Source organism: Silene latifolia, chromosome 10, assembly GCF_048544455.1.
Source record: "Silene latifolia isolate original U9 population chromosome 10, ASM4854445v1, whole genome shotgun sequence".
Taxonomy (NCBI): Eukaryota; Viridiplantae; Streptophyta; class Magnoliopsida; order Caryophyllales; family Caryophyllaceae; genus Silene; species Silene latifolia.
In genome coordinates, this window is record NC_133535.1 from 89236206 (window position 1) to 89308294 (window position 72089).

At 38.5% G+C, this 72089-nt stretch overlaps 2 protein-coding genes across 2 annotated transcripts; both read right to left on the bottom strand.

The window, feature by feature from the left end:
• Positions 1–14851: 14851 nt before the first annotated feature.
• LOC141605721 (uncharacterized) lies at positions 14852–16387 on the bottom strand. The gene is made up of 2 exons (XM_074424598.1): positions 16035–16387; positions 14852–15368 (listed from the first exon to the last, which is right to left on the bottom strand). Exons 1-2 carry the CDS (start codon positions 16222–16224, stop codon positions 15247–15249), a joined length of 312 nt encoding a protein of 103 aa, XP_074280699.1. The 5' UTR covers positions 16225–16387; the 3' UTR covers positions 14852–15246.
• A 17954-nt stretch (positions 16388–34341) lies between these two features.
• LOC141609058 (alpha-aminoadipic semialdehyde synthase) lies at positions 34342–35421 on the bottom strand. Its single transcript, XM_074428296.1, has 3 exons — positions 35261–35421; positions 34776–34942; positions 34342–34659 (listed from the first exon to the last, which is right to left on the bottom strand). The coding sequence occupies exons 1-3, from the start codon at positions 35321–35323 to the stop codon at positions 34584–34586; spliced, it is 306 nt and encodes a 101-aa protein (XP_074284397.1). The 5' UTR covers positions 35324–35421; the 3' UTR covers positions 34342–34583.
• Between the last annotated feature and the right edge of the window lie 36668 nt (positions 35422–72089).

Here is a 72089-nt window from a genome sequence, read left to right on the forward strand (position 1 = left end):
ACGCCCGAGGAAAAGTCCAACTTTTTCTCTATAAATACCCCCAGTTTATTCATTTCAAAAAAAAAAAAACTCGAAGAAAAGAAAAGCTCTGGAATTCTCTCTGAAAATCTCGTGAAATTCAACGTAAGCAGTCAACAAGCACAACAAATTCGTGCCGCCTGCGCAAGAAAACTCAAACATTCAAACTCGAATATTCAAACATTCAAACTCGAATATTCAAACATTCAAACATTCAAGAGAGACTCAAGTCGTCCGACCCTCTCAAGAATACAAGTCAACGTCGCGCGTAGAGTGCATACACCCTCTACACGCGCACCCCCTGCAAAACGCACGTGCACCCCCTACGTGGATCGTGCACGCGTACCCTGTTTGTTTAGTTAGAATCAGAGGATTATTAGAGATTGTACACGAACTTTTCTGATATTAATAAAACTTATTTTGTTTGCTTGTTTTGTATTTCAGTTATCGCAATACAAAATTTGTCGTTACAAATTTGGTGAACCCGACGTGAAACTCTCTACCTCTCATCTCTACTACTTTACAAGCCAAGTCTACTAAAAAAGGATGTCTACCAAACAGGACACGTCACCTGACGCTTCCAAGAAGACCTACGCAGCTATCCTGCAAGGCACTCCCACTGCTGCTACCTCCCAGTGTGCAATCGGTTGGCATCTCCGCACTAGAGGAATGGCAAAGAAAGCCGCTATCAACAACCGCTTTGCTACTAGCCTACGCTCCGCACATGTCCCTACCAGCCACGCAAGATCTCTATTGCCTCCATAGTCGCTGCGCATACAGCCTATCCTTGTCGCCTCTACTCCTTCGCGTGAAGAGACTCAAACTTCTAAGGTCGACAAAAATGCTTCCCCTTGCAAACCTAGGGTGTCACCAAAAAGAAGGATGCCTCCACTCCTATCGCGCTTCCATGGTGATTGCTGGTTCTACACTTGAGGAGCAAGTCCAAAGCATGAATAAGCTCCTTGAAAAGATGATGAAGGAGAATGAAGAAAAGAACAAGAAGATTGATGACCTTCAAAAAGGAGGTGGTGGAGCTTCGCGAGAAAAAGATCTCAAGTGAGCACACTGACTCTGACAAGGATGATGATACGGATAAGGACGATGACAAAGATGATACTGGAAAGACTTCTGGCAATGAAATTGGCGCTTTCACTGAAGAGAAGCTCCAGGAGTTGATAGCTAAGACAATTAAAAGTCAGCTAGGTGAAAGTTCGACAAGCAGTGGACGCTACATCAAGTCTTACACTAAGAGGATTGACAGTCTGCGCATGCCTCTTGGTTATCAGCCTCCAAAGTTTCAACAGTTCGACGGGAAGGGAAATCCAAAACAACACATCGCCCACTTCGTCGAGACATGCAACAATGCTGGAACTAATGGTGATCATCTAGTCAAGCAGTTCGTACGTTCTCTTAAAGGAATTGCTTTTGATTGGTACACAGACTTGGACTCTGAGTCAATTGACAGTTGGGGTCGCATGGAAGACGAATTTCTTAACAGGTTCTACAGCACTAGGCGTATTGTCAGCATGAGTGAACTAACAAACACAGCACAGTGGGAGGATGAACCTGTCGTCGAATACATCGATCGATGGCGTGCGTTGAGTCTTCAATGCAAAGATCGCTTAAGTGAATCCTCAGCAGTGGAAATGTGCATTAACGGGATGACCTGGGATATTCTTTATATAATGAAAGGAATCAAGCCAAAAAGCTTTCCAGAATTGGCAACCCTCGCTCACGACATGGAAATTACAATCAAAGGGCGTGGCAAAGCTCGATCAACCTCTTCTAAGGCACCAAGTGAAAAGAAGGAATTCAGAAAGACAGATAAGGGCTTCAAGTCGATAGGAAAAGAGGCAATGGTCATCGAAACCAGCGGATCGCCCGTGAAGATCTCATCAAAACCTAAGTTTGAAAAGAAGAAGGAGTCATATGCTTACAATTATCAGCAGAACAAGCCCACATTAAAAGAGTTACAAGCTAGGAAGTACCCTTTCCCAGACTCTGACCTATCCGGAATGCTAGATGACCTTCTGGAGAAAAAGGTTATACAACTGCCAGAGTCCAAGAGACCTGACCAGGCTAACAAGACAAGTGATCCCAACTATTGTCGCTATCACAGACTGGTAAGTCATCCCCTTGAAAAATGTATAACACTGAAAGAGAAAATTATGCAGCTCTTCAGAGACGGAAAGATTATCCTTGACTTGGATGAAACAGTAGCTACAAATCAAACTACTGCAATATTGGAGCAGCATGAGGAACATGAGGAGCCGACGATGCATCGTGGGTGGGATGTATGCATGTTGCAATTCGGAAGCCTTGAACCTGTTGCTATATGGTTTCAAAAGCCATCTTCATCCATATCCCCAAAAGCAGGATTAGGTCCTCAATATGAGAAGAATGTAGATGATGATGACGAAGGGTGGACCTTAGTCACTCGCAAGAAGACAAAGAAACAAGTTTGGCAAGCAGTCGAACATGTCCATCATCGACGAAAGCAATCAAAGAAGATGAAATCCTGCATGTCCGATGGGAGAAGAAGTCCAAACAATGGTCAAACCATGTGTCTTGCCTATCAATATGCCTAAGCAAAAATCGTTGAGTCATATTGCTCTAGAGGAATTCCTTCCAAGAGATTTCTTGAACAATGTTACCGTATGTACCATTTCTGCAGTAGGTCATGATGATAAAGAAAAAGTAAAGGAAGACGAAGCAGATGATGCGGTACCATCACAACAATTGATGGAACCTTACCCTCAAAAGGAAAATGAAGTTGTAAAGGCTCTCAACGCTCTTCCCGCAAATATGGGGTGGAGACAAATCTTTCACCTGCCGAAAGAGAAGCGTCAAATAATACTCCAAGGACTTGATAAACCAGAACTATACGCTGGCAAGATGAAAGATGTAGGAGAGCATGCAGAGCCGTCAACACAATGTGTCTCCTGCAATGCAGCCTTGACCTTTTCAGATGAAGATCTGCTTCTTGGTTCCAAGCCTCACAATAGGCCGCTATATGTGTCAGGCTACATTCGAGGATAAAAAGTCAACAGAATCTTAATAGATGGAGGCTCAGGAGTAAATCTCATGCCAAAAGCAACCATGAAAGAGCTAGGCATCACGGTTAATGAACTTTCCAGCAGCCGAACAATTATTCACGGTTTCAACTTAAATGGAGAGCGGGCTATTGGCATGATTCGTGTAAACCTTAGCATGGGCGACTTGTCATCTGAAACACTCTTCCATGTCATCGAGGCCAAGACATCCTTCAAGTTATTATTAGGTCGACCATGGAAACATGAAAATGGAGTCGTTGCATCAACCCTCCATCAATGCTTGAAGTATTATCGCGGCGGTGAAAGGAAGATAAATGGAGACGCCAAGCCTTTCACTAAGGCTGACTCTTTCTTCGCTGACGCAAAGTTCTTTGAGGAAAATGGTACTTCTAGTGAGTTTATGCCAACTACCATTTCTTCAACTGGAAAAGGAGGTAAGCTGAAAGAGAATAGCAAAGAAGATGTTGTTACGAGTCATGTTAAAGAAAATGATAAGCAAAATATAGACAACGCTAGTGAAGCATCTACTCCCGTTACATCACCCAAGAAGCAAGAAATGCCACATAAGTCTACCTCGCCAGTATTGCGGTATATTCCCAAGTCTCGCCGAAAAGAAGGAGATAGTCCTTTTGCAGAATGTCTAACAAAGAGAGATCTTAAAGATAAAAGTAAACCAAGTCCAATGATCAAGCAAGAATGGATGGCGAAAGTCACCACACCTCTTCCAAGTTCAAACCAAATGATAGTTATGAGACCTCCTCCGCTTGGTTTCGTCTTCATCAAACCAATCATCAAGCGATCAAAATGTGGGAATATTTCATTCTAACGCATACAAGCTACGGAAAAGGCAAAGTTACGACTTTACAAAACCAAATCCGCTTGGGAAAGTTGTAGAAGTTGAACCATATGGGCTTAACAAAACGCAACAGGAGTTCTACAAGCAAGAAGGAAGCTTTATAGAGACTAAAGCAGGGCTTGGTTATAAGTCTCCCACACCCGTGAAGATCAGTGCTCGTAGGAACAGAACCTCTACATCTTCACAACATATCACAGTGGAAGAGGCGGAAGAGAATGAAGCAGAAGATATTAAAAGACCATCAACATCTTCAGTCTTCGACAGGATAAGTCCACCTGCACAGAGAGACCGTCCTTCTGTATTCGACAGGCTGGGGAGACCGGGTTCTACAACAAATCGCCCTTCTGTCTTCGCTCGACTGGATAAACGAGGAGCAAGTAAAGTTAAGTCATCAACCCCTCCGCCGTGTACAAGCAAGAAGGGTGCATTAAGTAATCGTTTGGGTGTTCGTTCAAACACGGTCTTCACTCGTTTAGGAGCCTCCAATAATGATAGTGGTAAGACTCTTCTGTGCTCAACTTCCGTGGAAGAAAACGATGAACAAGTAAACATATATGATGACTTGAGAAGCGCAATACTCTCTCGCATGAAGCGTTTGCAAGTGGTGGACATCATCCAGCATGAGCCACTAAAAGCACGAAGACGAGTATTAGTTCTCACTGGTCTCTCCTCAAACAATGTTGAAGAGTCTAAACCTCCATCTTCACACTCCCGTGATGCAAAAGACTTGGAAATTGTGACTTCTTATCATATCACTGCAGAAGAGATACCTGATGACAACGAAGAGGTAGAGGCTGACAAGGCACCTGAAACACTTGAAGATGAGGTACAGTCAACCGTAGACGATTTAAAAGAACTAAACCTAGGAACTGATGAAGATCCTCGTCCAATCTACGCTCGATGCTCGTTGACTAAAGAGGAAGAAGAGGAATACTACAAATTGTTGGTTGAGTACAAGGACGTCTTCGCTTGGAGCTACAAGGAAATGCCTGGACTAAGCCCAAAATTGCGATTCATCGATTGGCAATCGAAAAAGGAATCAGTCCTAGAAAGCAATCTCAACGTCGCTTTAGGACGGAGCTTATACCTGAAATCGAAAAAGAGGTTAACAAACTCATTGAGGCTGGATTTATTCGTGAAGTCAGATATCCTACCTGGATAGCCAACATTGTTCCAGTCAGGAAGAAAAATGGGCAATTACGTGTATGCGTTGACTTCAGAGATCTTAATGATGCATGTCCAAAGGACGACTTCCCTTTGCCAGTTACAGAGTTGATGATTGACGCAACCACTGGTCACGAAGCACTCTCATTCATGGATTGTACTGCTGGTTACAATCAAATACATATGGCACCTGAAGATCAAGAAGCAACAGGTTTTCGAACCCCAAAAGGAATCTTCTGCTACACGGTCATGCCGTTTGGACTAAAAAATGTCAGGGGCCACATATCGTCGAGCAATGCAAAAGATCTTTGATGACATGTTGCATAAAACGATAGAATGTTATGTCGACGACGTGGTTGTCAAATCAAAGAAAAGAAAAGACCATGTTAAAGACCTTCGGACCATCTTTGAGAGACTTAGAAAATGTCAACTCAAGATGAACCCACTCAAATGTGCATTCGGCGTCACATCCGGGAAGTTCTTGGGGTTCGTGGTAAGGCATAGAGGCATTGAAATCGACCAGACAAAAATCAAAGCTATCAACGAAATGCCGAACCAAAGACGTTGAAGGAGCTGCGCGGTTGTTGCGGGGACGTTTGGCATACATTCGAAGGTTCATCTCTAACCTAGCAGGACGTTGTCAGCCGTTCAGTCATCTCATGAAAAAGGATGCTCCATTTCAGTGGGATGAAAAATGCAAACATGCTTTTGATAGCATAAAAAAGTACCTGGCTAGTGCACCAGTGTTGGGGGCACCGATTCCAGGAAAACCGCTCATTCTATACATCGCCGCACAAGAACGATCGCTGGGGGCAATGTGTGCGCAAGAAATTGAAGACCGCAAGGAGAGAGCACTCTACTACTTGAGTCGTACCTTGGTTGGAGCCAATTAAATTACTCGCCCATGGAGAAGATATGTCTTGCTTTGGTGTTCGCCATCCGTGAAGTTGAGGCACTACATGCAGGCGCATACCATACACGTGGTCTCAAAAGCCGATCCAATCAAGTACATACTCTCAAGACCAGTCTTATCCGGAAGACTTGCGAAATGGGCGGTGCTACTTAAACAAGTATGACTTAGTGTTTATGTCTCAAAAAGCGATAAAAGGTCGGGTTATTGCAGATTTCTTCGGCGATCATCCAGGTCCCAAAGAGAGTGGGAACTTTCAGACGAACTACCAGGAGAAGAAATTTTTTATGTGGACATTTTACCGCCATGGCAAATGTACTTCGACGGTGCTGCAAGACGAGACGGAGCTGGAGCCGGAGTTGTGTTCATATCTCCGCAAAACCATGTAATGCCATACTCATTTACACTCACACGCTTTTGCTCAAATAACGTGGCGAAATACCAAGCTTTGATATTAGGTCTTCAAATGGCAATTGAAATAGGCGTAAGGGACATGGATATTTACGGAGACTCACAATTGGTGATCAGCCAAGTCCTCGATGAGTATGAGGTAAGAAAGGAAGACTTGATTCCCTACCATCGACAAAGCGCCGCAATCGCTTAATCAACTTGACTCCATCAATATTGGTCATGTACCGAGGACCGCCAATAAGTTGGGACGCGCTTGCTAACCTTGCACCACTTTGGCACTTTGAAAGGGAGAAGAATTTATGCAAGTACCAGTCTGCAATCGCTGGGCAATACCTTTGCTTGAAGCAGTAGAAGATATAGATACAACAAACATGATTTGCGTCTACACGGCTGATGAAGATGACTGGCGCCAGCCTATCATCGATTTCTTGGACCACCAAAAATTACCTGATGATCCCAGGCACAAGGTAGAGGTACGCCGACGTGCTCCAAAATTTATTCATTACAAAGGGACGCTCTACAGACGCTCTTTCTTAGGACACTGGTTGAGATGTCTAAATAAAGATGAAGCTACTGAAGCAATGCACGAAGCTCACTCTGGTATTTGTGGCGCTCACCAATCTGGACCTAAACTTTATGATCGTGTAAAGAGAATGGGATATTACTGGCCAACCATGGTTCAAGACTGCATGGACTTCGCGAAGAAATGTCAACCCTGTCAGTTCTACGCAAACTTCATACATCAGCCACCGGAGCCATTACACCCGACTGTATCTTCATGGCCCTTCGAAGCTTGGGGACTTGACATTGTGGGACCTCTCACTCCGAAAGCCTCGAATGGACACGAGTATATTCTCGCTGGTACTGACTACTTCTCAAAATGGGCAGAAGCCATCACATTAAGGGAAGTTAAGAAGGAAAATGTTGTGAATTTCATCCGAACTCAAATAATATATAGATATGGTGTACCACAACGTATCATAACTGATAATGGGAAACAGTTCGATAACCATCTGATGACAAGTTTAGGAGAGAAGTTCAAATTCAGACAGTACAAGTCATCGATGTACAACGCTCCTGCAAATGGCTTGGCTGAAGGCTTTAACAAGACACTTTGCAACTTGTTGAGGAAAGTAGTAGCAAAATCAAAGCGAGATTGGCATGAAAGAATTGGCGAGGCATTGTGGGCCTATCGCACCACATACAAAACTCCTACTCAAGCAACCCCGTATGCGTTGGTGTATGGAGTAGAAGCTGTGTTGCCGTTAGAAATGCAGATCCCATCCTTACGCATTGCTATTCAAGAGGAACTTACAGAGGATGAAAATGACAAGTTACGTTTAGCAGAGTTAGAGGCACTCGATGAAAAAAGACTAGATGCCCAACAGAAGCTCCAATGTTATCAAGCAAGGATGTCGCGAGCATTCAACAAAAAAGTACGTCCTCGTTCTTTTCAAGTAGGAGACCTAGTCCTTGCAATACGAAGACCAATTATCACCTCTCACAAGCCAGTTGGTAAATTCACCTCAAAGTGGGATGGCCCGTATGTGGTACAAGAAGTCTACACAAATGGCGCATACAAGATTGCGGATGAAGACGGTGTGCTCATAGGCCCAATAAATGGGAAATTTCTCAAACGTTACTACTCTTGAAACAACACCATGCTCCTAAGCAAGAGCGTAAACTGCAAGCCATGCTCCTAAGCAAGAGCGTAAACTGCAAGTCATGCTCCTAAGCAAGAGTCTAAACTGCAAGCCTCTATAAACTACGTCGGCTTGATCTTGTGAAGTACTGTTTCTACTTTGCAAGTACGTAGGCAACTTGGGTGAACATGTCGCCTGAGTACAGCCACAAAAAAATGTGTATCATACCTAAAAACAAAAAAAAAAAAAAAAAAAAAAAAAACACCACCAAAAAAAAAAAGAAAGAAAAATTGAACTACGTCGGCTTGATCTTGCAGGTTGTCATACTTGTCACCTTGCAAGTACGTAGGCAGCTTGAGTGAATATGTAGCTCGAGTGCAGCCACCCCTCCAAACAAACACCATTTCCCTTTACACTACTATGTAGGCCTTCGTGAATCATCTTTGAAAGACTCCAATACACTTCGTGAAGCATTTCTCTTTGAGAGGCTTGAATCAATGCTTGAATCATCTTCAAATCTTCAGCCTTCAAATATTTATACACACTTCAAGATGCATCCTCTTCAAGAATCTTCCATCCTTTCCAAGAATCTTCAATTAATATAATACTTCTTCAAGTAATCTCCAAAGCTTCGTAGCCATAATAACTCATGATAACCAAAATGACCCAACGGGTTCATTGCGTGGTAGTTCATATGAGATATGAAATAACATGCTTGTAGTCATCTCCAACGGTTGATGGGTTCACTCCATGGTCGCTCACATGTTAACCGAAATGACCCAGCGGGTTCATTGCATGGTAGCTCATGTGAGAATCGAAATCGGCTCTCCTCAGAAATCTTCAATGCTTCAATGCTTTGATAGCTCAGCATCATGGGCTCACATGTTAACCGAAATGACCCAGCGGGTTCATTGCATGGTAGCTCATGTGAGAATCGAAATCGACTCTCTTCAAAAATCTTCAAGACGACGCCTCAGGCTTAACACGGAATATGAAGTCTTCATGAAATATAGCTCACATGTTAACCGAAATGACCCAACGGGTTCATTGCATGGTAGTTCCTGTAAGAATATAAATGACCTGTTGGAGTAATCTTCAAGTGTTGATAGGTCGGTTCATAACATGATAGCCGTTAACTGATAAGATCTCGCCTAGAATTAGGAAAAGTCTTGTCTGAAGTACTGAATTCTCGACGGAACACATGGACAAGAAAACTTGGAATAATAAACCTCCAACGGTTGATGGACCATGATCATTACGCGACGGCTCGTAAGAATATGTAAGGGGACTCCTGGAATGATGAAATTTCCATAAGACAGGAAAATAAGCTAACTTGCTTGACGATCTCTGGCTTAGGAATAATCGAACACTTGCATACGACAAAAAAAATGACCAACCCGGAATGGAGAATGGAGGGTGATAAAATCTCACAAATCTTCAAAGGCTAACAAATCAACTGAATCACAAGATACATTAGGAAAAAATTGGAGATCCAGAAGAAAATTGAATGTCAAAAAGACAGTATCAAACCCTGCAGTACCACAAACAAACAAGCAACAAACTTGCAAATACATATTTATTTATAAGATCATCTCTAAAACAAAAAAAAAAAGGGGTGAGGAGCGTCAGAATTTGTATCAATCAAGTTAAAATTGAAGGCGTCGTTGACACTAGTTGCTTCGGATCCAATCGTATAGCCATCAACTGCCATAAATCCCATTGAAGCTTGCAAAGGGGATGAATGCTTTCACAAGATGCTGGCCTATATTAAAAGAAACAAGATAAAGTGCTGCAAGATTACAGATTCATTTCAATTTAATATCATTAGAAGGAACATGAAGCTTCTTACATGCAAAGGAACTATATGTTCACCAGCAAAAGTTTTATGCAAATCAAACTTCGATCCACACCGTAATATTTTTGGACTGCCATGACAAGCAAACACCAGGTTGTCCAGTACGCCAAGCATGACATTGGAGCACGCCTCTCGCTTTGTTCAAGGATATGAAAATGAGAACAGGATTACATCAATTTCAAACCAGTACATAAACAGTCTTGCGAGGTGTTCCTGGCAGCGGTTTGGACGCACGCCATATATCTGGTCTTGGAAATTTGATTCTTGAAGATCTCGAACGTGAAATTTGCGTCGCCATTTTGCCCATGCCTCTCTCGATTCAAATTTGCACCCATCAGACACCGTTAATCTCACACCAAGTGGATAATCTTCAATTTCGAACCAGTACACAAATGATCCTGCGGCCTCCAGTGACTCCTTTCTTCTGGTTTTGAATATCAGGTTGTTGAAGAAGTCGAAAACGGTACTTGAACTTGTCGCTCCGAATGCATTTCAGCAACCATCAACCACCATGATTCACTTCGATGCACACTGTACAACAATTCATGAATTTTGAATGCTTAGTTGATGGCTATGAACATACAAGCTGCAAACAAAACAAAAAAATAATGATGTCAGATACTCAAATAATATGAATTATCGAAGTGGAATGGGGATTGTATGTTCACTGCTAAATGGCAATGGAAGGGCAAATGGTACAATGAGGTTAAGGCCTTCGCCAAGTTTATATAGGACTCGTTTGCCGCTTAATACAGCTTACTTAGCCTAAGAGCAAGTCTTCAATTGGTTAAAGAAATCAACAACGGCCACCATTTTTCTTATTGGATGAAGGATCAAGCACCTCCAACAAAAACCAATAAGGTGTCTCAAGAGAATTTCAAATGTTAAAAAGTCGGTAAAACAAATTGTATTTTATCTAAGTTTTATAGTCTTAGGAGCAATTTGATATGTCGGCTAAAAGAGATGGTGTGTGGCAAATTTCTTACCCATGAAGTCCTACCAATCTTAGCTAAGAAGCTAAAGTTATTTCTTTGGTAAAAATAAAATAAAATAAAAAGTGTACTTGGCCAACTCGAAAATACGAAATAAACAAGAAGTTGATCTTCGAAGAGAGGCTTCAATTCAAATGTTACCCGCCAAGGTTACAAAATGGCCAGGGTGACATAAAAATATTATCCGTCAAGGTTACAAAATGGCCAGGGTGACATAAAAATATCATCCGTCAAGGTTACAAAATGGCCAGGGTGACATAGACTCAAGTGTCGTCCGTCAAGGTTACAAATTGACCAGGGTGATATAAATATCGAGAAGAGCCGTCAGTCATCCGCCAAGTCAGATAATGACAGGATGCCCGAAAAAAAAAATGCTATCGATGCAACACGATGGGTGCCCGTCGACTTTTAAGTCAAACCAAAAAAATGTGTCGAGACCCCGCCACGCTGAAACACTTCGATGGTGTACGTGACAAAGTCTCGAGGGGGCAATTTGTAGGCATTAAAATTTTATTTAAATGTCGAAAATACGAAAATTAATTAATTTGAGTTGATAATAAATAAATTACTCAAATTAATTGTTTTTGTCCCTTTTAAATCAAATTTGGGTCATTCTGAGTTATTCGGGTCCAAACAGAAGTCAAATTGGGCTAAAATTGCGAACGGGCCGAGAAATGGGCTGCGACCACGCCCGAGGAAAAGTCCAACTTTTTCTCTATAAATACCCCCAGTTTATTCATTTCAAAAAAAAAAAAAAAAACTCGAAGAAAAGAAAAGCTCTGGAATTCTCTCTGAAAATCTCGTGAAATTCAACGTAAGCAGTCAACAAGCACAACAAATTCGTGCCGCCTGCGCAAGAAAACTCAAACATTCAAACTCGAATATTCAAACATTCAAACTCGAATATTCAAACATTCAAACATTCAAGAGAGACTCAAGTCGTCCGACCCTCTCAAGAATACAAGTCAACGTCGCGCGTAGAGTGCATACACCCTCTACACGCGCACCCCCTGCAAAACGCACGCGCACCCCCTACGTGGATCGTGCACGCGTACCCTGTTTGTTTAGTTAGAATCAGAGGATTATTAGAGATTGTACACGAACTTTTCTGATATTAATAAAACTTATTTTGTTTGCTTGTTTTGTATTTCAGTTATCGCAATACAAAATTTGTCGTTACAAAAATAAAAGGTGCAAATTTCTTATAAATATGTTGTTTGACATATAGCATATGCAAGACATACATAACCAAAACATTTGAATAAGTTGAGCTTTGACTATATATGTTTGATACATAAATATCACACGCTATACATTAAAAATTGAAAAATGCATCAAATTATACTCACATCGCTTTGAACCGATATTAATTGATTTGGATCATAACGTATCGTGAAATGATCTAACTTCAAAACTTCATGTTGATTTTTGCATTATTCGAATACATTTATTTTAATTAAAATGATATTTGATAAGTTACAAAATTATTTATATAATAACGTTTATCATGAATAGGACTATCACTTATTCCCTCCATTATTCATTATATGTCATTTTAAGAAAAAGCACAACTATTAAGAAAATGGATTAAGTGTGATAATGACATTAATTAAGCATATAAATAGAGCTTTGAAATGAGCAAAATGGTTGGAATTTTATAACTCATAGTGAATTTCTTTATTCTAAACCACTGAAGAAAAAAAAGGTTTGCATGAGATGTAATTAAGAACCCATAATTAATTTACAATTTCAATAAGAGAGTGTCCATAGGAAATGTAAAACGCCATATAAAGAATAAAAAATTTAATCACCTAAAACGACTTATAAAGAATAATGGAGGGAATATTAGTTATAATTAAAACTGTATGTATTTTATTTTAAAACATTGAAGTTAAACATAAGAAAACAAGAGTTGAGAAAGTTAATTTATTTTTGTTTTTAAGTAAGGGTATTAAATATATGAATTATATTATTTTTCTTCAATTATAATAATAAAATTTTCAAACAGGCCACGCAAAGCGCGTGATACTACCTAGTGTTAGTCTAGGTTGCACGGACACTCCTCATAATTGGTGTTCTCATGTCGGACACCCGTGTCGGACACGACACTCGTCGGACACACGTCAAAACGTGTCGGACACCTGTAAAGCCGTGTCTAACTTTCATCTTTTATTTGGGCACGTGTCCGACGCGTGTCCTTGGTATTTTGAGCCGTGTCCATGGTATTTGAACACACCTTCAAACGGAAAGTTGAATTTAAGGTAAATGGCGTGAATTGTTATATGGTTGAATTTGGTGGGCAAATGATGTTCTTTAGACAAGTAATGAGATGTCGAAATAGATTGATTATAAGTTGGTTTTTGGTTTTAGAAATGAGAATAAGTTAAATTTAACATCAAATTTTACCTTCATTTATTTAAATTTAATATCAAATACTTTTTCAAAAATAAAATCACACATATATAACTACAAAATATATTTTTTATTAAATTTAAATGTGTCCCGTGTCCTAAATTTTATGGGATGTCGTGTCACGTATCCGTGTCGTGTCCGTGTCCGTGTCGGTGCTACCTAGGTGTTAGTTAGAGAACTTTGAGGAAATGTAGGTTTTAAGAATAGTCTTTGCTTTTAAGGGACGCAAAAAAAATAAAATAGCAGTAAATCAGATCTAATCTAATGTCACCCCCTTGACTAGAATACGGTATAGTATTAAATAACGTAGTCAGTGCATGAAATGAAGGTCGTGTATTTGAAGTTCCATGACAGGCACCTCCGAAAGAAGACAATTGTCAAGAGTAGCACTTGGAAAAGGAGTAAAACAAAAAACTAACCACCAAATCACGGGGCTTCAAAACAAGCATATTCCCCCTCTCTGAAAATCATAAACTAAGAACCAAGGCATCTACAAACAACATTCGATAAAAGCCGAAAGGCACAAGTCTTGGAGAATAAAGAGAACTAAGTATAAAGGTTGCTTTGCTTACAAATAACCAACTCTGTACAAAGCTTGCTTGCAAAACAAATAAGTAGCCTTTATTTGGGATATACACAGAATTTGATCCAGGGTAATAATAGGATAATCAGATAATCAGGAAGTGAAAGACACTAATGATGTTAGTCCGAGGTACTTGTACAGCTCTCGGTTATTAGTTAAGCAGAGAGATATCGAGAAATGAACAAGTATTGTTTCACATGACATACTGCAATTTGTGGTTATATGGTAAAAAGTTCAGAACAGAGAAACCTAAAATGTCGCCATCAGCTTTGTCACTCACGGAAACACGTAAAGCAACACTTTAGTCCAGTATATAAGTATTTTATAGCTCTATAGTTCTGAATATGAACTTCATGATAAGACGGGTTTGTCCAGAAATAACATAGCACCACATTTCCTCTTCCCATCCATCTCCCTTCCTTCACCTTAGTCTTGTTTTGGATTACAAAAGTGTGAGGGAGGGGAAGGGGGAAACTAAAGTCTAAAGTGTGATGCTTCTTCCAAAGCTTCCCGATGTTGGGGCATTTTAATTTGGCTTGCCCCTCCATCCCAGTTTTACTTACGATACAAGGGAATTGTTTCTCTCCCTTTCCCTTCCCTCCAAGTCTCTTCATCGAAAAAGTTTAAAAAAATTCCTAATAATCTGGATCAGCTAATGACTAGAAGACCAACTGCCAAAACTAAAGTGTAGGTACACCGTAAGACCAGTTGCCAACACTAACGTGCTGGTACATCGTTTATGATGGTCAACAAGTACCTAAAAGATAGAGCTTAAGTAAAAGGGTAAGCTTTAACATAGCCGAAATTCATTCTTTAGTTCTTCATCTTAGGCAGCAAGTAGTAAATACAGCTTATACCTAAATTAACTATTCACCAAGATTGATGTTATTTCACTAGATAACCCAGGCAGGAAGCAATAATGGACGAAAATAAACGAATGAACAGCGTAAATCTGATAAACAAATTTATTTTTAGGCAACTGAGACATGACGAATCTAATAGAAATTGAAGGGCTAAAATTCATTCAGTGACACCATTAATACAGAGGTACCAAGTACTCGTAAAATTCATTCAGTGACACCATTAATACACAAAGTCGAGACTTTATATCCATGGTTCTGAGAAAAGGGTACATTAGTAGACTAGCAAGCACACACTTAACCCGAGTTTATTCAATAACACCGCACAATCTTATCAGCAACCACACCAACCTGCCCACCCCCCTAATAACAACACTACTTACTGAGACAAATATTACATTTGATTCCCTTTCATTGTTTGAACTCCCTTCTTCTGTACAACAAGCAGACTTAGAAGTATTGTGTAAAGGTAAATCTACTTTCTGACCTCTAAACAGGAGGAATGTTAGAGAAAGAAAACCCCTTGTAGCCTTTGTAAGCATAGTAGGCAATCCTCGTGTAATAGAAACCTGGTAAGAACAAGATCCCTCCTAATATTGCAAAAAACATCCCTGTTTCAACAATTGAATCAGTTAAACACACTCACATGAAATACACCACAAAATTACACACTAAAACTGTTCTCTTAACATTAATAAAATGTTCAATACCCAGAGGAACTACCAACTAACCCAACTTCCATCCTATTCACAAAATTAGACCAAAACTACCATAACACTACATCCAGTGGCGTATCCAGGATTCGGAATTAGGGTTTGTTAAAACATACTCCCTCCGTCCCGGTCATTTGTTTACCTATTCCATGTTGGGGTCTTAGTCAATTGTTTACCTTTCTATTTTGGGAATTTGATCCTCCACACTCAATTTGGTCTATTTGTGCCAAAACCAAAGGTAAACAAATGACCCGGACGGAGGGAGTAGATTGTTTAGGGGTCAATAACTCTACTAGCCCACTCTATCCGCTGCTAAATACATCATGAATAGAGAGTATTGAACTCTCTAAAAAAGAGTAATGAAACTAACAAAATTCAAAGAAATATGAAAGAACCCCACTAGTTTATCATAAGCAGTCATCCGATTCGACGCCGGATAAATTAAGCATATACGAAGAAAAACCCATGATTGAGAATAAATCAAATAACCCAGATTTCCCCCCCAAAAAAAAAAAAAGATGAAAACTTTGGGGATTAAATAAGATGGAAAAGAAAAGAAATAACCATGAGCAGTATCGCCGCCGATATGATTAGAAGCCATGTAAATGCCAAGAACAATACCAACAACACCAAAGACAAGAAGGGCAACAGCAAGAGCGATCTCTTTGATAGGAGGTTTATTGTTAACGGCATAAGAGCTTTCAATCATTATATCTTCATCTGTTATGGAGAATGCATGGTCTACATACGCCATTCTTGCCGCTTTTCTTGAGCTCAACAACAAATCCTTTGCTTTCAATTCTTTTCTTTGTTGGGGTTGGTTGTTTTCTTTGTTTTGGGTTTCTTCAGGTAACAAGTTAATGAGAGATGATGATGATGTACTTACGAGTTTGTCAAACTACTTGGTTTTTTTTAATAGTGTGTTTTTGAGGTAAAAGTCTTCACCTTGTTTACATAATTCATTAATTCATTTCCAAATATTTCTCTCTTCAAATATCCAAGTAAAGTATTATTTTCTCCATTACATTGAATTCTATACATTTACTTTATATACATATATTCATGTTTGTTTTCTTTTGCTCATATAAAATATGATATTCACAATGTACTCGGTAAAAAATAATTTAAATAAAATTTCACATGACTATCTTTTATACTATGTATTAGAAATTAGTTTAGATCTCGCGCAATAAAGCGCGGTATATATAGTAGTTTTAAATTTTAATGTATTACTAATTTTAAAATTTAAATTGACAATTCATTAATTTTCATATTTCACCTTAACGTATTTTAATGAAAATATTTTTTATACCTCAAAGTCACTGATTTCATTTTATCGATTTTATCAAATTATTAAAATGAATTCTTTTTTTGTCACGAAGTTAGTAATATCGTTTATCGTTTAGTTTTGTACATAATGCATAGCATACGTCAAATCATTCTCTGTTTATAACACAAATGAACTATTTAGCCATTTGTAGTTTATAACTTGATACCTATTTTATTTTAATTTTATTAAAGGAATATAATCTTGAGTTTATTGAACTATTATAGTTTGATAAAAAGACTATTATTTTAATGAAAGGATTTGTTTAATGAAAGAAACATTTATTTTCATATTTGTATCGGTGCACTTTGGTGGGAAAATTTTTCAGAATGCCTATTCTTTTAGTAGATAGGGGATTGGATCAAAGATTCTTCTCATTTATGAATAGTGCTGAAAAATAAAATGTATAGAGTTCAATGAAATGGAGAAAGTATATAAAATATATATATTAGTAAAATTAATGTTCTATAGAATTTATAGAATAATTTCTAGATAAATATATATTTTGATCAAATAAAGTAAAAGACTCACACATAAAAAAAAATATAAAAAAAAGTTTCACATGTATAAAAGAAACGGATGTAGTAAGACGTGGCAATCGGGTCAGTCGGTAACATTTCATTTTGGTAGATGCCCTTACTTTGTGAATGTTTGAAGTTTTAGTATTGTGGGACGCATAGTGACGATGATAGACCGAACCCGATTTTGGTCGTGATGCTTGGGAGTCGGGTAGTGTCGTGAAGCTTGATAGGTAGAGTGTTGCGGTGGTGTGAGTCACATGTGAGGTTGACCTTGTTCGTTGAGTTAGTAATATGAGTTGTCGAGACCTCTTTCATGTTAGTGTTGCTTTAGCTTTGTGAGATAAGAGTAAGGTTGGAGGTATCTTGTGAGAGTTGAGTGTGAGTTTTAGGGACGAAGTTCGTTTTAAGGGGGAAGACTGTAATACCCCTGATTTTCTAGCTGTGCACTCGGCCGAGTACAGCAGAGTACTCGATCGAGTGACTGGACCGAGTGTCCTATGGGCAGTAACTCCAGCTTTTGTTGTGTGCCACTCAGCCGAGTGGCTGGTGCACTTAGCCGAGTGACTGGTGCACTCGACCAAGTGCATGAACCCAACCTTGTTTTCGCCAGTGGGGGGCTTTATGTTTATGGGCTTTGGTATATAAGCTTCATTTCAGATTTTTCTTCATTCTAAAACACTAAACCCCTTCTCTACCTTTCATGGCTTTCAAACACTCTCTAAATTCCTCAAAATCCCCCGTAACCTTATCCTCTCAAGATCTCACCTTATCCTTGAAGATTTGCACTCAAGTTCCATCCTTTTTCATTTGTTTACATTTGTAAGTGATTATTTACCCTTTTCCCTTTATTTATATTGTTAGTAACCCTAAATGTTGGGGGTTTTGTCTTATGAGGATTTAATAAGGGTTTGGGGGTAATTAAATGTTTTAATTAAGGAATTAAGAGTACTTTATTGTTGTAGAACATATTTGTAATGAAGGTTACTTAGTTAATTGTAGGATGTGGCTTGTTAAAGGAGGATTAGTGTGTTTGCTTGTGCTAATTGGAGGATTACTAAAAGGTAGGATTTTCCTACTTGGTTTCAATAAGTGTGAATGGCTACATGTGTCTTTATTATGTTGTTATTGCATTATAAATGATTGTTGTGTGTGATACTGTCGTTTCGTACCAAAAATAAATACCTAAGTTACTACTAACAGAAGTCAGCGGTAAGTAGGGTCGATCTCCACAGGGAGGCTAAGTTGCTATCTATCTGTTTAATTCGGTCCATCAGGTGTCACGAAAATGGGGGTTTTGATTGTATTGACTAAAACTATTAAGAGGTTAAGGAAGGAGAGGTAAAAATAGAAGGATTTAACAATAAAGAGAAGGGAATATGCTAGGAGTCGGTCCACCGTGGCAGCTATACTATCGGAAATACTAAGGCGATTAGACTATTGATAAGAAGAGCTATGGTCGTCACCGTTCGGTCCTTAAACCGCCCTAGAGCGTAAATAGCTTAGCTTCCACCCTCACTACAATACCCTATTGTAATTAAGCAAGCCTTCCCTTCCAATCTTTCGATCCAGGTCGGGGTTAACTAAATTTATTGGTCTCCTGCATGCATTCATTCGACCAGATAACAATTAAATTGCCTAATACAATTCTTATCGCAAGGCTAATCTACTCAAGTCAATTAAAACATGCTACCACGGCTTCCCTAATCCTAACATACTACGGGATTAGCTAGACATAATAAAAGGGGAAACGAGAAATAAAGGAAGAACAATAAACATAAATAATAATTCAAGAAGAAAAGGAAGAGAAAGAATTAATACTGAATTATTGATCCGGAATTGAAGAACAAAAGTAACAGTGAAAGTGACAGAAGAAAAGTAACGTGAGAAGAGAGAGAGAGAAGAGAATGAGAGAGAGTTTAAATGACGTCCTAAGCTTCCTATTTATAAGAAAATAGGATTAGCTAAACCTAATTGACGGAGAACAACTAAAAAGCCCAGCCCGTAGCAAAATCCACTCGATCGAGTGGAATAAAACCACTCGATCGAGCAAACCTAACCAGAAACTGCTCGATCGACCGAGAAAAACACTCGATCGAGTAAAGGCATAAAAAGAACTGGTCGATCGACTAGATTAAGTGCTCGATCGACTGATTATTCATCCTAAAACCACTCGGTCGACTAGAAAAGCACTCGATCGAGTGGATCTTGACTTCAGCAGCTCATAATTCACGTTAGTTTGACTTTGACTTGTCCTTTTAGCTCCCGGAATAGCTTCACGCATCCCAAGACAGCTATAATTCCCGCTCTAAATCTACTTTTCCTCCAAATGCATGCAAAACGGACGACAAATGGCCTGATTTCACTACTTTATGGTCCATTCCTGCAATTAAGACAAAATACACCAAAGTAGCATATACGGGGCATTTCGTAGCATAAAACCACGATAAAAGCATAGAAATACGTGCATAAAATAGGCTAAAAAGACTATATAAAATGCATGTATCAAATCTCCCCAAACCAAACCTTTACTCGGGGCTCGTCCCCGAGTAAACTAAAATGCAACTAAAGGAACGGGAAAGATAACTCAGAGCTAGCTACAAATGCCCACTTAAGCCGATTTAACGCAGACAAACTAACACTTATAGCTAAACAGTCAAATGCAAACGAGTTATAGGATGTTTATAATAGAGCTGAACCGTCGACCTTGCAAGACCTTTAATAATGGACTCTCACGGGTCACTCTTCTCTCATGAAGCAAAGGGTAAGCATATGAATGTAAGAGAGAGGAAGAAAAATAGTCGCTCACCTAGACTACGACTCACATAAACATGCATGCAACTAATATGATAGACAATTCTAGCTACCGTACACACATTCCAACCAAACGAGGTTCTGTCACAGCCGAGGGCTTACAAAAATATGGTAAAGTGAGGCAATGGGTAGGAAAAGGCAAAACATTTATGGGAATGTGGAGGTATAGGTGATCAAGCTAGTACCTAAGCAGAACCATATGACAACATCCATTTCCAACTCAATTATGAAATAAGCACAATGCCCTTCATTTGGCATAAAATCTCACCAAACCGAACTGCAAAAACTCCTCAAATGATATAAGATAGAACATAGGAGCAGAAACCGACTCATAAACAAACATTATTTTTTTTTTCGAACTTTCTTTTCTTTTTCTTCCGGTTTCTTTCTCTGATTTTTTCGAATTCTTTTTTTTTTTCATTTTTCACGTCCTTTTTTTTTTCTTTTCATTTCTTTTTTTTCATTCTCCTCCTTTTCTTCATAAATTACCAACTCCGAATCAATAGATGCAAGCCAAACTTGATACAATAGACAATATACCACAGAACAATCTAAACTAGCTTGAAAAGGCAGGCTAAATTTGGAATGTAGCTAAGGGTCAACAGGCAAATTTGGCTAATGTGGAGTTAAATGGGTAAAAATTAAAGGAAAGGGAAATTGTAAGCACCTCCCTGCATGTGACACCAACCACTAACCTGAATGTATGAAGGCAAAAAGCAATTGAATTTCATATATGTGCAAATTGATGAACATGCTATGCAAGGAGTAACTACTCACAATCCTACATGAAACTGGTCACAAATGACACCAGTTTATAAGGCTCTAAATCTTAGAAATTATAAGTAGGTTGCCAAAATTTTAGGTCAAGTCTATATGTTCAGCTAAATTAAACATTAACTCGTAGATTATGCAAAAGACAAAGCTAAAAGATAACAGTTTAATGCAAGGCTTAAGCAAAAAGACAGTTGCAGTGCAATTTCATCATTGAAATCTACCGTTCCGACTCAACCTATATGCTAAATTAAACGTGAAATTTTTTGAATTTTAACAATTTTTCAATTTTTATGGAATTTTTGAATTTTATGGAAATAACAATGCAATGCATACAGAAATTAAACGTGATAACAGAAATGCAATAAAAACAACATGCAGACACGGATATGGATGCATAACCTCCCCAAACCAAACCGTACAATGCCCCCATTGTACCAAAACATGGAAAGGAAACGCAAACTAAAAGAGAAAAAAGAGTAAAAGCGGAAAAACTCACAAAATGCGCGAATAAGGGGACCTCCCCAAACCGACCATGAATATGGGAGGTTGCTAAAGGCCCGGAAACCGTCTCAGGAAGCTAATCCAAGTCAAATACACTCGATATCCGTCCAACAGTGGTCGATCGAGTGAGTGGGCATCCAAGAACTGCTCGATCGAATGGTGCTGTGGTCGATCGAGTGGCTTTCTTTCTGCAGGCACTCGATCGAGTAGAAAACCGCTCGATCGAGAGGATTTATCAGAAAAAGTACTCGATCGAGTGGAAATTTGATACTGTCGTTTCGTACCAAAAATAAATACCTAAGTTACTACTAACAAAAGTCAGCGGTAAGTAGGGTCGATCTCCACAGGGAGGCTAAGTTGCTATCTATCTGTTTAATTCGGTCTGTCAGGGTGTCACAGAAATGGGGGTTTTGATTATATTGACTAAAACTATTAAGAGGTTAAGGAAGGAGAGGTAAAAATAGAAGGATTTAACAATAAAGAGAAGGGAATATGCTAGGAGTCGGTCCACCGTGGCAGCTATACTATCGGAAATACTAAGGCGATTAGACTATTGATAAGAAGAGCTATGGTCGTCACCTTTCGGTCCTTAAACCGCCCTAGAGCGTAAATAGCTTAGCTTCCACCCTCACTACAATACCCTATTGTAAATAAGCAAGCCTTCCCTTCCAATCTTTCGATCCAGGTCGGGGTTAACTAAATTTATTGGTCTCCTGCATGCATTCATTCGACCAGATAACAATTAAATTGCCTAATACAATTCTTATCGCAAGGCTAATCCACTCAAGTCAATTAAAACATGCTACCACGGCTTCCCTAATCCTAACATACTACGGGATTAGCTAGACATAATAAAAGGGGAAACGAGAAATAAAGGAAGAACAATAAACATAAATAATAATTCAAGAAGAAAAGGAAGAGAAAGAATTAATACTGAATTATTGATCCGGAATTGAAGAACAAAAGTAACAGTGAAAGTGACAGAAGAAAAGTAACGTGAGAAGAGAGAGAGAGAAGAGAATGAGAGAGGGTTTAAATGACGTCCTAAGCTTCCTATTTATAAGAAAATAGGATTAGCTAAACCTAATTGACGGAGAACAACTAAAAAGCCCAGCCCGTAGCAAAATCCACTCGATCGAGTGGAATAAAACCACTCGATCGAGCAAACCTAACCAGAAACTGCTCGATCGACCGAGAAAAACACTCGATCGAGTAAAGGCATAAAAAGAACTGGTCGATCGACTAGATTAAGTGCTCGATCGACTGATTATTCATCCTAAAACCACTCGATCGACTAGAAAAGCACTCGATCGAGTGGATCTTGACTTCAGCAGCTCATAATTCACGTTAGTTTGACTTTGACTTGTCCTTTTAGCTCCCGAAACAGCTTCACGCATCCCAAGACAGCTATAATTCCCGCTCCAAATCTACTTTTCCTCCAAATGCATGCAAAACGGACGACAAATGGCCTGATTTCACTACTTTATGGTCCATTCATGCAATTAAGACAAAATACACCAAAGTAGCATATACGGGGCATTTCGTAGCATAAAACCACGATAAAAGCATAGAAATACGTGCATAAAATAGGCTAAAAAGACTATATAAAATGCACGTATCAGTGTGTAATTGTTGTTAGTCTCATATTAGCGTCGAGATTTCATGGTGGCATGATAATGGGTGGTTAATGTTGGTCTCATGATAGTATTGGATTTGCATTATAACATGCAATTGGATGTTTGTGTCTTAGTAGATGGTGTTAATGGAGAGGATTGCAGTATAACATGTTAATTGGGGAGTATGTCTTGAAGTATCTCTTTCATGGTTGGTTCACATGAGTACATTGACTTAACTGACATCCATTTCATATGAGAAAAAAACATGTTTAATAATCATTGCACATGTGAAAACATATATTGACATATTGTAATACCTGGATATTTTGGGACTCACAAAGGAACCTTGGAATACGTGAGAAGACCCTCGGTGTAACACCCCCATATACCAAGGTGTGGACACGGGGGGCCCACGGGGGCGCTTGGGAAAACAAGCGTTTGCATTTGTGGAGTCGCCACCAATTTATTGTGGAAAATTGGAAACCGTTCGAATACCTCGTGTCATGTCAAGACACAAAGTAATGACATAGACACTAAGAACTCGTTACTCTTAGCCTTATATGTCTAGAATGACTCTCGTGGATGCCAATGAACACGGATGTTCACAGAGATCTGGAGTAAGGGGTGAGGGTACGTATTAGGAAGCTCTTTTGATCGAACACCTAATCCCGCCCGCCTCGATAGCGGTCTCTACTAATGATGAGGGAAAATCATCTATACTCGATATGTTGTCGATTATATGCATGCAATGCAACATCCATCGTTTTAATCCTAGCATGTGAGAATTAAACTATGTCGGTGAACACGTAATTTAACATACAATGGGGTCGAAGTAGGGATTAAGGTCGATTACATGTGAAAGCAAACAAACGATAATAAAGAGCATAATAAATGAAATACGATAATTAAAATTACAATAATTACAATGATTTGATGATTTATGTCAAAAATACGTATAAAACTAATAATTTGAGAAAAGAAAAAGAAAAAATAATTAAGGTTAGAAAACGGACAGATTATTGGTGATATTACAATTAATAGTTGATTAATACGTAAAACTAATAAACTAGGTCAAAGCAGAAACGGAAGTTCAGGGACAGAAATCACCCAGGAACGGGCGCAGCAGAGCTGCGTCCCTTGGAAGAGGTGCAGTGGTCACTGCGTATGTTCCTGAGGTGAGTTCTGGCTGTGAAGCCGGAACTACATATCGTTAATGTTCGTTCGTGAATTTAATGATCGATTATTGGTATTCGACTCAAGTAGAAGTGATTTAACAGGTTATTTACATGCGAATTGGTCATAAAATCAATAAAGAACAAACTTAAATTAATTAGAACGAATTATAGACTAATTATGAGTGAATTAAAGGTTAACAAGAGATTAATTACAACTAATTTAGGTCAAATTACTAAGACGAAAACGAATGTAAGACGCGATAAACTGATGAAAATATACAAAAGTCGAATCCCAGAGATTTGATATGAATGAATCGAATCTCCAATCCGGGTTTGATTTTAATGACGAAAACCCACAAATATTGATTACTTGGGATTTAAGTCAGAATTTAAAGGCGATGATTATACTATAATTATTATATACGAATGAAAAAGTAGAAAATAAGAAAGAAAAAACGAAAGAAGACGAATTAACAGAAAGGCGAGGAAGAAGAAGAAAAGCAGGAACTGCGGCAGCCTTAGGAAGAAGCGCAGCAGATGCTGCGACTCTTCGAAGAGGCGCAGCAGTTGATGCGTTTCTTCTCGACGTCTGCCCTCTGTTAATCCGTAAAAAATAGGTTTGATAAAAGGGTTTTGTAAATCGGTTTTAAACAAGGTTTCGACGTAAACCTTACAATAATTTATACAATAATAAAATACAATAATAAAACATGGGATTTACACCCTCAGACTTACATGTTTGACGAAACGAGATTGACTAAGCTAACGATTAGTGATTGCACGACCCGAATGTATGATGAAAGTGCCCTCGTAAGAGGAATTAAATTAAATTGATTAAGTTGATTGAGTGGAGTTGGTCAAATTGGTCGGTCATGCAAAACGAGGCTGGTACTCAAAAGGATCCGAGCTTACGTGGTCGAAAGTTTAAGCACGTAGACGCCAATAAGCAAATAGCATGATCTTAGAATGCAAAGGGAGAAGAGAAGGGCGGACACTCACGTGAGAAATATGAGGAACGAAGGTCCCTATTTATACTAATCACACGGAGGAATTAGGGTTTCGGTAAAACTTTGGAAACAAATCTCGAAGAGATCTTAAAATACGCAGAAAAGAGCTGGGGAAGAGGCGCAGCAGCCACTGCGGCTTTTGGAAGAGGCGCAGCAGGTGCTGCGTCCTTTCCCCAGGAGTTTCCTCCTGCGGAAGAAATATTTTCCGCGTTTCTGTTATGGAATTGCGGTAGATCTCGACTTCCTTATTGTTTAAAATATAATTTCGGGATATATTTTGCCAAATGATTAAAATAATTAAAATATGGAATAGAAATATCCGGAATATTCCAGAACATTTCGACTCGGCATTTTAAACGGTTTATTAGCAAACGAAGACGGTTTTTGACCCGGACTCTAAATGTACTCTAATTACTGTCAAAACGACCGTAACGGCGCGTAGATGACGATCAAGGGGTAGACACAAGTATTTGAGCTTGCGGGAGGTGCAGAAATGAGGTATCTACACAAGGTGCCTTACCAATGACCACCCTAGCATATAACAGTGCTACCATCTCGGTTGCCCGAGGTAAGTATATCAATAGTGACTATCCAAGAACAATTATTGAAGTATAAAGTTAACTTATTACATCATCTCAAAACGGTAAACCAGCGTATAAAGAATGTAAATCAAAGTACAACAAAACAAAGTATCTAAAGCTCGTGACGGCGAAAGCTAAGACTCAAAGTGATGACATCCCATCCTCGTCCCCGCAGCTAACATTAAATCATCACCTGTCATAATCTGCTCCCCATCCCCGAATGGATCACCATAGTTTTGAAAACAATAATGGGGTCAGTTTACTGAATAGTTAAGATAAGACAATCACAAGAAAACAACCAATACAATCCAATCCAACTGTATAACCATTCTGCCAACTCCATTAGTATCCAGTAACCGACTACACACCTAAGTGTGTAGCCCTGCCAAATTACCCATCGCAACAGGTAATCCTCACCGCTATTGGGGGACCGCAACCTTTCCCACCTAAGCCCCGCTCATCGCAACGAGCAATAACCCATGTCCATTAATGTGCATATCCCCCTTGTGACGGGAACCACAAGGGGCGAATCAAGGGCGTGAAGCCATTCCCGAATGATGACTCCACTCAACCGAGGATTCACCTCGCAAACATAGACAAACAACAACCAACCCAACAACCAAGAAAGACAATTCCAACAATGATACTAATCATGCCAATATAACAATCAATCCATCTTAAATCAATTAAACAGGCAATTGAGTAAGGAAACCTTACCTTATCACGAATCCGTATAACAAGCACACAACGGAAGCTAGAATTATTCCTCTACGAATCCTTCACCTAATAACAATCACAACAATTCTAATCACAATCATACCAAACCAGCTTTTCCCCAAATCTAATCATTAGGGCAAAACCCTAAAAGACAAATCTAATCAAATGAAAAAGTATTAGCGACTTACCGATGAACTGATGCGAAAGAGATGAACGAAAGACTCACGAACAATCAATTGCCTTGAGAGTGATTAAGGGTGATTAAAGGAGTGAAGAACATAGTTTAGGTTTTGGTAAAATGAATAGTAACTGTTAAACGAGATTTATATAATCTTTAATCACCTTTAATCAAACCATGGAAATCAATCCCGTCAGACCGGTTCCCAGGTACTCGACCGAGTATCTCACTACTCGGCCAAGTGTTCCTGGACAGTAACCTGACCAAAAAATACACGACACCTTACTTGGCCGATTTAGCCCTGCTCGGCCGAGTAAACTAGACTCAGAAAACCGTGGTATTATACTCGGGTTTGATCAGTCTACTCGGGAGTGAAGTGTGACTATAAAGTGGACCACTATCATAACTTGAGATCTATACAAGGTATTGATGTGATTCCACTTGGAGGTGATACCTTGTTCTCTTAAGATTCCAACGGTAGGTCACACGTCCAAAATGACTGTTTTACAAAAAAATAGTCATTGTTGAGAACTACGTTGTACTCGACCGAGTGGATTGAACACTCGACCGAGTGAGGGTCACTTGATCGAGTGGAATCCGCACTCAAATGAGTGGACTCCGCACTCGGTCGAGTGCACTCTGGTCAGACGGGTTTTAAAACCGGCAAAACCCCTTCTCCTATTTCATTTCTATCTTCTTCCTTATCTCTCCAAACTCTCTCCATTCTCTCTAAGATCCTCACAAACACTATATTAGGGCATTCAAGCATGGATTAGAGGATTGCTCACCTTCTCCTTCATCCTTTCACCTTGTAAGTAATAGGTTATCGCACACCTATGCAAAAATAAATACCCTAGACACAAATGAATGTAGTACGTAGGGGTCGAATCCACAAAGAGACGTTAGTTGTTAATTAGTTGTTATGGAGTGAATTTTATCTTGAGTCGATGCGGTTGATTGATTGATTTGATTTATGTTGATATAAAACAATAATAAAGAAAGAGTTTAGGGAAGTCGGGTCACACATGCAAATATATGTAAATGCTTTATGTCAAACTCGGATTATATAGTAATGATAATTGTTTAGGCTTAAAGACACCCACCTCTCGATATTAGTGTCAACCATGGAATGGATCCTAACGATCTCTCGATATGGCTAGGTCGTCTACTAAAACATACTTAGTCTAATTCATTTCCGTGCCTCTCGACTTATAAAATCGAATTAACAAATTTAATCTAAGACAATGGCCAATAAAAAAAGATTAACAATAAGGTACAAGCATGTTATAAAAACTATTATGTGATCACTAAGCATCCTAATTTATCATGTTACAAATAATTTTTATGCATGGCTCCCTTTATCCCCTAGACAAGATATACTACTCTTACATTATATAAATTAAGATAATGATGAATAAAATGATAAACACAATGATATAATACTAGAAATAAATTACCTCAACAATGGAAATGGAATTGGAATTGAAGAACAATGCAAAAGGAAATAACTTGGAAATGAAATTGTAATTTGTAATACTTAAAGGAAATGATAACAAACTAATGGAAACTAAACTACACTAAGCTAATCTAACTACTGAAGTTTAGAGAGAATTCTATGTGAAAAATGTGTGGAAAAAGGTGTGTAAGTAGTGTTGAAGTCTACACCCTTTATATAGGAAATGAGGGGTGAAACTTAACGTAAATACAAGGGGTTAACCCCAAGTATTTTCTCTTAATTGCTTGATTTATTACCAAAGAAATCCTAAGTGAGCTTTTAATACGTCTTTAATCTCCGGTTAATCACACAATTTAGCATCCCATGAGCATCCAAAGTTGAGCATCCCATGTTGAGTTTGTGCGGACTTCTTAATTTGGGCTTCATTTGTGATTTCATTTGTGCTCAACCCACTTCACAATTCTTCATGCTTGGACTTGTCATTTCCATAATATTCTACCATGGTACATCTTGCTTCCACACTTAGCCTTGATTCTAGTTACTTGCACAAGTGATGGAATAAGCTTCTAAAAGCTCAACTTCCTACAAAATGTGACAAAACATGCAAAGAAAACTAGAATACAATATTAGCTCATTAAATCACTAAGGTTAGTGCAATAATCATATAAGTTATAGCCAAAATAAGGAGATAAAGTCTATATAAAATGGACTTATCAAACTCCCCCAAGCTAAGCTCTTGCCTGTCCCTAAGCAAGAAACCATTTCCCATCAATTGCAATATCCTAAAACAAGCTAAGCATAATGATTCAAAACCCGAGACAATATGGGCATAAGGAATAATGCAAAAACATGGATGAGATTTACATGACGGCATAGCATGGAAGACTTTGAACGCACCTTTAAGCTCTTGCATGATCTTTTGACTAATGGACTCTCACGATGCATTCAAACTCATTTGTATGTGAAAGGACATTTTTTTGTGTGTGAAAATACTCACCTATCCTCAACTCATGAGAATGTGCCCGCAATCTAATATGGTAGTCATTTCAAATCACAAGTCAAAAACAATCAAAATGCAAGAAGCCATATGGGTAAGAAGAAGGCAAATAAGTAATCAATATATATAACTAAAGGAGGCTTTTTTTTTTCTAATTATACTATTATCATTAGAATTAGGAGATAATTAATTATTTACAATTTTTCTATTATCAATATAAATAACTAAAGAAGGCTTTTTTTCTTCTAATTATACTATTTGCCTTAGAATTAGGAGATAATTAATTAGTTACAATGTTTTTTATTATAATTAGGAATATAATTTTCATATTAGAAATGAGAATTAATTAATTATTTTACAATTTTCATATTAGAAATAGGAAATAAATTAACAATTTATTAAGGCTTTCTTTTCCCTAATTATACTATTAGAATTAGGAGATAATAATTATTTAAAAATTTTCTATTATAATTAGGAATATGATTTTCCTATTAAAAATGAGAATTAATTAATTATTTTACAATTTTATTATTAGAAACGGCAAATAAATCAATTATCTACAATTTATTAATATTAATAAATTTTTCATTGGTATTTGTTCACTTTTTATTAAATTAGAAGGAAAAAAACCTTTGATATATTTATAATATCCAATTTTATAACAACTTTCGATTAAAAAAAATGAGGTATTATGTGGCTAAAAGGCCCTAGGCCGAACTGGGTTGTGACAAATGTGCTTGCATAATACGTATTACATGGAATTTACTCATGTAAAGAGTAAAATGAACGCTGAAATATGCCCCTACGTCTTTTGTTATTGTTAATGTCATATTTAATTATACATAATACGAAGTTTATTTTTCAAATGTCATATGTATTTCTCCTACTAATTTTAAAGTTATTTCCATCACAATACACTTCAAATTCTATTGATAATTTATTATTATATTATTTACATTCATTTGTCATTATATAAAAGTATATTAATCAAAATTTAAATAAGATATTCACAAGTTATTGATAAGTACAAAGTTTGATTTCTATTTTTCAAGGAGTATTATATAAAAGTATATTAATCATATTATGACAAATGAATAAATGTTTTGAAAAACTTTATTGTGCGATTGTTTTACAATTAAAGTAAAAATGATATCACGAGTAATAAAATAATAGATTTGAATGAGGCTTGAAGGTAAATTAGATACACTTATTATAGAAATATGTATACGGTTAAGATTCAATTCAAACAACGATTAACATTAAACAAAAGTCATCAAAAACACATAAAAGGGTAAGAGTAGTCTTTCCCTAACATAGTGAAGACCGTCTCTCTCAAGCTTTTCTTCTGACAAATTTACATGCATAAAAACCGGTACTATTCAATTATATGGAGCAAACTAATTATTGTTGATGCTATATATATATATATATATATATATATATATATATATATATATATATATATATATATATATATATATATATATATAGAGAGAGAGAGAGAGAGAGAGAGAGAGAGAGAGAGAGAGAGAAAGGTCGGATCCGGTGAGGCCGCTAATTATGGCGAGGCGGCCGGCCTCACCATATTCCTTCATGGACTGATTTTCAATGTTTATTGGGCTGGAAACTTAGGGTCATTCCTAACTTTTCTTTTGGCCCAAATATTTTCTCACACACAAAAGCCCAAATACTTTACTCTATGTCTCTAAAATATAACAAACAAAATTCTTAAGCTACAGCTTGTGAGACTACTTGATTTATCTAAGCCTGGACCTGATTTTGTGAACCCTATGCATGTTTTTGTGAATCTTGGACCTTATTTTGTGAATCTAAGACTTGAATAGGTGACTTTAGACATACATTGGCAATGGTAATTATTATATAATAATCGTATATTTATATTTGTTCATCTATGTGGGTCTCGAACCCACACCTTGCGCAATAGCACAATGCTCTACCTTTTGAGCTAATAGATGATATTGTACCAAAATTAAATTATGCATCAACAAGTAACAAAGACATGAAAACATTAGTAACTTCATGTACATGTGAAACATGACATATTGGCTTATACAAGTATTTCTTACTATGAAATTAACCAATTTAAGTCCTACCTTCACAAAATCAGGTCAAGGTTTCACAAAAACAAGTTTCACAAAATTAGGTCTAAAGTTCACATAATCATGTCTAGGTTTCACAAAATCAGATCTAGGTTTCACAAAATAAAATCCAGGTTTCACAAAATGAAGTTTCACAAAATCAAGTCGAGATTTCACATAATAAGGTACAAAGTTCACAAATCAGGTCCAGGTTTCACATAAACAAGTTTCACAAAATTAGGTCTAAAGTTCACATAATCATGTCTAGGTTTCACAAAATCAGATCTAGGTTTCACAAAATAAAATCCAGGTTTCACAAAATGAAGTTTCACAAAATCAAGTCGAGATTTCACATAATAAGGTACAAAGTTCACAAATCAGGTCCAGGTTTCACATAAACAAGTTTCACAAAATTAGGTCTAAAGTTCACATAATCATGTCTAGGTTTCACAAAATCAGATCTAGGTTTCACAAAATGAAATCCAGGTTTCACGAACACTGAAAATTCAAGGTATATGATTCACAAAATAAGAAAAAGAGCAAAATATGTGATTTCGACCATTTTATGACCAAATTTCACAATATTACCTTCTAGTTTCACAAAACAAGCACTAAGATTCACAAAATAAGGTATATGATTCATAAAATAAGAAAAAGAGAAAAATAGGCAATTTTGACCATTTGTGACCAAGTTTCACAATATAAGGCTTAGGATTCACGAAATAAGGTCTATGATTCACAAAATAATAAAAAGAGCAAAATAGGTGATTTCGACCATTTTGTGACCAAATTTCACAATATTACCTTCTATTTTCACAAAACAAGCTCTAAGATTCACAAAATAAGGTATAGGATTCACAAAATAATAAAAGGAGCAAAATAGGTGATTTTGACTATTTATGACCAAGTTTCACAATATAAGGCATAGGATTCACGAAACAAGGTCTATGATTTACAAAATAATAAAAAGAGCAAAATAGGTGATTTCGACCATTTTGTGACCAAATTTCACAATATTACCTTCTAGTTTCACAAAACAAGCTCTAAGATTCACAAAATAAGATATATGATTCACAAAATAAGAAAAAGAGGAAAATAAGCGATTTTGTCCATTTATGACCAAGTTTTACAATATAAGGCCTAGGATTCACGAAACAAGGTCTATGATTCACAAAATAATAAAAAGAGCAAAATAGGTGATTTCGACCATTTTGTGACCAAATTTCACAATATTACCTTCTAGTTTCACAAAACAAGCTCTAAGATTCACAAAATAAGGTATATGATTCACAAAATAAGAAAAAGAGGAAAATAAGCGATTTTGACCATTTATGACCAAGTTTCACAATATAAGGCCTAGGATTCACGAAACAAGGTCTCTGATTCACAAAATAATAAAAAGAGCAAAATAGGTGATTTCGACCATTTTGTGACCAAATTTCACAATATTACCTTCTATTTTCACAAAACAAGCTCTAAAATTCACAAAATAAGGTATAGGATTCACAAAATAATAAAAGGAGCAAAATAGGTGATTTTGACCATTTATGACCAAGTTTCACAATATAAGGCATAGGATTCACGAAACAAGGTCTATGATTCACAAAATAAGAAAAAGAGCAAAATAGGTGATTTCGACCATTTTATGACCAAATTTCACAATATTACCTTCTAGTTTCACAAAATAAGCTCTAATATTCGCAAAATAAAGTATATGATTCACAAAATAAGAAAAAGAGGAAAATAGGCGATTTTGACCATTTATGACCAAGTTTCACAATATAAGGCCTAAGATTCACGAAACAAGGTCTATGATTCACAAAATAATAAAAAGAGCAAAATAGGTGATTTCGACCATTTTGTGACCAAATTTCACAAAATTACCTTCTAGTTTCACAAAACAAGCTCTAAGATTCACAAAATAAGGTATATGATTCACAAAATAAGAAAAAGAGGAAAATAGGCGATTTTGATCATTTATGACCAAGTTTCACAATATAAGGCCTAGGATTCACGAAACAAAGTCTATGATTAACAAAATAATAAAAAGAGCAAAATAGGTGATTTCGACCATTTTGTGACCAAATTTCACAATATTACCTTCTATTTTCACAAAACAAGCACTAAGATTCACAAAATAAGGTATAGGATCCACAAAATAATAAAAGGAGCAAAATAGGTGATTTTGACCATTTATGACCAAGTTTCACAATATAAGGCCTAGGATTCACGAAACAAGGTCTATGATTTACAAAATAAGAAAAAGAGCAAAATAGGTGATTTCGACCATTTTATGACAAAATTTCACAATATTACCTTCTAGTTTCACAAAACAAGCTCTAAGATTCACAAAATAAGGTATATGATTCACAAAATAAGAAAAAGAGGAAAATAGGCGATTTTGACCATTTATGACCAAGTTTCACAATATAAGGCCTATGATTCACGAAACAAGGTCTATGATTCACAAAATAATAAAAAGAGCAAAATAGGTGATTTCGACCATTTTGTGACCAAATTTCACAATATTACCTTTTAGTTTCACAAAACAAGCTCTAAGATTCACAAAATAAGGCATATGATTCACAAAATAAGAAAAAGAGGAAAATAGGCGATTTTGTCCATTTATGACCAAGTTTCACAATATAAGGCCTAGGATTCACGAAACAAGGTCTATGATTCACAAAATAATAAAAAGAGCAAAATAGGTGATTTCGACCATTTTGTGACCAAATTTCACAATATTACCTTCTATTTTCACAAAACAAGTTCTAAGATTCACAAAATAAGGTATAGGATTCACAAAATAATAAAAGGAGCAAAATCTAGTCAAGTCTAGGGTTCACATAATCTAGTCCAAACTTCACTAAATAAAGTTCAGGTTTCACATAATCAAACTTTAGTATGACAGAAACTGTGAAAAAACTATTGACATACACTAACATAGTCAAGGTTTGAGTAGAGAAACTGTGGACGAATCATTAATGTCGACCTACGCATTCCCAGTTAGGAAACCAGATAAGCATATTTTTTTAGGTGTTTGGAGGAAATGTAAAGAAGCACATGACATACCTTCTCAATGCACTCGTGAGTAAAATATTTCACCATTAAATCACACAACACACATACACTCGTGATCTGCGTTGAACTTTTTTTCTGCAACTTGTAATTTCCAACCACAAACTCAGAGGGTCATTGGCGACTTGGTGTGTCAAATAACCACATAGAGAAAGTTGGCAACTTATGAAGAGGCCACAGATGTCCCAATTACTCTTTTCCTCTGGCCTCATCACTAGAGGTTGTTGTCAGTACCACTGAGGTAAGAAAATACTTGAGAAGCATTTGAAACAAAACTAATCAAGAATACTTACTAATACTGAATGTTTTTTCTGATTGGAAAGAGAATCTGAAAGTGTCTCGGGTTTGTCACTGTATCAAAGAAGATAACAAAGAAAGAAAACATTCATTTACTACGGAGTATATATATACTAGAGGATATAAAGAAAAAATCAGGTTTATCTCATTTTTACAACGAAATAGCTTACTCTGAGGCAGATTCACGCATACGAGGAATGTACTCATATAAAGAGGTGAGTTCTCCCCTGTGAACAATACAAGCTAGTTTCAAATGGGCTGGTAATTCTGCAAAATCTTTTGTGGATGCTAGATGATCAACAAACTGTGAAAGAATATTTCCAAAATGTTGGGAAGCCTGTCAATAAAAGAAGTATGGACAAGCTGTTAGATAAAGATAACTTTAGTAGCTACTGCAGTCAAACATACCTCACAATATATGTTATTGTGAATTTCATATTATGTTGTGTACCGGCTATGTCTTCCACACGGCACTGAGGCATTGGTTTGACAACTGGACACTTAATTTTAAGCCAAAAATATGCGGACTTTTCATAAAATACTCATGTCAACACTTGGACACACACCCATATTCGATACTACTTCTAAACTAGTTTGAGTGACATAGGTCACAACCAAACTATACAAGTAAAAGATCTGGAAATTGACAAAGCACCTCTTTTGCAAACTCAGTGGGAAGAATGTCAACAGCAGAGCATATCACACCTTTACCATCCATGTCATTTTGGTATGTATCTGTAAAGGGATCAAATCTAAAAACAGAAAGTTTAAGATTGTGCTTGTGTATAAATACAATATGTCAAATAGTTCTACCGTAACTTGAGTATAATCACGAAACATCATGAACATTATGGGCTTCATTTTCCGATTTCTTTTGTCTATAAAATCAAGATACTTTACTAAATGCATGAAAGTAATGTTCTATGTTATAAGAATAGTTCCAAGTCAAATAAGGGAAAATTTTCATTAGGCAGGCAATTTGTAAGTAAGAAAGAGAGATTTTATTCGGATAGAATATAGTACTTTTTCAGTTCAAGCGAATTTGATAAGTTTGATAAAATACACATCCCACAGTCACATAGAAAAAACTTATGGAATTGGCTTGAGGGGATGCAATATGATTTAACAGAGCAAATAGACGCCAATTTAAACATTTCTATCCTCATGATAATCGTTTACTTCACAAATTGACATCATTTACTAAGGCTAGACAGAAGTGAAAATGTGTGTAACAAACAACATAATTGCACATGAATGCAAACAGTCAGAGATCAAATAATCAACTCGTATCATATAATCATAGAACGAAAAAACAAATAAAATCAAATATCATAAATTCAAAAGAAATTACCAGTGACGGCGATCAAACTGCGCAGTTCAAACTTTGAGAAATACACTAGCTTCATTACCGCCGACTCTCGAGCAGCAAGCGCGGCCTCAATTTCTTCACACTTAACAATTTCGGACTCAATTTGCCTTGTAATCTGAATATTCGCTTCAATTTCATCATTAACCTAAAAAAAAGAGGAATTTCGATCATGTTTTCGAAATGATTAACTTCGACATTAACACCGTAGGTCCGTAGCAATCAAATAAGGTTAAAATTTCGAATAATTGATTCGATTTCATCATCTAGCAATAATGAAATAGAAACTTCGATTTTTCGTCTCGATTTCATCGTTAACCTAAATCTAATTAAATCTTCGATTATTTGTAATAATTTACGACATTCAACAACATAGAAATCGAATGAGATGAAAATTAGAGTAAACCTTGTCAAGCATATCCTTGAGAGTCGAAATTTGGATAAGAATTGAGCTTGAGTCGTCCATGGCGATGCTGCGCGTCAAAACCTGAACGACAATGCCTCCTGATTTCTCCTTTGCTTCAAAGTTCGAATCACTGGAGCTGAGTTGAAGAGTTGAAGAGAGAAGGTGGAGCTGAGTGTTTTTTTTTTTGGTACTAAGAAGGTGGAACTGAGTTGAAGAGAGAAAAGAAAACAAGTAAAATGAGTCGATTGAATGAGATCTTAGTTGTGAAGTGGTGGATAATATAGTGGGGCACATGGCATCATATGGTGAGTGTATAGTTATTAGATCCGACGGTTTAGAATAGGTACAACTGCCTCACCCTAAGAGGGGTGCCTCACATGATTCAATTTACGTATATATATATATATATATATATATATATATATATATATATATATATATATATATATATATATATATATATATATATATATAGTCGGATCCGTGAGAACCACTAACATAACAAGAACCGTGAGAACCCTTACTAAATCATCATTAAATCTTGTTCCGAAAGTTTTGATGGATCATTTAGCTTTAGTTTAGTTTATTCAAACACATTTTTAGTATTGCTAAACAGAATTTATTGATTTTATTAACAAAATATAAACTTAATGTACAAAAATACAATTATGTATAATAAAATGGCTATAGATGCACTAAAACGAATACTAGGTGCATAAAAATTGTTACATGCATGAAAATGATTACTAGATGCATGAAAATACCAGGCTCTAGGTGCACGAAAACGAGTTCCAGGTGCATAAAAATTGTTAGATACATGAAAAATAAGTAGCAGGTGCATGAAAATTAATAAAATGTTTCTCGTCTCGATTTTCGGCAATAATTTATACATTTTGGACCAAGAAATATGTTTTCTAGCCATAAACTTCTATGCCGAATCCAGATATGTCGTTATTTTTTAGAAAAAAATATGTAAGGTGGAGTTCTCACAGTTCTCACTATGTAGGTGGTTCTAATCGGATCCCAAATCTACATATATATATATATATATATATATATATATATATATATATATATATATATATATATATATATATATATATATATATATATATATATATATATATATATATTTTTGTGTAAATTGAGCACATCATCACTATAATTTAGGGAGAGATACAAATTGGGGAAGGGTGAGACATATTCATCATGCATAATACGATGCTTTAACCACCTTTAGGCAAAAATATAAAAATAAATGAAAAAATCTAAACCTAAAGGAAGCCACGTACTTGTCAACTTTTGTATGGTTCTCTACCACATTAATATTCTCATGAAGTTTATGACATTTATTTCATATTAATAAAAAAATTGATTATACTGCTTCGTACAATTTGTGATTTATAACTTTTAGCTAACTTATTTGAACTTGCTTAGATTTATATATTTTAAGTGAAGAATATTAATTATAAATATGATAAAGATAAAGTTTGATCTTTAATTTCCTCAGAGATAAAAAAACTCAAATTTTATTTTTCTTATAATATACTAATTAAAGGTCATAATGTAAAACAGAAAACTACACCACAATCTACTATTTCAATATGTCGATGATCAACACTCAAAATAGCACATTTGTTACTTAAATAGTGTAAAAACTCTCAAAATGCAAAAAAAAAAAATGTTCAATCTGTCGTTATCAAACAAAACCTAAGTTTCTGCATTTTTTTTTGTCATGTTCAACTTAATCTTTACGGGATGTAAAAATGATGAAGTTCAGAAAGTAGCGGTTAGTTTTCTGTTAGTTAGATGAACTTTTCAAGAGAGAGATGAAAGCTTTGCATTTTAGACCGTTTTATGTGTGAACCGAAGAGATTAAGTAGTGGGCTAAAGGTTGTTTCAAGTGGGGATGAGGTTGATTGCGAGGAGATGGTTGACAAAAGTTTTTCCTTACTAGATCTAGAAAGAGGATAATAATTATGAGATAATAAAATTTGAAGAAAAAAGGATAATGAAAATGAGATGGAGGTATTAAGATTTATTTATGCAAAATGAAATAAATAGCAAAGTTTGTATATATATATATATAATATTCAAACTTATTCAGTTTACAAACATAGTACCCAAACACTTTGTTTGAGTATCTGGAATAGAGGTAGGGGAGGGGATGAGAAAAAGACTAGGAAGGGAAAGGGAGAGAGATAAGAGGGAAGATTGCTTCTTAAACTTTTCTTTGTTTAAGGAAAAATAAATTGTCTTCGATAAGGGAGACGAGGATCCATATCATCTGAAGTAAAGATTAGTGTTTCATGGAGGTGAATGTGATTTATGACTTCTTAGATGTAAAACGTGGCAGAAAGATAGTGATAGTGGTAGTGGATTGGAGGTTGTTTCAAGTAGCAAGAACTAATCACAGTGGCTAATGTTTTATTTTGCGGGTAAATTAGTGGGGTGGAGGGAGGGTGCATTTGTGGAGGGTGATGAGTTTAACGAGGATAGTGATAATAAATAAGGTTATTTATTAGCAAAATATCGCTTACATTAAAACATATAGGTAACCTGAATAATAACAAGAAACCTCAAAAGATCATACTGATAAACTTAATCTTGACTCCATCAATCCAAATTAAAGTAAAATGTTAATTCTAACAATATTGTCGAGAGAAAGGGTTAGTTTCCATTAGATTGTGGATTCTTCTAGAAGTAGGGGTTTAGTTTTTCACTTGGTTGGATAAATTTGAGAGAAGTTTTGAAGACAAGGATCGATCTTTCAAGAGATGAGATTGTTTTAGATCATGTGTGTGAATAGGGAAGAAGAATAGGGGTCTGTGTGAAAGATTTTATTTCAAATGAGAAGATGGGGGCAAGACTATTGATATAAGGGGTGTCATAAGCAGCCCCAGCCATGTAGTATTGCGTTGGAATTTGGTTCACATTCAAAGGTACGTCTATAATTTGACCGGGAGATATAACATTTACCTACCTGTAAATGTTTTTACATAACTACCATTTGACCCAACAATGATTAAATTATGGTTGTTATTCTAAAAAAGGATATTTGTTGCATCATTAAGTTGATTATGAAAAGTAGATATTATTGTTTTCCTTGACCAGTTGAAAAACAAACAGGTATTAATGAACAAAATCTAAAAATTCTCAGTCCCAAGTATCATATATATAAACTTCATATCGGTTTCATTTTCCTAAAAAAACAACGTTGTCGAGATCAAGGGTTAGTTTCCATTGGATGGTGAATTTTTCAAGAAGTAGGGATTTAGTTTTTCACTTGGTTGGATAAATTTAAAATAAGTTTCGGAGACAAGGATCGATCTTTCAAGGGATGAGATTGTTTTAGGTCACGTGTGTGAATAAGGAAGAAAAATAGGGGTCCGTGTGAAAGATTTTGTTTCAAATGAGAAGATGGGGGCCAAAACTATTGCTAGAGAGGGGGGTGGTCATAAGCAGCCCTAGCTATGTAGTTTTACGTCGGAATTTGGTTCACATTCAAACGTACTTTTATAGTTTGACAGCGAGATATAACATTCTAACTACCTCTAAATGTTTTTACATAATTACAATTTGATCCAGCAATGATTAAATTATGGTTGTTATTCGAAAGAAAGAGATATGTTGCATCATTGAGTTGATTATGCAGAGTAGATATTATTGTTTTCCTTAACCAATTGAAAAACAAACAGTATTAGTGAACAAATTTTAAAAACTATCACTCCAAGTATCATATATATAAACTTCATATTGGTTTTATTTTCTTAAAAATAAGTATTTTATTAATCGAACACTCTTTTATTCTTATGTTAATATTATGTTAACGGGAATTATTTGTTGGTCATGCGGCATACATAAAATCTTAGACATGAACGATGTACTATATGTCTATATTCTATTTTATTGCAAAATTTATCACACATTATTTTAATATCCATACAACGCACGGGCAAGAAAACTAGTGGGTAAGAAAGGGGAACAAATGATTTATGGTATGTAGAGTTAAGTCAAGCTAGTAACAACCATATGCAAGGCTGCTCAATTCCCAAAACTATTCCCAAAAATTCCGATACAAATCATAAGAATGCTCTCCAAAATATATGAGTAAGACATGAGCGCTTCTTACACCAACTTCTTCTTCTCTTTCAAAATACAAACCATGCTTCTCTTTTTCATTTCATGCTTTTTCTTTCTCATCTTTTCTTTTTCAATTCATTTTCATCATTTTTTCCATTTTTCTTTTCTTTCATTTTTTTCTTTTCTCATTTCTTTTCTCCAAGAGCATTAAGACCAAGCTCACAATTATATTTCAAGATAGAATAAATCCCAAATGAGCACCCAAACACAACTAATCAAAGCTACTAACTCAACAAGGTAGGCAATTTTTATATGTATCTAGGGATAAATTTTGTGAAGGGGTTCAAAAAGGCAAATTTAATCATGTGAGTGGCTCCAAAATGCTAACAACAAATGAATGCATGCTTATAAAGAGATGAAATCAAGACCATACTTGTGCGTTATTGATATAACACATACCATAAGGAGACCTACACTCACCTAAGAGAGACCGGATATGGATACATCAGTCTAAGGAGGTTCTACCTTACCAATTTTGTAGCTTGCCAATAGTCAAGATCAAGCCTATTCGGTTCATTTTCCATCTCCCACCTACTATGCCAAGACATCCCCATGTAGCAATTATCCCATTAAATAAGAATAAATCATTAGCTATAAGTTATTATTAGGATAAACAAGAGGGCAAAAAAACATATTTTTATGACAAAAGAAGGCTATAAGCTAGCAAAAACACGGAATTACTCAAAATTTTCAGAATTTTCTAAATGCAACTACACTACAAAGCAAATGCAATCCCCCCCCAAGCTAAACACAACACTGTCCTCAATGTGCCAACAATTAAATCACCCAACTAAACCATAAAAATGGCTTAAAGCACATAAACAAGAAGGACAAGAGGTCATATTTAATGGGTTGCGAGAAATTAAACTAAAGTATAATGTAAAGAATACTTACTAGACTAGCTAGCCTCCCCCCAAGCTAGAACGTATACACGAGACTCTTCAATTCATCAATAATTCAAGAAAAGAGCCAAAAATTGAAAGTTTGATGAAGGAATGATGCTTGCAAGTGATTTGGCAATTTTCTATTTTTTTTTTTTCCGAAAAAAGTTGCGTCCCCGATCGGGGTTGACCAAGTGTAGCCGGGTTTGACTTTTCCTCCGTGTTTCTTTTAGCTCCTCCGGTGTTAAAAACTACTAAAAGCGATTTCCCGAAATGAATATCCATTGTCCTCTATAAAGCATGTCAACGCCCTTAGAAGTTGATCATATTCCTGCACATGAGCAATACACAAGCATATGCAAGCAATTGATAAGGTATAAGCATGAAAGATCAAAGGCAAGAAAGGATTAGTCTTATCAAAATGCCCATGAGATATTTCAAATAGAACCACCGTACTCCACTCGTCAGCAAGAGAAAGAGCATCATGCTTAAGACCATAAAAATAATCGTTAGTGCACAAATTATAATCATGAATGGTCTCAAATTGGTGGTATGAAAACTCTAAGTGGTAGGACTCATCATAAATGAAGGGTTCATCCCACTTATCCTTTAAATGAAAATCGCTAAGTCCTTCATCTACCTCAATTGGGTCAACTAAATCCCATGTGAAAGGATTTTCAAAGGTTTCACATGTCTCGGGTAAAATCTCATCCGTTTCACTATGGTCGGGCCCAACATTATCCATGATGAGTGTGTTATCTACTACAAGATCAATGTTATCAATATGAGTCTCTAAATTTTCAATTGGAATGACATTAGGGGGACTTTAAAAGAAAAAGTCGGACTATCATCATCGTCATCCAATGATTCAAAATCATTAGATTGAAAAGACTCACATTGGGAGGGTGGAAGAGCATAAGTATTGGCCAATTGCTCACTTGCTTCACGCATTTCTTCGAGTATTTGTTGGCTATGAGCCAGAATTGCATAAACTTCCTCTTTAAAACCCGGTGACAAAGTTTGTTGGCGAGCTACTTCCCGACATTGGTCGGCCATATGAACCTTAGGAAAACCCAAAGCTCCTCTGCACTCTTGTAGTAAAGAGTCCCACAACTCATGTAAAGAGCCAAATCACGGGACTTGGAATCCATTCCTTCAAGTACAACCTAACCCAATTCATATTTATTGTAAATGAATCCAAAAGAAGCAATATGATTAACGTATTCGTCAAATTGGGATAAATAGTCATGAAAGGGTTGGTTTTGTTGTTTTAAGAAAGGAAGTACAACCATTGGACGGATATGAGGATCCCCTTGAGATAGTTTTACCACCTGAAAAAGGCACTAAAACTACAAGAAACCCGTGAGAAAGCACGATCCCAAGGAACAAGTGTTCTCCGGGACAAAATAAAACAAGATAAAATTCAACAACTAATAGCAAACAAAACCGTCTCCCCGGCAACGGCGCCAAAATTTGATAAGCTATCGCACACCTATGCAAAAATAAATACCCTAGACACAAATAAATGACGTAGGGGTCGAATCCACAGAGAGACGATAGTTGTTAATTAGTTGTTATGGAGTGAATTTTATCTTGAGTCGATTCGGTTGATTGATTGATTTGATTTATGTTGATGTAAAAACAATAATAAAGAAAGAGTCTAGGGAAGTCGGGTCACATATGCAAATATATGTAAATGCTTTATGTCAAACTCGGATTAGATAGTAATGATAATTGTTTAGGCTTAAAGACACCCACCTCTCGATATTAGTGTCAACCATAGAACGGGTCCTAACGATCTCTCGATATGGCTAGGTCGTCTACTAAAACATTCTTAGTCTAATTCATTTTCATGCCTCTCGAATTATAAAAACGAATTAACAAATTTAATCTAAGATAATGGCCAATAATCAAAGATTAACAATAAGGTACAAGCATGTTATAGAAACTATTATGTGATCACTAAGTATCCTAATTTATCATGTTACAAATATTTTTTATGCATGACTCCCTTTATCCCCTAGACAAGATATACTACTCTTGCATTATGTAAATTAAGCTAATGATGAACAAAATGATAAACATAATGATAAATAACTAATACTAGAAATAAATTACCTCAACAATGGAAATGGAATTGGAATTGGAGAACAATGCAAAAGGAAATAACTTGGAAATGAAATTGTAATTTGTAATACTTAAAGGAAATGATAACAAACTAATGAAAACTAAACAACACTAAGCTAATCTAACTACTGAAGTTTAGAGAAAATTCTATGTGGAAAATGTGTGGAAAAAGGTGTGTAAGAAGTGTTGAAGTCTACACCCTTTATATAGGAAATAAGGGGTGAAATTTAAAGTAAATACAAGGGGTCAACCCCAAGTATTTTCTCTTAATTGCTTGATTTATTACCAAAGGAATCCTAAGTGAGCTATTAATACGTCTTTAATCTCCGGTTAATCACACAATTTAGCATCCCATGAGCATCCAAAGTTGAGCATCCCATGTTGAGTTTGTGTAGACTTCTTAATTTGGGCTTCATTTGTGATTTCATTTGTGCATCAACCCACTTTACAATTTGTGGACAGCGGGGGGCCCACAGGGGCGCTTGGGAGGAAGAGAACAAGCGTTTGCATTTTTGTTGGAGTCGCCACCAATTTTTATGCGAAATTGGAACCGTTCGAATACCTCGTGCCATGTCAAGACACAAAGTAGAGACATGAACACTAAGCAATCATTACCCTTAGCATTCTATGTCTAGAATGACTCTCGTGGATGCCAATGAACACGGGTGTTCACGGAGATCTGGAGTAAGGGGTGAGGGTACGTATTTGGAAGCTCTTTTGATCGAACACCTAATCCCGCCCGCCTCGATAGCGGCCTCTACTAATGATCAGGGACATCATTTATACTTGATATATCGTCGGCTATATGCATGCAATGCAACATCCAAGTGTTAATCCTAGCATGTGAGAATTAACTAAGTCGGTGGACAATTCGTTTAACATACAATTGGGTCGAAGTAGGATTTAATGTTCAATTACATGTGAAAACATACAAATGATACAAAATACAATGATAAATACAATAAGAAAATTGCAATAATAAAAATTACAATAATTACATTGGGATAGGTGATTTATGTTGAAAATACCTTTAAAACGGATGATTTGAGAAAAAGAATAAAAGAATAAATCAACGAACAGAATAGAAGGCGGTAATACGAATAATAGTCAATTATACGTAAACTAATTAAACTAAGTCAAGGCAACAACGGAGTTCAGAGGCAGAATTCAACCCGGAACAGGCGCATCAGAACTGCGTCCTTTGGAATAGGCGCAGCAGTTGCTGCGTTTGTTCTTGACCTGAATTCTGGCTGTGAAGCCGGAATTGCATGTTGTTAATACTCGTCGGTAAATTTAATGATTGATTAAATTATTCACTCGGATGAAAGTGATTAATAGGTTATTTACATGTGATTAAGGGTCATAAAACAATAAAACATGGACGAATGATTGATTAATGACATGGGTGAATGAAATAAACTAAACATGATAAATTGACGACGAATATGCGATGAATATGACAATAAACAGATGAAAATATATCAAAGATCGAATTCCAGAAACTCAATATTGATGAATTGAATTTCTACAACCCGGATTGAATTTTATGACGAAAACCCGCAAATATGAGATTATAAGGGATTTAAGTCGAATTTAAAGATGAATTAAAACATATTAATGATGAATGATAAACATGTGAAACAATTATGCTATTATGTCAAGAAATAAAGAAAACAAACGAAACAAATAAAAGTTTGATGAATTACAGAGGACGAAGGAAGAATAAAGGAAGCAGGAACTGCGGTAGCCTCACGAAGAGGCGCAGCAGGAACTGCGCTCCTTCGAAGAGGCGCAGCAGATGCTGCGTCTTTTCTCTCCTGCGGAAGAAAGATTTCCGTGTTTAAGTTATGGTAGGACGGAATAATTTGGTTTTCATTAATATTTTATGTGAATATTACGGGAAATTGTTTACCAAAGGATAAAGATTGTAAAATATTTATAAAATATGGAATAGAAATATCCGGAACATTCCAGAACATTATGACTCGGGATTTAACGGTTATCAAAAAATGAAGACGGTTTTAGGCCCGAACTCCAAATGTACTCTAATTACTGTCAAAACGACCTTATCGGCACGTAGATGACAACTAAGAGGTAGACATTAGTATTTGAGCAATCACTTGACGATAAACTTACGTTCCGCGTAGCAAACATGCGGCCCAATCATCACCGGGTGGTTTGCGGGAGGTGCAGAAATGAGGTATCTACAGAGCCCCCACTTTGACTGAGGCTTGGACAAGGCGAAAGTCAAAGTATAGCCATCAGGTCAATCGAAGATTACAACCTGACGACTATGGCGACGCGAGGCGGCTCAAGGAGTCTGAGCCAAGGACCTGTCATCGGGAACATTTTAGAGTCTGTCGACTATCGGGGAGGGTCGTTTAAAGTCTATTAGACTACGTAAGGAGGCCCGCCAGCCATAAGAAGAGACCATACCTGAAACTTCTTGAGAGACGCTTCCGGAGGTGCATAGGAGCTAAGGTCAAGCGTGGGAGCTAAATAAGGTGAGTAGCAGGACGCAGGCGGGTTCTGCTGAGAGAAAACTGCTTGGGTAGTCTTCGAGAAGTAATTGCGAGTTGCAGGACACAGGCGGGAACTGCTGAGAGAAAACTGCTTGGGTAGTCTTCGAGAAATAATTGCGAGTAGCAGGACACAGGCGGGAACTGCTGAGAGAAAACAATGTTGATCTCCATGTCGGTCGTGAACTCTCGTATGGGGAACGTAATCGGGGATTTTATCTCTGTGCCTTGAGAGGGAAAGTATATCCGCTTACTCTCGTTTGGGGGCAAGATGATGAAGAGAAGGCGTGTCGAAACACCTGTCGAGAAATACTTGCTCGTTGCGACAAGCAAAGGTCTTGGAAGCAATAAGTAACGTATAATAGTCTCCTGTTGGATTAGAAAATACGGGCCGGAATGAAAGAAAATCGTCAAACGGATCAAAAGGATAAAATGGCATCAGGGAAGAGGCGCACCAAGGATGGGCCCACAAATAACGAACTCGTAACGAATTTTTGAAAACTCGTATGGAGGGAACACAAGGAAGAGGCGCAGCAAGAGCTGCGTCTCTTGGAAGAGGCGCAGCGCCTGCTGCGTCTATTCCCCAAAGTGTTTTTTCTGCGTAAAAACGCGATAATCAGAAGGGTTTGTGTTCATTTGTTCGAAACATAATTCACACATTTCTCTCTCAAATATTCACCATTTATGCCAAGGTTTGATCCAAAAGCTTGAATTAATCATGACTAATCGAGGTATGTGCTTCATTCTTGCATTAATCTTCTGTATTGGCTTAATTTTGGATCGAAAAATTAGGGTTTTCAACCCAATTTGATCGAAAATTTGGGGCTTTTCCCCCAAATGCATTTGCCTTGTGAATTTAGCATTAGAAACGGATAATTGGTAGTATAAGGAACACAACCATGTATTTGTCTCGAATTTTCGTTGAGTTTTGAGCATTTGAGTGAATTTGAGACGGTTTCACAGCTGAACCGTAAATTGCTTCGAAAATAGCCTTAGGATTGTCCATTTGCGATGAAACTTGATATTTGGGATCCTTGGATGATGGGTAAAGTTCCTATCATCTCGGAATTTTGGTTTGTGACAACTTTTTCAGGACACTTTTCTAGGGCATAATTGCCGTTATAACGAAATGCCGCCGAAATTTCGACTTGAACCCAGAACTAGGCTTCAAATTAGGCTTGACTTGACCCAAATTACCACATGAGCGTTTGGGTTTGTGAGAATATGCCCAAAGATGGCGAGAAAAGATCGATTTCAGGGCTTCCAAAGGCTCGAAAATCCCTTAACTAAGGCTCGTCGTCACGTGACGCGGCCTAAATTTGCTTTAATGTTGCAGGTGATAAGGCTTCTACTTTTGGGAGGACTCCCATGGAGATAGACGTTGCTACTGTTGAGGAGGCTTTAGAGCAGGCCTTCACCGACGCGGTGATGGCTGCTGGGGACGAGATCCATGAGGAGGAGGCTGTTGAGGAGGAGGAGGCCCCGAGACGGGCCAACGTTGGGCGAGGAGGTCGTCAGCTGAGAGGGGCTCCTACGTGGGCGAGACCAGGAGAGTAGGCACTTCTTTGGGTGGCTGCGAGAGGGTCACCTGTCCTACAGGACGCTGAAGAGCTTGGTAAATAGGAATTCACTACTCATCACTCATCTTCTTTCATTCATTTGTTCATATCTCTTCCAATTTTCATTCAAAAACTAAAGATAGCTTTTGTTTCAAATCATAATAGGAGGCCGGGAACATTAGGTCGTTCTCGGGCTACACGACAGAGATGGAGTGCTACGAGCGGCTGTCGGCGGAGGAGCGCGCCATGATCGAGCGCGGAGCATTCGGTGCCTTGGTGCAGGCCTGGAGGGATACCGCGAAGAGGAAGCTGCGGGCTAACCTTAGCCTGGTCCGCGCTTTCTTGGACCGATTCTGGGATACGACTTCCACGTTTCACATGCCTTTTGGTGAGGTGGGAGTCACTCTGGAGGACTACGGCATGATTTCTGGTCTGCCGTGTGGGTATGAGGCTGTGGAGTGGCCGGAGACTGCCATGAGGGTGGACTCGGCCGAGGCTAGAAGGTTGATCGGCTGGAACTTATCGCCAAGGGCTGTCACAGTGTCGGGTTTGGTGCCCATCTCCTACGTTCGAGACTATTTTGCGGGAAAGATCCCGGCGTTGGTGACGATTGACGGGAGGGAGACGGCTCCACCTCCCTGTACAGCTGAACAGAGGGTCCGTTTGTGGCTCTGGTGGTTTCTGTCTTCGATTTACCTCGGAGACAAGGGAGAGAGGCTGTCGACGAAGCTTCTTCCCTTCCTTTCTGACCTGAGCTCCCTAGGGCGATGGGACTGGGTCACTACTGGTTTTGCGGTCCTCATCCGCTTCATGAGGGCCATGGTTCATCCGGAGTTGATGGAGAAGGGGACTTCTCCTGGCGCTGTCGGACCTGGACTACTGCTGGAGGTATGAACCTTCATTTAGACCGAAATCAATTCCTTTCTTTAGCAAATCACGAAAGATCGTTATTAACTATCTTGCTTTACAAGCGTGGGTGTACTCCTACTTTCCGGGCCTCGCGCCCAAGAGGACGGAGCCGCTGGAGAAGGCCTATCTCGTGGTGAGGGATTGGGTGATGTGCAGGAGGAAGAGCAAGCGTTCTTCTCACGGTGTCTACCGGCAGGACGTGAACGCTCTTCAGCTGGACAGCGTAAGCATTTCACTTATATTCATTTGCTTCTATATTGCTCTTAAATTGATCATAAGAATGATTCCTTTGTTTATCTTGTCCCAGTGGGTGCCCAGGCCTTGGGTGGATTACGCTGATGCGCCTCCTTTTGTGGCTGAGGTCCTTCGACCTAGGAGCTCGAGCCGTCTGCTGTTGAGGACGTCGATGGGTCCTGTATGGTACTTGGGCGAGCGTTTGGCTCGTCAGTGCTATTGGGACGTGCTGACGGTTCCTGTCGATCCTCCTAGGACGATGTTCAGGGAGCCTTCTGAGGCTGAGAGGGAGGCGGACTTGGCTGGCGCTAGTGGTGACGCCCTCCTTCTTCCTGGCGAGGACTACTCGGCGTTCCTCTACGGGAGGTTGGCGTACTGGCCGGTAGTGGTGAGCATCTTTACTCTTCCTCTTTACTTGATTTTTGAGAACTACGATGAAAGATCATCGATTAATGAGAAACATTTGGTTTTGTAGGAGGTTCAGGCGGCGGGCATCGAGCCCCCAGAATACCCCGAGACCCTCGAGTACACTGACGCGACCGGGAGGACGACGATCTCCGATCTACGCGACTTTGACGTGGCTGTGACAGATGCTGGCCTGGACGATTGGCAGCATCTGATTCGGAGGGTAAACCTCTAATTTTGTGTAATTTTTGTGTAAGAACACATTTGATTGAGTTTATTCAATTATTGAGAACTTCTTTTTGAAAATGCAGGTTGCGCCGTCTCGGTTCGTGGCATTATGGAGGGTGGCCAACCGGCTGCGAGCTACTGCCGTCGAGGCGCTTGTCGGTGGTCGAGGCCGTCAGGTATGAACCTTGTGCCTATTTCATTTTCGAATTTCGATTTTCCAACTTTTCTTGAAACGATTGCTTGGAATGATTGACATGAGCCAATTTTGTTGTTTACAGAGGGTCCGCGAGCTGGAGCGAGAGTTGACCCAGTCTTGGGAGGAGACAGCTCGTTTGTTGAGGGAGCTCGAGGTTCGAGACGCCGAGATTGCCGCTCTTGCGGCAAGGGTTGCGGAGCTGGAGGGCGACCAGCAGTAGTTTTGTTTAGTTTTTGTTTGTTTGTTGGCTGTATTTTGCACAGTTGTACATTTGGACCTTCATTTTGAACATTATGGACTTTGTTTGGGGCTCGAGCCCCCAGTTTGTTGTACATTTCCCTTTTTGGTTGTATATATGATGGCCTGAGTGCCTTTGTTGCTGGGCTGTGTTGCTTGTGCCTGCAGGTTAGCTTTGAACAGGTTTGGCAGATGACGGTTTACGCCGTCATGCCGCCGGAATTTACATAGAAATCACGCAAAACATACATTTGTATATATACATGGCCTTGATTAGCGCAAAACGAATGACTCAAAAGAATGCAAAAAATGCAAAAATTTTGCCGGAAATGACCGGACGGTAGGGAGGGTTACCCCCTAAAAAAAGAAAAAAAAAAGAAATCTATAAGTTAGAAATGAGATGATTAAAAGAATGAAAATAAATGGAACAAATTTAAATTTAGAGTTTATTTCCTAAAATGAATTATAAAAATGAAAATTATTTTCTAAAATGAAAAACATTAAAAAAATGAAAATTATTTCCTAAAATGAAAATGTACAAGTGTGCGAAAATGACGAAAATGTCGATGTCGTCCCGGAAAGCGTGCCCGCGGAAGTTAGGAAACCCGAAATATGGTAACTTTCATGTATTTACCAAAATAATATCCCGTAGGAATAGGAAATTATTCGTCATGGAATTAGGAAAGATCCAACGCGGAAAATCACAGAAGTTAAGCTGAGGAAGAGGTGCAGCATGAGCTGCGTCCCTTTGAAGAGGCGCAACAGGTGCTGCGCCTGTTCCCAAGTTGTTTTGTTCTGGCATATTTTTGGAAACAGAAATTAGTATAAATAGAGACGTCGATGGAGCTTTTATTCACACAATTCTTCCGTCTCTTCTTCGTCCTATTACATAAAATTCTCAAAAATAATCCTTCATCGTGAATACTTTGGAGGTTTGCGTGAAAGAATGGACCAACGAATTTTCAAACATGGAGAAATATGATATGGGCGCCTATAATCTTGGATCATTGTTGAGTTTAAAGCTCATCAAGGTTGTTAAACCGTTCTTGGATGCTTGTCTTGACTATTGGGACCCAAATTACCATGTTTTGCGTTCCCTGGAGGCGATATTTGCCCATTTCCTGAAGAAATTGCTGCTATTGGTGGGTGGGACCCTGAACACTTGCCCGTCATTCCTTCTACTTCGCAAGGGTACAAGAGCAAATTTAGAGACTTGCTTGGGTTGACTAGACTCGAGGTGGACCGTTTAGTGACCTCGAAGGGAGTGCGAATGTTGGACTTCATTGACCGATTTATTAACAGGGCTGACCCCACCGTTTCTCATGTTGCCAGGCGAAGGGTATTCGGGTTTTGTTTGTTGCGTGTGTATGTTTTCCAAGGGCATGTTGATGAAGACTTGAGAGGTGATCCTCGTCTTCTGGGCCTTGTTGAGCAAATGGAGCTGCGCAGGAGCCCAGCTTGTTTATGCTTAGTAGAGATCCTTTTGGGCTTGGATAATAGGAAAGCCAACCGCGACCTATCGTATTTGGGAAGTCCCGTCATTCTGCAGGTAAAAGAACATTTCTTTCTCTTTTTTTATTTTGTTCCTTTCTTTTTTTGTTTTTTTCGTTTGTTTGTTTGTTTGTTTTTTTTTCCATTTTTTTTTTGTTTTTTTTCGATGTCTAATACCCGCTTTTGGTAGGTTTGGCTTATGGAACGGCTTCGATTGATCGAGCCCCCAGTTCATGTTCCTTCCTATCATGCTCGTTCAATTGCGATGAGGACCAGGCTTTACATGGTGGATTTCACCCGAGTCTGCAATTATTGGGAGAACAAACTGAAGAGCGATGATGGCCCGTTGATTAGGTGGATTGTGCCGTGGTGGCATCTCAAATCTGTCACTGGAGTGTCTTCTTTGGATCCTACTCGGTCCGTTCGCTTTCCTGGCTTGGAATTTATGGTGTGCATTTTCCCGGAAAGGCGGATGAGACAAGTTGGACTAAAACAAACGATCCCGAAGCTTGACACCGTCCCGCAGACTGCTGTGGCGCTTACTACAGAGAGCCGAAGGGAGTGGGTCATTAAATGGGCTCAATGAAATGTATGGTTCTTGAACTCTTCTGCAAATGCCTTATGGGTGTCAGATTCTTATCTGCGATGGAGGAAAGCTACTACTCCGGAAGAGCGCGAGAGACTGAGAAAGCGCGAGCCCGTTGACTACAAGGTGCGCGAGGTGGAGAAAGAGAAAGAAAAGCATTTTACTGAGGGAGAGGAAGAAGCCGGGTTTCGAGTCGTTCATCCTTCGAAGAAACCGAAGACTTCTCCTGTCGTAGAGACGGTGATTGGCAAGAATGGAAAGTCTAGGCCTCGAGAAAGACCGTTAGTGATTAGGTCTGAGGTGGCGCAAGAGCGTCCGGCTCGAGGTCGTGACAAGAAATATGACAAGAATGACAAGGGCAAAGGGAAGATGGAGGAATAGCCCAAGTCTTTATTTATTATTTATTATTATTATTATTATTTATTGTTGTAATAAAAAGGTGGGGTTTTTAGAATCCTAGCCTATTTTATTTTTATTATGTAGCGTACTATTATTATTAGAGAATGAATGAAATAAAAAGGTTAAATGGTTATGAAACCGTTATGATGTTCTATTTATTATTCTTGTCAAATTCCAAATGCAATGCAAATGTCCTTCTATTTACATTTTAAAAGTAGTGGGTTGTATCCTGTGAAGGATTGCCTACGTATTCACTTAAAAAAATGAAATCAAACCCTTGCGCGTAGTTCGAGTAAATGTAAAAGAATAATCGTTCTAAGCAAGAGCTTGTAGTGAACTTAGAAAATAAGCATGAGCTTTTGCTTACTCTGAAGGTGCAAATTTAGTTTATTTGATGATATGAGGATGACAAAAATTGCCAAAGCGCAAGAGCAAAGTGACATTAGCTTATTTCAGCTTGACCAGGAGCCGTTTATTTAGTGCCACAAGAGCGACACGTGAGGTTACGCGAGTCGCGTTTTTTGTTCCTATTCTAGGCATAGTACCTTTTTAGTTGGTCGAGGTTTGTTGGGTTGGAAAACTCATCCCGTCTAGGTCTGTGATTCTAACCGCACTCCCTGGAAGTATGGATTTGACTAGAAATGGTCCGGCCCAATTAGGTTTGAATTTTCCCCGTGGGTCAACAGGTAGAAGAGCTCTAACCGATTTGAGTACTAAGTCTCCTTCCTTGATGTTTCTTGGCTTAACCCTTTTTTTGAAAGCTCGTTTGATACGTGCTTGATATGCTTGGACATTATGCAAGGCGCGTAGCCTACGTTTATCCAGGAGGATGAGTTCTTCATACCTATCCCTCTTCCAATCGGCTTCTGGGATTTGACTTTCGAGTAAAATACGCAAGGATGGTATCTCTAGCTCGACTGGTTGTACAGCTTCCATGCCGTAGGTCAAATAGAAAGGAGTAGCCCCAGTGGGGGTTCTAACAGATGTACGATATCCCCACAAAGCAAAGGGTATCTTGCTTGGCCAATCTCGATAGTTGTCAATCATCTTCTTGAGAATTGTGACAACGTTCTTGTTTGCTGCCTCTACCGTGCCATTAGTCTGTGGCCTATAGGGCGAAGAGTGGTGATGCCTAATTTTATACTTGGCTAGCAATTGCTCAATCTCAGCTTGGAAATTTGATCCGTTATCGCTAATGATCTCATGTGGGCAACCGTATCGACAGATGATGTTGTTTTGTATGAACTTTGCCACATTTTTAGCCGTGAGACTAGTATAGGAAGCCGCTTCTACCCATTTGGTGAAATAGTCGATTGCCACTAGGATGTAACAGTTACCTCTGTTCCTAATGGGGTTATTTATTATTCCGATTATGTCAATTCCCCAAGCAGAAAATGGCCAAGGTGAGGTCATCGTATAGAGCAATGAAGGAGGGACGTGTTGTACATTCCCGAAGATTTGGCAATTGTGGCAATGTCTTACGTATTTGATGCAATCGGATTCCATTGTGGTCCAATAATATCCTAAACGTGTGATTTTCTTTGCCATCATGGGCCCACTCATGTGAGGACCGCATTCTCCATCGTGGACTTCTTCCATCACCTTTCGTGCCTGTGAATGATCAAGGCAACGTAGGATTACACCAAGAGGTGTTCTTTTGTATAACTCTCCTTGAATGAGAACGTATTGGGAAGCTAATAGGCGTATAGCACGTTGTCCCCTCTTGTCCATATCGGGTGGATAGGTACCATTGAGCTTAAAATTCAGGATTGCTTGGAACCATGGTTCCTGTGCGATTTCCTCTTCATCGGTGATTTGGTGTACATAAGTCGGCTCTGACCGTCGTTCGATGCACAAAGGCATTTCCACCATGTCATCTGGCATATTGATCAAAGATGCAAGTTTTGCAAGAGCATCTGCAAATTTATTTTCTTCCCGAGGTAGGTGTAGATATGTCACGTGATCAAAGAATTGGGCGACTTGGTCTATTCTGGCTTGATAAGGTGCTAGGCTTTCGCTTCGAATCTTCCAAGATCCTGTAACTTGGTTGATGATCAGTGATGAATCCCCATGTACTCGGAGGTTTTTAATGCCCAAGCTTACCGCCGCTTGTAATCTGATTAGACAAGCTTCGTATTTGGCAGCATTGTTTGTCACCTCGAAGTCGAGTTTGACAGCGATTGGTGTATGCTCACCTTCAGGAGAAATGAGCAACACTCCTATTCCAAATCCTCTTAAGTTTGATGCCCCATCAAAGTAAAGGTACCAGGAGTCTACATCAGTTTGGAGTATATCCTCATCCGGAAATGACCAAGTATCTATTGTTTGTGCATCATTGATGGGATTTTCTGCGAAGAATTCGGCAACGGCACGACCTTTTATAACTTTCAGAGGCACGTATTTGAGGTCAAATTCTGAGAGCATCAAAGTCCATCTTGCTAGGCGTCCATTGAGGACGGGTTTTTCGAAGAGGTATTTGACTGGATCCATTTGGAGTATATTTTGACGGAGTAGCTAAGCATGTAATGGCGTAGCTTCTTCGTCGCCCACACAAGAGCGAGGCATGTCTTTTCGAGTGGTGAGTATTTGCACTCGTACTCCAAGAACTTCTTACTAAGGTAGTAGATAGCTCTTTCTTCACTTCCTACGGTCTGAGCTAGCATGGCACCCATGGCTGTTTCGGTTACTGTGAGATATAAACCAAGAGGTTGATCTCGTTGAGGTGGCATGGGCACTGGTGGTTTAGCCAATATCTCTTTGATTCGGTCGAACGCCTTTTGACAATCATCATCCCACATGGTGTGGTCTTTTTTCTTGAGCTTTTTGAAGATAGGCTCGCAAATCATGGTGAGTTTCGATATGAATCGACTTATATATTGCACTTTTCCCAGGAATCCTCTGACTTCTATTTCTGTTTGAGGTTGTGGCATTTCGATCAGAGCCTTGATCTTGGAAGGGTCTATTTCTATACCTCGTTGGCTAACGACGTATCACAGGAGTTTGCCAGATGTTACTCCGAATGTGCATTTCTGAGGATTGAGCCTCATGTTGTACTTTCGTAGCCTTGTGAAAAATTTGCGAAGGTTCGCAATATGCCCCTCTCTTTCCTTGGATTTGACAATCATGTCATCTACGTATACCTCAACTTCTTTGTGCATCATGTCATGTAAGAGTGTAGTTGCGGTGCGTTGATATGTAGCTCCGGCGTTGATCAATCCAAATGGGATGACCGTATAACAATAGGTTTCCCATTGAGTGACAAAGGCGGTTTTATGCATGTCTTCTATGGCCATCTTGATTTGGTTATAACCCGCGTACACATCCATGAAGGATAGTAATGCGTGGTCTGCAGTATTATCCACCAATATGTCGATGTGTGGCAGATGGAAGTCATCTTTGGGGCTTACTTTGTTTAAGTCCCTAAAATCAACACAAACACGGATTCTCCCATCCTTTTTGGGTACAGGTACTATGTTGGCTACCCAGTCGGAATATTCGGAAACTTTGATGAACCCGGCTTTGAACTGCTTGTCAACTTCTTCTTTAATCTTGAGAGCCCATTCCGTCCTCATTCGTCGAAGCTTCTGTTTTACAGGTTTGAAACCTGGCTTAATCGGGATTCTATGTTCGGCGATATCCCTGTCGATCCCTGGCATGTCTTTGTAGGACCAAGTGAAAACGTCTTTGAAATCGTTTAGGAGGTCTATGAAATCGGCCCTTTCGGTAGAGCTCAAGGCAGTCCATATCCTAAGTTCTTAGGGTTCTAGTTCGGTTCCTACATTGATGGGTTCGGTGTCCTCTATTACTGGTCCCCCTTCCCCTTCCTGTAGTATTTCTTTGGCTACGTAGGGAGGTATTTCGATCGAGTCTGGGTCTTGGTCAGTATCATTGTAAACAGAATTGCACTCAAGATAACACAAAGAGTAAGCATAACCTGATTTATTCATATTAAGGTTTGAGTAAAGCTGAAACAAAGAAGCCATCTGATCCATAGTCAGTGGCGGCAAAGGGGCAGTGGTTGGGACATTTCCCGAACTACTGTGTCTACTCGAGGCTAAGCTAGGAGAAACAAAGGGAGTGGGGATGACGACAGGAGGAGACTCCCTAATGACTTCTCTAGACTCCGACTCTGACTCCGACTCCGACTCGAACTCATCATCTTCTGGTTCTCCTTTGAACATCTCTCCTTCTCCAGTGGTGAGCTTGAAGAGTCTTCCTTGATTGTTGGTCCACTTGATTGATTTTCTCCATCCTTTCTGCTGACTTGCGTTGGTTTCTGTGATTAACGCGGTGGGGTTGAAGCGATCGTCTTGAAGTATCATGGTAATGATCTCATCCTGCGCGGCCTTAACAAATCGATCTTCTCCGAACAATAGACTAACAGCTTGTTCGTCTAAGCAAGGTGCTTGACGGGTTTTGACGGTAGGAACCGTTTCTGGAGGGATGAAGTAGCAATCGTGAAAGATCTCGATTCCGGCTAGCTTCTTCTCGAGATAATGCCAAGGCTCGGGAAATCCGTGAAAGAGTTCTAGACTTCCTTCTTCAACAAAGTACCCGTTTAGGGTAGGGAGATAGGGTCGCATTTGGACTCCTACATGCTTACGGTTTTGAACTTGAACGAGCATTTCGAGAACCTCTTCTTTAGTGGGTTTGTATCCTAGTCCAAGTGGTATCCTTTTTTAGTTGCCTTCCTTGTATGGTGCGAAGGTGTTTCTTCGAGTAGGGTTCAAAGGCATTCCAGGGAAGTATCCCTGGGTATTGAGTATGTGGTTGACCACCAAGTTAGAGTAGGGATCATAGTATAAGGGTGCCAATTCGCTTTCTATGACACTTATGCTTTGGAAGCCCCCAAGTTCATATACTGGATCTGCAAGGACTTGATTGCTTGATTTCTTTTCGATTATTGCCTTGATGGGTGACGAAGTGATCGTCACCACTTTGCCATTTAGAGGGATCTTGTTCTTTTGATGAAGGGTGGATGTTACCGCTTTGGAAGCGTGAATCCAAGGTCTTCCTAGAAGTATGTTGAAGGAAGCTTCGATGTCCACTATTTGGAAATTAACCTTTCGCTCAATTGGCCTTGTGGCTATGGTTAGGCTAGCAAGTCCTACTACCTTTCGCCGTGTACCATCATATGCACGCACACCTTGATTGGTAGGGGTCTAATCCGATTCTTTCATGCCTAATTTGTATGCCGTTTTGAGGGGTATGACGTTGACCGCGGAGCCATCATCTACCAAGGTCATTGGCACATTTTTCTTTAGACAAATGACAGTGATGTAAAGAGATAAGTTGTGACTAGCGCCAAAAGGCGGCAAATCTTCGTCTAAGAAAGTAATAGGATTACTTAACTTCGGTGATTCTTGGAAGACCAAGTTGACTACATCTTCGGGTGTCGAGTTATGTGCTACGTTTAGTTTGGCCAAAACTTGTAGTAAAGCTTGGCGATGTGGGAATGAGCTTGCTACTAATTGCCAGACTGAAAGATCAGCCTTTGTCTTCTGTAATTGCTTGAGCAAATGGTCAGTGGAGTCTTCTTCGTTATCATTTGGTGTGACAACGTTGGTTGGACCATTTTGAGTAGTGCTTTGATATGGACGTCCCGAACGAGTTAGGTGGTCCACATCTTGGTCTTCACCATTTTGGACTATTTCCTTGACTAGGGAGTTCTCAATGAGATACTCGTCTTCATCGTCGTCGGCCCAAACTCCATTGATTGTAGCTAGTTCTCTCATTCTCATGATTTCATCTTCTAGTCGTATGATTTGGTCGACTAGTTTATCAACCATGGTGACTATTTCTTGCATAGTAGCGTTTTGAGAGAAGATTAGTGGCATACGCTCCTTGGGTGTTGCGTTGGGATCACGTAAAGTTATCACCACATTTTCTAATTCCCAAACTTGCCTATCCACACTCCTTGCCCATGTGATGAAGTCGGAAATGGTAGGGGAGATAGTAGAGTAGAACCCCTCACTCTCTATTGCGTGGATATTATCTTCGACTGGAGAAATGAGATGTGAACAATCTAAGGTAGATTCGTCACTTGTAATCACTAGAACTCCAAGAGGATTCTGAGTGTTGTTAGGTTTGCCTCCCGGCGGTATTGGTAGTCGACCATCTTCAATCATGTCTTGAAGCACATTTTTCAACTTGTAGCATTTTTCTGTGTCATGCCCCTTACCCCTATGGTATTCACAGTACGAGTTCTCATCGCAGAATTTGGATTTCCTTTCGGGTTCGGGAGTAGGTCCAATGGGTTGAAGTTTGCCTTGCTTCATTAACCTTTTTAGAGCGTTGGAGTAAGTGTCCCCAAGATTTGTGAATTTCCTTGGTGGGGTACTTTTCTTGGATGGCTCGAGAAGGTTAACTTCATCGGTCTTGCTAGTGGAGCCGTATGAACGACTTGTTGAGCCTTGATATCCTCGACCTACCGTTTTGGACAAGAGCCCTTTACGGATGTCATCTTCAATCCTTGTCCCTAGTACGGTTAAGTCCTTGAAAGTCTTGATGTTTTGGTATCTCAAATGATTGGCATAGATGGGTTTGAGATTATCCACAAACTTCTCCACAAGGGTAGCCTCATCCGGGCGTTCAACTAGTTGGGTACTAGTCTTCCTCCACCTACTTAGGAAGTCGGTGAATCCTTCTTTGTCATTTTGGGTAAGAACCTCTAGAGTGCGCATGTTAACTTGGATCTCGGCATTATCCGCATATTGCTTAGAAAACTCGATCGCGGCATCTTCCCAAGTAGCGACCTTCTTGTGTTCTAAGGAGTAGAACCATTGCTTCGGGATGGTGTCAAGAGATGAAGGAAAGATCCTTAAGAACATCTCGGGTTTGATGCCTTTGATAGACATGTAATCCTTGAAGGCACGGATGTGGTTCAAAGGGTTTTCGTGCCCCTTGAATTTAGGGATATCCGTCATATTGAAGTTGGTTGGCAATTTGGAATTGACGGCCTCGTACTTGCGGTTATTCTCCCTATAAATGTCATACCCTTTAAGGTACATCAATTGCTCCTCTAAGTATTGGAGTCTTTTCTCGGCTACAGTTAGTCCCATGGGAGGATTTTCATCCCTGGATTCATCCGCGGAGTCACCTATTACTTCACTTTCATGAGGAGGCAACCTCCCCTCTACGGCATAGATCTGGCCCTCGATGATCTCAAGGCGATCATAGACTTGGTCTTGGGTAACTTGGATTTGGGCTAGCGCGGCTAGGATTTGATCATTACCATCTCGAAGTTGGTGGAGGTTTGTTTCGCTGGATCCAGGCATCTTGAAAACTGGATAAGAGACCGATGACGAATCAAAATACGATCGACCAATCTAACACACTTGCTAAAAGAAGAAATGTTTTGACTCGTAAAGTGGGTGTGTGCCACTTGTGTTGAGTGAGCTTTGAAGAAAGACAAGGATTTTGAAAATGTGTATTCTAGTCAATTATAGTGTAGTTGTAGGAGTGGACTCGAAGTGAGGTTTTGAAATGGGCTTGTGACCCGGACTTTGACTCGACAGAGTTTCGACTGGGTTTTGCGCTGATCGAATGGCCTTTTTCGAAATTTTGATTAAAAGAAGGATTTTGATTTTTACAAAAATTGTCATGGTTTCGTTTAGAAATGGTGATCACGTAAGGTACAAACATTTATACAAGCATTATAACGGGATGCTGAGTGCATTTAAAAGGGTTTTGGTGTAAAGGGTAGGTTGCCATACCGAACCATCAAACCCGAAGTCTGTGGAGAGGCTCGTACCAAACAAGAGTAAGGCCGATTCCTAGTCCATTTCCTCAAGTAGTGAAGGCCCTTGATACAAACAAGAGTAAGCATCATGGTATGGATGACGTCAATCGCTATCCATCCTTAGGCCCAAATAAGAATTAGGACCGTTTAGATGGGACGATTGGTCAGATGGGTTGGGTTAAGCCTAGGAAGGCCGAATAAAACGGTCTAGGAAGACCGAGTTATGAAAACCTACAATTGTCTTGTAAAAATTATTCCCTAACCTTGTTCAAGTTTCACCCTTGGCTACACGTAAGTGTATTATCCCCAGCGGAGTCGCCAAACTATGGACAGCGGGGGGCCTACGGGGGCGCTTGGGAGGAAGAAAACAAGCGTTTGCATTTTTGTTGGAGTCGCCACCAATTTTTATGGGAAATTGGAACCGTTCGAATATCTCGTGCCATGTCAAGACACAAAGTAGAGACATGAACACTAAGCAATCGTTACCCTTAGCATTCTATGTCTAGAATGACTCTCGTGGATGTCAATGAACACGGGTGTTCACGGAGATCTGGAGTAAGGGGTGAGGGTACGTATTAGGAAGCTCTTTTGATCGAACACCTAATCCCGCCCGCCACGATAGCGGCCTCTACTAATGATCAGGGACATCATTTATACTTGATATATCGTCGGCTATATGCATGCAATGCAACATCCAAGTGTTAATCCTAGCATGTGAGAATTAACTAAGTCGGTGGACAATTAGTTTAACATACAATTGGGTCGAAGTAGGATTTAATGTTCAATTACATGTGAAAACATACAAATGATACAAAATACAATGATCAATACAATAAGAAAATTGCAATAATGAAAATTACAATAATTACATTGGGATAGGTGATTTATGTCGAAAATACCTTTAAAACGGATGATTTGAGAAAAAGAATAAAAGAATAAATCAACGAACAGAATAGAAGGCGGTAATACGAATAATAGTCAATTATACGTAAACTAATTAAACTAAGTCAAGGCAACAACGGAGTTCGTTGGCAGATTCAACCGAACAGTAGCAGAATCGAAGCTAAATCCTTTGGAATAGGCGCAGCGATTCTTTGCGTCATTTCTGACTTTAATTCTCGGCCGTGAAGCGGAATTGCGTGTTGTTAATACTCGTCGGTAAATTTAATGATTGATTAAATTATTCACTCGGATGAAAGTGATTAATAGGTTATTTACATGTGATTAAAGGTCATAAAACAATAAAACATGGATGAGATGGAATATTACTAATTATTTACATGAACGAATGATTGATTAATGACATGGGTGAATGAAATAAACTAAACATGATAAATTGACGACGAATATGCGATGAATATGACAATAAACAGATGAAAATATATCAAAGATCGAATTCCAGAAACTCAATATTGATGAATTGAATTTCTACAACCCGGATTGAATTTTATGACGAAAACCCGCAAATATGAGATTATAAGGGATTTAAGTCGAATTTAAAGATGAATTAAAACATATTAATGATGAATGATAAACATGTGAAACAATTATGCTATTATGTCAAGAAATAAAGAAAACAAACAAAACAAATAAAAGTTTGATGAATTACAGAGGACGAAGGAAGAAGAAAGGAAGCAGGAACTGCGGTAGCCTCCCGAAGAGACGCAGCAGGAACTGCGTTCCTTCGAAGAGGCGCAGCAGTTGCTGCGTCTTTTCTCGACGGTTTGTCTTCTGGAAATCCGTAAAAAGAGGTTTTAAAGCATGGTTTTAGAAATCGGTTTTAACAAGGTGTTTTCGACATAAACCTTACATTGATGATTACAAAAAGTAAAATACAATAAATAAAAGAGAGATTTACACCCTCAGACTTACATGTTTGACGAAACGAGATGAACTAAGATATCGATTAGTGATGCTCGACGCGAATGTAAAGAAAGTGCCCTCGTAAGAGGAAAACGATTAAGATTAATTAAGTTGATTGATGTGGAGTTGGTCAAATTGGTCGGTCATGCAAACGAGGCTGGTACTCAGAAGGATCCGAGCTTACGTGGTCGAAAGTTCAAGCACGTAGACGCCAAAAAGTAAGAACAAAGGTCTAGAATGCAAAGGGAGAAGAGAAGGGCGGACACTCGCGTGAGAAATATGAGGAGCGAAGGCTCCTATTTATACTAATCACGTGAAGGAATTAGGGTTTTGGAGAGTCTTTGGAAGTGAATCTCGGAAAGATATGAAAAAGATAAGAAAATTACGCAGAAAAGGACCTGGGAAGAGGCGCAGCAGCCACTGCGTCTCTTGGAAGAGGCGCAGCACCTGCTGCGTTTGTTCCCAAGTGGTTTCCTCCCGCGGAAGAAAATTTCCGTGTTTAAGTTATGGTAGGACGGAATAATTTGGTTTTCCTTAATATTTTATGTGAATATTATGGGAAATTGTTTACCAAAGGATAAAGATTGTAAAATATTTATAAAATATGGAATAGAAATATCCGGAACATTCCAAAACATTCTGACTTGGGATTTAACGGTTATCAGAAAATGAAGACGGTTTTAGGCCCGGACTCCAAATGTACTCTAATTACTGTCAAAACGACCGTATCGTCACGTAGATGACAACTAAGAGGTAGACATTAGTATTTGAGCAATCACTTGACGATAAACTTACGAACTGTCACAAATCGTTCTGCGTAGCAAACATGCGACCCAATCATCACCGGGTGGTTTGCGGGAGGTGCAGAAATTAGGTATCTACACAATTATTCATGCTTGGACTTGTCATTTCCATAATTTCCTACCATGGTTCATCTTACTTCCACACTTAGCCTTGATTCTAGTTACTTGCACAAGTGATGGAATAAGCTTCTAAAAGCTCAACTTCCTACAAAATGTGACAAAACATGCAAAGACAACTAGAATACAATATTAGCTCATAAAATCACTAATATTAGTTCAATAATCATATAAATTAGAGCCAAAATAAGGAGATAAAGTCTATATAAAATGGACTTATTAGTAAGTTGAGATCTACCCTTTTCTAGTCTTATGAACCCTAACTTTTGGGGGTTTCTTATTGGGCTGTTTAATTAGTAATTAGTAGGTATATGTGGGTAATTAATGGGTAATAATAAGGTGTTTTGCATTATGTTATAGTGTAGGACAATTTGTGATAGTTGTTATGTGATATTGTAGGATGAGACGGTCTTATGAGACGAATCTTGCTTATTAATTGGATTGTTTATGAAGAATGCTAAAAGGTAAGTTAATCCTACTCGGTTTCAATATATAATATGGTATTGTTTATGTTATTGTTAATGTTATAATTAGTCTCACATGATTAGGGCATTTGCACTATAATATTTTTAGTGGTTAATTGCATCATTAAGGAGATGATTGATAAGGCTAAAGTTGTATCACCTTAATCAAAGAAATCCTATCTCAGTACTAACAAAATAGCTAGTGGTAAGACAACTATCGAATCCACAGGGAGGCGGTAATATTCAGTTTGCTAATAATTAGATTGTCTTAAAGTAACTGATTTTCTTAGAGATTTGTTTGGTTTGTTTGCTAACAACTAATTGCAAGTAAAGTAAAGATTGTAAACAATAATATTCAGCAGTCTAGGGAGCGGGTTCACTAGGTCAATTATCCGGGGGTGTATCTTAATCAATTATTAGGTCAATCAAACTATGTAAGGTCACAAGATTGATTAATTCTATTATGTCCTTTAGATAATATGCAATCGCTATAATTAAACACGACCTATCTGATTATCGCAGCCTATATTAATTCTAACCCAGTCGATGAAAGTATTAATTCAATTCGCTATACTAATTATCGATTCAGGCCTTAAATCAAATAACTAGAATAAGAATAATAATCAAACGATAGTTATACGATATTACTAACAATAAATTCATAATCTCCCTTCTAATCAACCTAGACCCCTTTACTCTAGATGAAAGGTTTAGCTACTCATAGTAATAAGATTAACAACAATAGTAATTGATGAAAACATGAGACATATAACAAGATGATGTGACTCCTATTCACGCACATTTAGTCCCCTAACTAGCCTAGTTACTATGCTTTTTAGTATGTATTAGGGTCTTTTCTTGTCTTTAGCCTCCTTCTACGCATATTCTATGAGGTTTGGTGTCCTTTATAGGAGAAGAGTATTAACCTTGCCTAAATGGAGTAAAGCGAAGCTAAATTGATGATATCCAACGACCAAGCATCAAAGAGGAGATTAATACCAAAGACCTAAGTCAATAAAATAAGTAATTGGGCAATGAGTAAGGATCCCCACGACCCATGAAAGATCCCCACGGATTGGAAGTGAGCCATTACAAGAGGAAATTGCTTGGAACCAAACCAATACTTGCTTGTTTGGCTCTGAAAAAATTCTAGATGAAACGGCGTCGAAATATCAAGTGGTCTAGGCTTTTGAATCACTCCATTAGGAGTCCGGATGAGGAAATGACGTCCGTTTTACAATCCGAGCTCAAATAGACAAGCTGAGCAGAAAGTCGCCCGACCTTAGCAGAGAGTCGCCCGACCTAAGACCCAGGACGCCCGACCCCTCAACGACCCCCAAGGATCTTGAGGCAGTCAAAGAAGAAGAAACCATGCTGGCTCACGATCCGGGCGTCTCATGCCCAATCTGGGCGTCTCAGTGACCAAACTAAGCGTCCCGAGCGTAGGGCGAGCGTCTCTCTCTGCACAAAACGTGGGGCTCCTCCTAGGACTTGTAAGGCTCTAATCCTATTTCAAGGGGTTTAATCGTCATTTAAACCCTTAGTTAACCTAATCCTTGTACTACTATATATACCCCTCTTGTATTTAGAGGAGATTAAGCTTCCTTAGTTTAGATTAAGCTCTTATTAGGAGTAGAATAGAATAGATTAGCACTTAATCTTTCCATAAATTACACATTAATCTTTCCTTAATTATTGTTCAAGACTTATTATTGGGTAATTGAAGATTATTAGGTTATTATTTGAGAATTGACAACTCTTCATCAATCAATCAAGTTTTCTTCTATTATTCTTTGCTTTCCATTTGTTCATCTTAATATTGGTACAATTCCTTTAATCTTTACTTGTTTATTGTTTCTTGTTTCTTGTTTCACTCTTTCATCATGTTTATACTTGTTAAGATGATTGACACCATTGTTAACATGTTTTCCATGATAATGAGTGAGTAGTCTTCTAGTTAGGGTTAATAGGGGATTAGGGGAACTATAACATGGGGGTAGATTTATACTTAATCTAATATGTTATCATAAGATTGCTTGCTTGTTGTAGTGTTAACTTATGTACATGTTATGCTTGATAAAATGTTTGACTATGAAACCTTGCATTTATACATCTCTTATCTATTCAACAAGACTTGTAAGGATATAAACTAACTCGAGTCTTGTTAGACCATGTGTTAGACCATGCATGGAAGTGAATAGGAAGAAAGTAAGTCGACTTGTAGGTGTTGTACAGTCTTGACCGGCTCGGCTCCGGGACCCAAATCTTCCTATGAATCGTAAGACATAAACTAACTCGATTCCACTACAACAATAATTTGCTTGCAACTATGTAAACATGTTTGTATAATCACCACCATGAATCCCCTATGAACCCATGATTCCCTAGTATTGTTTATCTTTTGATCACACCCTTGTTTTTATTGCTTTTATTAGTTTAGAATTATCAACTCAAACTAAATCGTGACAACCTAGTGCAACTATAATTAGATTGAACAATTTGAGTACCCCCGTCCTTTGGGCTCGACCCCGACTTGCTTGCTATGCTAGTAGTTGGGTATAAATATGTTTGAGAGCGTACAACGACATGCTAATCACAAGAACAAAGAAATAATAACATGAACTAGATTAATTGTGAATGAAGAAAGATTAAAATACCTTAAAATTAATGAGGAACGATTGTAGATCTCAATGTATACTAGCCGCCTAAAACTTAGAGTATTTTCGAGTTCTAAAAAGCAATAAAAGCGTAACCTAATAATTTTCCCGAGTTTAGAATATATAATACAAATAAGACGTGTTTTAGGAAAATTCGGGAAAGTGCTCAATAGTAAATATCCTCGATCGAGCCTTAGCATACTCGATCGAGAACATAGCACTCGATCGAGCCTTCATGCATTCGATCGAGGATTCAGCCCTTCTCAGCTTATCTTCGTGTAATCTTCACTTCTTATCTTCAATTCCTCTAGTTTTCCATGTCATGCCTCGTGTATTCTGCTATGCCATATCCGTAGTGCTCAACTTCACTTGTTTCACCTCGTAAATGCGTCATTCCTGCATTTAAACACAAAGTAGCGGCAGTATCGACATTCTACTATAAAAGGCATATAAATGATATATTTGGCAATCAAAACCATGAAAGGAGTCATAAAAGTGTATATAAAAGTGATACATCAAACTTCCATAAACCAACTTTTTGCTTGTCCCTAAGCAAAGCACTAATCATAATACAAAAGACAAACATACAATTGGTGAATGAATAACTCAGAGCTAATGTCGTTACACATACAAATCCCAAGCTATCCATATCTATAACAAAGTAATGACCAAATATGTGCCAATAAAACAAATTCAAAGGCACGGGTAATAGAAGAATGCAGCTCAACTCAAGATGTAACATGATACCGTGACTCAGCCAAATACCTTTTAATCTTGCAAGACAAATTAGTTGGATTCTCGCGGATTCACTCATGCACTCATAAGGGGTAAGTTATATGTAAGATAGAAAGAATTAAGACACTCATTCAACTTATGAAACATGCATGTATTCTAATGTGATAGAAATTTCTCCAACTAATACGCATTCACAACAAAGATGAAAGTACGTGTATCAAGGACAATAGGGTGGCAAATGGGCAAGGGTATAGAAGTGGTTTCTGCCAAGGCATGTATGGATATGTGAGGCTAAGACGGTAGTCGCAGCGCCAAACCAAAAACCAATTCTAATGACAATAAACATAAACCTCCCAATAAGAGAAATCATCTTAATTTTGACAACACATGAGAGAATATGAAAGACTCTCCAAAATGCATTAGACTCTAGTACACACCACTTATAATCTCTTAACAAAACCAAATGAAGCAATTCTTTTTTTTTTCGGTCTTTTTTTTCGTATCCTTCTTCTTTTTTTTTTTCTTTCTTTGTTTCATATTTTTTTTTCTTCTTTTCCAACATAAGAGATTAACACAATTGCTACAAAATTTAAGCTACTACCCACATGACATAAAAGTCCCAATCCCAACCAAAGTAGCAAAAATAGACATGAAACTCAAGCAACTGCGATTGTCCCAAAAAGGTAGGCAAATTCTAGATTGTAGCCATGAAAGTAGGATATGAAATGGCTACAAGGGTTCAAACGGGCTAACACAATAAAATTGTATGACTTATTCGAACGGTAAGAATCGCCTTTCCTCATGTACTTAATCATATGAACGCGCAGAAAGTTAAGAAACTAATGTCACACTTATGCAGTTTGATATTACACATTCCACAAGGAGAACCACACTCTTTAGCCTAATTGACAAATGAGACCAGTTTATTAATGTTCCTGGCCTAGGAAGCTCTATAGACCTCAGAAATTAAGTGGTTTACCAACAAAGTATTGTCAAATTTACTTGGCATAAGGCATATTATTACGGTCAAGACTTGAGTTGAGAGCTTTTTTTTCATAAATAACATGTCAAAACAATGTACATGGACAACTTAAGTGGGATTCAAATACAAAGATAAAGCAAATTATCATCATTGTTAAACAATCCACCAATACTCGACCTAAAATAACGAAAAATATGTTTTTGTATTTTATAAAATTTTCAATTTTTATGGATTTTTTTGATTTTTAAAACACACAACATAAATAAAGCACACAACTGAAATTAAATCACACAACAGAAATAAATATACTCCCCCAAACCTAAATGTTACAGTGTCCTCATTGTGACGCCTACAGCATAGCAATCACACAACAAACCCAGCAACCTAAAGGCACTACTAACAAAGGGAATAGGGAAATAAGAAATACAACAAAAGAAATTACAAGGAAAGATAATACCAGCTGTAAAGCAAAAGCTCCCTCAAACCAGCTGTAAAGTGAGGGATGTAGTGACCAACTGTCACTACTGCATATCTCTATCATCATCATCATTGCCACCAAGGTTGGCATCATCAAACTCATCAATCTCCCTGAATAAAACATCCATCTCAAGGTCAGGAACACGGACACCATGGCCTCCACGTCAACCACCACGTCGACCACGACCTCTAGTACGGCCACCCCTAGAACCACCAGCTGTCCCAGAAGTAGAAGCTGCAAACTGTCCAAACTATCCTCTTTGAGAAAGAGGAATCCCAACATCCTCAGCAAAATTACCAACAGGCCGACTTGGCCGAATAGGAGTGTAAAATGGACAGCCAAGAGTACCAAAGTCCTGACTGAACTGCCCAAAATTCGTAGGAGTGACACCATAGAGATGAAAAACACGATTATCATCTCCAAGAATAGTATAGTAACTCGGTGTAGTGCCAGTGTACTGACCTCCCCCAGACAACGTAGTAGCCTCCATCTGCTCCCACAACCACTTGTTAGTCAAGGCGATGTTAATCCCCTCATGCATCCTCACCTTCCTCTAAACAGCTGGGTTAAAGTGATAACTAATGGGAGGAAGAGTCAAAAGAAGGAGCAGTAGGTTGTGGCTGGTAAGAGCCAGGTAAGTAGGTAGGTGGTGCTCGGCATGGTCTACGGTGCCCGTCGGTAGTAGTGGTAGTGCTAGAGGAGGGTAAAGTAACCAGCAGCTCATCAGATATCAAGTAAGTGTGGGGTGCAGGTCGACGAATGGAATCATTCTCCTCAAGAGCATAGATAGCAGGTAACTTATCATTAGGCAATTGCATATAAAAATTACCCCTTACCTTCCAGTAATGAGTAGTACCACCTGTAATACCCCGTATTTTATATAATCGATTAAACGGATATTATTATATATTAGTTATTATACATTTTATATTACTATTAAGTCGGGTTAATTGTTGAGTCGATAATTACGTTAATTATTTTACTTGACTCGCGTTGTATCGATCTAAGTTAATTGAGACGGGTTTATATGGAATTCGAGATGTGAGCCAACCCATTTACCCTCGACCCATTTGAGTTGGCCCAATAACATGTTCAGCCCATTTAACCCTAAACCCTAAACCTAATAGTATACCCTAACCCTAATAGTACTCTCCCTCAACCCGCCTCCCTCACGCCTCCCTTCTTCATCAACACCAACATCAACCTTCACGCATAGAGAGAGAGAGAGAGAGAGTGAGCTGGGTGTTGACGGCGCAGCAAGGAAGGCCTTAGGGTGGTTGGCGACGACCGTGGGTGGCCCTGGTGGCTGTTGTGGTGGCGGAAAAGGTAAGAGTTCAACCCTTCTCCTCTGTTTTCATCATTTCTGTCGGGTTTTTAGTGGTTGTGCGTGTCTTGGTGAGGCTTTGCAGGTGGTTGTTGGCAGGGTAAGGGAGTAGGGTGGTAAGGGTCGAGTGTGGTGGTGGTTGTTAGGGAGGTTTTAGGTGGTGATGTTGGCAGGGAGAGGCGACAGCGACAAGGGGGTAGCAACGGGTTTAGGATACGGGTTTTCAGGCGAGTTAGATGGTTAGGATTGGGGTGGCGCCACCGTGGACTCGGGGGAGGTCGAAACGGCGGCGCCATGTCGTCTGGGTTCGTGGGCTGTCGGCGAGCAGGACAGTGGTGGTTTGGCAGGGGTTAGGTGATGGTTGCGGTGGTGGTAAGGTGAGAACATGGGGTGGTTGGTGAGGCTCGGTGCTGAACCAGGCCAAAAGACGGCCCTGGTTTGACTCGCCGGCGACAGTCGACCCTAGTGGGGGTGGTCGTTGGTGGCTGGGTCAGAGTGGGGGTTTGGACTGGTGGCTGACACGGTGGAGAGGTGGCGCGTGGGAGCGTGGGAGAGCGGGTGAAGGGGACGGTGGTTGATGACGGTTGTTTTAGCTTTGAAACGGTTTTGTCATAGTTTAATCGTTAGAATCTTTTAACTTATCATATTAGTTATTTAATTTAATTCCCGAGTCAGTTAAATAATTCAAGTCGGGTTTTGAGTCGGGTTGTTGAGTTGTTCAATGTTTGATTCGGGTTTTCTTAATCGCATAATTCGTTTAATCCTTTAATTATCGTTTTGGTTTTGTTCCGAGTTATTTAAAATAAAATAATAATTAATAATAATTAATTAATCAGAGACGGGTTTAATAGAAAAGTTACTATATCGGGAAAGTTTCCATTTTTAGGAAGTTCTATCTTTAATAACTCTCTATTTTGGGAACGGGAATAGTTAAGTAATTGTTATCATTTATTTATCTTTCAGAGGGCGAATTTGTTGTGGAATATTATTGAGCATCTACTTATCTGTCTGCTGCTATCTTAGAGGTAGGGAAATACACTTGACTTATTATCGTTGTTGTTGAATTGTTTTGACTTGATTCATGGTTGTTGATTTACGTTATGATTCATATACGGGAAGGTGATTAACTGAATTGATCGTATTGAGTATGATATCACAACATCGGGTAACCGACATGATTTTATGATTTATCAGTTCAATAATATATATATATATATATTGTGGTGCATTAATTTCTTTTGAGCATTCATATGCATTGGAGATGGAGGATGTGGTGGTGATGTGGTGTGGTGATGATGATGTTGTGATAAGGCCCAGGCGGGTTCTGCAGGACTTGCCCTGGTGTCCTCACCAGTGAATGCGATTAGCTACGGTCGATATATATAGTCTACCGGGGATCGGTATGGCTGGGCGTTCCGGGTTATGAGGTATGAGACTGGTTATGAGATATGAGTTGAGATGGAGATGGAGGTGGCGGAGGAGCATGCATATCATATTTTTGTTGTTTCATTGTTTTCCCTACTCAACCTCGTGGTTGACCCTGTGTATTCGTGAACTCCTGTGATGACCCAAATATTGGCGAGCAGACTTGACAGGTTTAAGAGATAGAACTGGAACTTGGTGGGCGTGAGACACTGGATCAGAAGACTTAGTAGCTAGATCATCATCTAGAAGACTTTCACTTTTATTTATGTTAGCTCTTTGTAATTTGACGTAAAAGAGGTTTTGTAATAATTAAGTTAAAGTAATTATATAATTTTTCCTTAGAGTTTAATTTGTTATTCACTACCTCGGGAAACCGAGATGGTAACAGTCCGGTTTATTAGGGAATGTCTTGCTAAAGGCTCCTTCATAAACCGGGGTGTTACAAAGTGGTATCAGAGCGAACGATCCTCAGGCCTAAACCAATGAATCCAATGAACATAGGAAGAGTCTAAATAAAATGAACCCCGGGATAGAACTGTTAGGAGCCCACTAAGGTAAGGGATGAGTTAGGGGCCCCCTCAAACCGAACTAACGGCCCTCTCAGTTTGACCCGGAAACCCTGAGTGTATATGAGAGAAAGGGTAGAAAAGTTGCATGAGGTTGAGCATGAAATTCCTATATCGTTGCCTAAGTGTTAACTGATTGATACATTGATTATTGTATAAAAGAGTTGATGTATACCTTGAGATCCATATATTCTAACCATTCTGCAGGACAACGCTACGGTAAGTATTTTGTATGAATGATGACGTGATCATATGATGTTGTGGAGATGAGAAATAAATTTTCGAGTTCAGGTTAATAATCAATGAAGTGTTGTGGTAGTCGTGAGCGTGAAAATAATTGCGAATTGATGATATACATCTGGGTGGATGTTGAATGATGTGTTGATAGTACTACTATGTCTAGTAATATGCGGTTATGTGATCCCGAAGCCATGCTAGTATAGTATTGTGATAGTAATTAGAAACACTATTGAATTGCATGTTTATAGTCATAGCAATCGTGATTTAGATGTAAGGAGTAGATCGAGATGCGAAGGGATTCTATGGGGTAGATGTTACGAAGTACACAGTGTGAGATTTCAGTTAGAATGGGTTAGTATCGATAGTATGGTTGTAAGAGTTTGGGACATAGAAAATGAATGAC

Bases quoted from the DNA above. Each gene is read 5' to 3' on its own strand.
- LOC141605721 (XM_074424598.1), bottom strand. From the start codon at position 16,224: ATGGCGTATGTAGACCATGCATTCTCCATAACAGATGAAGATATAATG. The intron at 15,369-16,034 runs GTTATTTCTTTT...TTGTTGAAACAG, and splicing joins CGGCGGCGATACTGCTCATG to GGATGTTTTTTGCAATATTA.
- LOC141609058 (XM_074428296.1), bottom strand. From the start codon at position 35,323: ATGGATGGTAAAGGTGTGATATGCTCTGCTGTTGACATTCTTCCCACT. The intron at 34,943-35,260 runs GTGCTTTGTCAA...TTTTATTGACAG, and splicing joins CCACTGAGTTTGCAAAAGAG to GCTTCCCAACATTTTGGAAA. The intron at 34,660-34,775 runs GTAAGCTATTTC...TCTTTGATACAG, and splicing joins ATGCGTGAATCTGCCTCAGA to TGACAAACCCGAGACACTTT.